General features: G+C 38.9%; 1 protein-coding gene and 1 non-coding gene across 4 annotated transcripts; both read right to left on the bottom strand.

The window, feature by feature from the left end:
- Positions 1-778: 778 nt before the first annotated feature.
- Positions 779-20,711, bottom strand: LOC101627093 (chromosome unknown open reading frame, human C8orf37). Of its 3 annotated transcripts, none has more exons than XM_004679714.2 (6): positions 20,512-20,711; positions 15,993-16,080; positions 12,385-12,449; positions 11,782-11,847; positions 5,960-6,055; positions 779-2,812 (listed from the first exon to the last, which is right to left on the bottom strand). In XM_004679714.2, exons 1-6 carry the CDS (start codon positions 20,664-20,666, stop codon positions 2,659-2,661), a joined length of 624 nt encoding a protein of 207 aa, XP_004679771.1. In that variant the 5' UTR covers positions 20,667-20,711; the 3' UTR covers positions 779-2,658. The 3 variants fall into 3 exon arrangements, with proteins under 3 accessions (XP_004679771.1, XP_012578266.1, XP_012578267.1); XM_012722812.1 differs by having other exon boundaries at positions 2,730-2,812; positions 5,812-6,055; XM_012722813.1 differs by lacking the exon at positions 5,960-6,055 and adding an exon at positions 5,812-5,959 and having other exon boundaries at positions 2,730-2,812.
- Positions 20,712-21,173: 462 nt separating this feature from the next.
- Positions 21,174-21,255, bottom strand: TRNAS-AGA. The gene has a single exon. It is a non-coding gene; the product is annotated as a tRNA-Ser (tRNA).
- Positions 21,256-61,407: the final 40,152 nt, after the last annotated feature.

Genomic DNA, 61,407 nt, shown 5'->3' with positions numbered 1-61,407 from the left:
GTGATCTTTCTGTTTGTTTTTAGTAATGTCTCTTTTGCTGTACAGAAGCTCTTTAACTTGATATAGTCCCATCTATTTATCTTTGCCTTCACTATTGTGGGCCATCTGCTATTTTAAGGTAAGTCTGAAAACAAATTTATCAATACATGTATCAATATATCCCACTCAGTATAAAATGGTATCGCAATTCAAACACAATTCCAAATTGTATAACATATGCAACCTTTAAAGAGATTGCATATTATGATTCATCAAAAAGACAAAATAGTACAAAAAGCTGATTACTAGGAGTAGAGCACTGCCACTAGTACGTTTCACTAAAACATAATTGAAAAAAAAAAAGGCATTACAAAATTACTGTTAAATTTCATCACAGTATGTATTGGATATATAATTGAAAAGATCACATTAATTAGAAAAGAAAGGAGAGCAATTCAGTTTATAACCTTATGCCACCTTTTTTGGCCCTAGGAAAGAATGATGCTAAGTTTACTGATATAAAAATACAGGGTCTGGACCCCACCATATTCATATGGTTTTTCCCTGCCCTAGTTCTTTTGACCATTCAAGCGCTTTCCCCATAGATGTACACACACAGGTGTACACACATTAAAATTTACATCATGCGTCTCCTCCCTACTATAAATAAATACAGTCTCTGTTTACCTGGACGGTTGACAACTTTTTTGTTGATATTTTAAAAGAAACTGTTGAAATTATTTCAAATTAATCCTCATATAAATATTTTATTTTAAAATTACAAATATACAAGGTGCATTTAGGCAGAAGGGTCTGAGAATACAACAAAGTTGAAATAAGTAGCAACCTAGCTTGACAAAAAATACTTGGTTCAGGTAAGAAATTACTAAACTACTGAAAACAAGTTAGCAAAACATCCTGAAGTGCATTTCAAAATTATAGTTGATTCGAAACTGCTTTTCTTCCTAGACTGATACTAAAATAGTTGTGTTTTGGCTAAAGTTATAACTGATAATATTTATCCACTTGTATATATACATATTCTTTCTGCTTAGATTAAAAATTGTATATTAAAATTTATAGTTTTTACCAAAAATGTGAGCCCATATATACATTTCTGACAGTGGGAAATTATTGTAATTATTACACTGAGGAATGCTAAGCATGGGAAATGTATCCAAAGTACAAAATACTTATAATGAAATAATACAAAAGAAAAACTATTTTCAAATGAGATCTATTTAGCAAACTTGCTCATGGCTAATTCCCAAATTCCATGGGATACTGAACACCAGGATCTTGGTGCTCTGCTATTTTGTGGAAAAGGTCATTTTAATCAAATCCCCTATGTTTGACACAATTACACTGACACAAAATTTTAGAGTAAAATTTTTATTTAAAGATATGATCTATAAAGTTTCTCAGTACAAAAATGGGAGCACCTGCCACTTCGAGATTTATTCTGTTGTAACGCCAGACTTGAACTAGAGTCAGCTCTACAGATATGCAAATATATCAGGGCTAGAGAGGTCTTCATGACCAGTTTTTTCTTTGGTGCTGAAGGAGGATGGATGGAATGAATTCAGGATAAGACTAAAATTATAACTGTTTCAGTTACTCCTTTGCAGGATGCCTTGTGTCACACATTTGAATTGTATATTAGACATGAGTAAAGAGCTTTTGGCAGATTGGAAAGGCCCCAGAATTTCTTGATAGACCTGGGAGCTGGTAACTGGGTTCCTGAATTTGCAGCTAAGGTAGGTTCTTCCGCTCAGTGATGTTAAGAATGTAGCTAAAAGACTGCCTGTTGTTTAGCCCTATTTTATTTCTCTTTTTATGCACTCCCATTCATTAGTCATTACCAGAAAATCAACAGACTGCCTAAGAAAATACCTTACTTATTGTTCACTTCACTGGATAGTGCTTAGGGCATCAAGTACTACAAAGTACTCGGAAAATTCAATAATGACCTGCCGGTATTAGGATCTTTCCTTGTGATTTTAATATTTTTTAAATCTAAATGGATATCTGCTAAAATAGCAAACTAAACTTCTGATACTGAAGTCAACAGGAGGAGAAATACATAAAAACTGTTCATATACAGTTTTCATTTGAGTTGGTGAGTTAAGATCAGATGTGGACAGTGCTTTTACAATATATCTGTGCTTCTGAAGCCTCTCAGTTAGTGATCATATTTCTGTCACTTTGAAGTTTTGATCCTTGGTAACAGTATATCTGTCTAGAGAAAGGGGTGTGTACACCCTTCAATGATCTCTACTCTGGCCAGCTTTATCCCCTTTAATTTCTAGAGAGGAAGAATGTTTATACTAAGTATAGTAGTAGCCAATATTACTGCAGTTGTTAGTAAATGACTATATAGTTGTATGAAGTTTCATAATTAAACTGCTAGTTAACAGGAGATAAGCCAGCAAAGAAGACTTTTGACAACTCGTTATATTGTCAAGTGAAATTACCTATCAGAAAGGAGTAATTTCAAAATGTTAAAGTGAGTTTAATTTCCCAAGTTCATCTGGTCTTCAAAAACTTGTGTAGTCGTTAAAATGAATTTCCTGTCTTTTTCCAAAAGGGCCTGATACTGGGATGTACCTTTACCTAAACATTGTGATCAATGGTGCCTGCTCTCATGGTCTCATTTGTCTGAACGTGAAGGCTGCATTCTTAATGTTTACCACAAACCCAACGAAGCTGATGTTCTCTCTGAAGGTCAGTCAGGTCTTCAATAGTCCTCCAGTTACACTGGCAAGCATATGCACGCGTTCCTTTCTTCTTTACCAACTTAGTTTTTAATTTATGAAATTCCGGCATATTGTTCCTATCAGTAAAACAGGAAGGTTTTAGCATAGTGGTTTTGTTCAGTGCTAAATAACTTAAAAAGTTCTAATTATATTATTTTCCTATTGCTACATCTAAATGTGCCACTTTGTTTCCCCTCACACAAACAACAGAAGAGATGTTTCAGTGTTCTCTTTCTGATGGTATTTCTTCAATACTCAGCATTTTTTAATGCAATCTTCTAGGCCTATTTATTCAACCTATTAGGTCTATTTATTCAACTTATTCTATAAAATGATCTAAAGGGCTAAAGAATTATGGTCTGTCTTAGCAGAGATGACATATGAGAACAGAGGGGGGATGATGGCTGCTCATCTGCTCAGCTCCTTAACAATACCATGTTTTAAAAGCCTGCAGTATGCAAATAGGATGTAAAATAGGCAGGTAATAGGCTTCTGATGGATTAATTACAGAAATACTTATTTCTACATGTTGAATTCATATATTTCACTTGTCTTTGTGATTTACATGTCATATTATCTGCAACAACATAAATGCCTGTATTGAAATAAATGATAACAATGTTAAAATAATTAATCGCTGGATAGGACCATCATAAGAAATATCCACCTGACTTGATGCTATTATAAAAGTCATTAGAAGCTAATTGAATTTACTGAAAATCAATATGATCTTCAGATTTCGGTATTGAATTTATGTAAATATATTATGGCAGAAAACATAAATATGTAAAATAAATGTCAAGAAGTGAAATGATGAAATACAATATAAAATATTTAAAAAAATACAGTGCTATCTGCCTTCTGTGCAAGTCACTGCAGGCTATAAAGTGCCCTCTGGTGGTCAATGGTACCACATTCAATACTGTGGTGCATGAAATGCAGGCACAACTTTGAAAGTCAGAAACTAATAAAACCTTAACTTTTTAGGTTGTCTGATTTCAGGGCACTGAGATTTGACCAGCTAAGTGACTTAGCTAAGATTATGGTGAGCTAAGATAAGAAGTGAATAAGTTTTATCAGAAAGAAAATAAACCCACAAAATGTGTTTAATGAAAACAAAATAGCTAAGTGAAGGAAAATGTCCTTTATTCAGTTAACAATAACATTTAACAAACCTGACATCTGATATGTGGTTGAATCCTTGGAAATTTTAGAAAGAGAAGTCATGAATACCCATGTAATTAGTACATTTCAAAAGCTTTTTTAAAGAAGCTCAAACAATTATTTCTTATAAGGACAACATATGATTCAGCTATTATGGAAGGATGCTGAAGTAAGTACAGCTTACACTTCCTTTAAGAGCCAATCATTGCCCTCATTTGTTAACTAAGAATAAGATAGCCAACTGCACCCCATAGAAACTGGGTCCTATTTATCTTGTGAGCCCAGTAGCTAACTAAGCAGGGCACAGACTAGGTATTAAATCATGCCTGTTTGGAAATGCAGTTCTACAAAATAACAAAATACTGATTTATATTCTGGTGATTGTGACAGCCTTTTCCTTTATTTGTCCCATTCTCTCACATTCCAAACATATTCCTAAACATCTTGAGGGCTAGGGCAGTATTTTCTACTGATTTAAATAACTACTTACTATATTTAGTATATTGTAGAAAGACATACACAATAGTGTTATTTATTCTTAACAATGTAATAAATCTTCTAGCTTTCATTGTTTTATCTGAAGGTATGTGTTTCTTTTAAACCAGGATGCCGCAGCTCTAGAGTAAACTAACCAATGTTCTTGATAACTCTGAGACACTAAGTTTCTCGACTACCGCTGAACCAACAGCCTTTCTTTATGCTGTGCTTACCCAGCTTAGATGTTTCACATATTCTACTGTCCTATGTGCACTTAATACAAGTTGATGATTGATTTTAGTGATACAAGGGATTAAATACTTAATTACTAGGTGAGCCAGAAGACATACCTACCAGAGGATTTAGAGAAGTCAAAAAAGGTAAAATAGTGCTGAAATGAAAAGCAAATTTTCCCCAATTCTGGGAGTTAAACATGATCTAACATAAACTTAAAGTAGGGCTCCTGAACTGCGATTTGGGGGCCGCATTAGGCTTTATTTGGGGTGGGGGCTGTAAAACCTCTCAAACTACAGTTTTTCCAAGTATTTGTGCAGCTGAATTATGTGTGTGTGTCAAAGATTCAAAATTTTCATAATGTTTTCAAAGTGGTTTTTGATGTGAAAAAGTTTCGAAACTATTATAATAGAGGAAATTCCCATGGGTTTACCTGAAAATGGCTGCTAGAAGAGGTGTGTTGCAGTATATGCTGATTACTTGTATTTGGAAATAAAGACTGTTTGTGCTTAGGTTTAGGGGGCCAAAATACATGGTGTCCATACTTTATTGAGTTCTTAAGTTTTATTTGAAAACATGAAGGCATCTTAATAACAGCTTAACGTATCAGGTACCCAGTAAGTGTTTAAGAATGTAGAAGATATAAAAATATGAGTAAGACATTATCCCTGTCACAGTGCTGGCAAATACCAACCTGAGGCTTTCAACCTCATGTTAGAGTAACTGAAAGTGCTGTAATAGGACTGAAGGGGTATGGGCAGACAGGAAAGGATGAATTTACACCTAAAATTTAGAGAGTTGTGAAGGAATCATGGAAGGTACATAGAGTTATACCTTGGTAGGCTGTAGGTAGACAAATCAAAGCAAAGGTATTCCAAGAGGCGGATAGTTTGCTCAAGTCACAGGGAATGGAGGGCTGAGTGGTTTACTGTAGTTTAACTCTTGTGATGGTAAAAGGCAATATATTGTGAAAGACAAAGCTGGATGATAGTTAGGTGGGGACTAGATTGTGGAGGTTCTTGTCTGTCATAGTAAGGAATATGGACATTCCTTAAGCACGAGGGTTCTGGGTAGGGGAATGGATTACTGCAGAGTTATGCTTTAATTCTCAGCAAGGGGACGGTAGTCTGGAAGAAGCCAGTAGAGGCAGAAAAAGCAGTAAGGAGACTACTGTATTTGTCCAGAAACAACAAGTCCTTACCTACAGCAAGAGCAGACAGATGGAAAAGTGGGAGATGGATGGGAAATAGTGAATAGGTCGAGGTGAAACATCTTGCCAAGGCCACCAAGAGACATCATAGCAAAATAAAGTTGTACTTTTCCCTGAGTGGAGTTCTTTAGAAACATACCTGAAAAAGAGATAATCGCATGATTTATCCCACATATAGTCATCGTAGCTTACTACCCAGAAGTCACAGGCTATACAACGCAGATGGTCACATGCTCTGTTCAGAAAAAAAGAACTATACATTAGAGATTGTAGATGTATTTAAAAATGAAAATATGGTTATTTATTCATAGGATATACTACATTTTACTTGTAAGATAGTTCATGTGATTTCTGAATGAAAAACTGAAAGGTAAAGATTAATCTGAAATAAATTTTTATATCAGAAGTAGTCCTTTTATTGTAACGGGCTAATTAAATATCTGAACGTTCAGATTAAATTCCTGTAAAAACCAAAACTATTTTACTAAGATCTTACACACTAACACATATACACACACGTTTATATTCAGATGTAAATAAGTGAAATCATTGAGTATTTAAGTTCGATGGTTTTCAGATAGTGTCTGAGGGAGCTATTCATTTAACTTCTTCAAAGTGCTTCATATTTTGTTGAAAATTTCAGGATGCTACCATCAGAGAATTGGCCACACTATATTGAAATAAATCTGTCGCCTTTGTAAGTGAATCAAGTGCTGGGAAAACCTCTTACTTGTTTCTCTTTCCCTTACTTGACAGCAATGTATTCATTCACTCATTTAAAAATTACTTACTGAAAACCTAAGCCCTATGAGATTCCATCTTTATGGATCTTAGATTCTAGTGAGAGAAGAAATAAAATAATACTTATAACAATCAAATTATTAATCTTGGGTAAATAAAACTGGGAGGGAACAGATTGCATGCAGTTTTACAGACTTGTCTGCATAGGCTTCACTGAGGTCTGCCTGAACAGTTTCCTTAGATTGGGCAGCAAAGAAAGTGGGGTTAAGAGAAGGTTCTATTAAGGGAGGGAGGACAAAGCAAGGTTGTGTGTTGTAAAGATGCAGTGAAGAATCAAATGCTAATTATGCAGGTGACAGAGGGAAGAACTGTAAGAATAACACTAGCATAGAGGGGCCCAGTAAATAGCAAAGGAACTGAAATGCCAAGTAATTCACATTCAGATACTTTAGGGAGTAAAAAAGGCAAGAATTATGACCTACAGCTGCAAACAGTCTGATTTGTGTAATGATAGTAATTTAATGAAAAAAGCTTACATTGCTTTAAGTATTTAAAAACTAGCATCAATAGATACGTTTGATTCTTAAGATTATAATAAAAAAGCTGTTTTTAAGATATCAAAAACGACATGGAGAAGATAAGTAAAAGAATGGAAGGGGAACATTTTCATCATATGATTACATAATTATATAAATAGTACTCACAAATGGTAACAAAGAAAAAATTAAAATATATTCAATTTCACTAATGAATAATTCAAAGCATGGACACGGGACACAGCTATGTGTATCTGTATAAACATATTGAATAATTTATGTATAGCTGCTGTCAGACAGCTGTGTCAGTTGGCTTATCTATAAAATCAGTAATAATAGTTACTATGAGAAACAAATGAAGCAATATTTGTATAAAGTATTATAATAGTATCTGACACAAAATGTCCTTTAAAAAGTTAAAATATTATATAATTAAAATTTAGAGCAACCACAAAATATGTTTATATCAATTAAGTTAGCAAAAATTAACACTAAATTTTTCTCAAAAGATTATAGCAATTCACATACCCACCAAAAATGGGTATTCTGGCATTATTTTAAAATTAAAATTATACATATGTTACACTATCAATACCATTTTGAATAATGTATTTACACATTAAAAAAAAAATCACCAGCATATAAGTATGTATGTCTCAAGAATTTTTACTTCAGTATTGTTGAAGTGGTAAAAATACCTCTTTGATATCTATTAAACAGGGAAAACACTGAAAAAAATGCAATACATTTATTTATTTATTTTTAAAGATTTATTTATGCATATATGAGCTGGGGTGTAGGCCAGAGGTGTGTGGGCTGAGGGGATTCACTAGAGACAGAGTGGGGAGCAGAAGAGATGATCTACTGAAATACGCTGCTGAGGGGAGCAGTGGAAGAGACAGGAGGGGTCTGCTGTACCACGTGGGTCACCTCCCTGGCCCAGGATCTAACTCCTGCTTCAGTGGCTGCGAATAGGTTGTGCTGAGAATTAACCCCTTGCCACCGGGGAGGATGGACCACAGTACATTCCTACTATGGAATATTATGAAGTTGATCAAGGGAATTAATTGGATTTATCTGCTGACCTAGAGCAACGTCCAAAGCAAGGTGCCAGGCAACAGACAGCATGATCTTATTTTTGTAAAAACAACCAAAAATATGCCTATGTTTGTTAAAAATACAAAAGATTATAAAGCTACTATTACTTATCTCTGGAGTAGAGGGAATCAAAGGGAGAGAAGGAAATTACCTTTCTCTTTACACATCTTCATTTTGGCTTTATTTTTTTCAACTAAAATAATATTTCTGTAATTAAAAAACAGTAAAACTCATCTCTAGACACTTTAGATTTATTTCCATCTAACTTCAAAACTGCAAATAGTTTTGGTCTCTAAGTTATTTGAGAATAATATTTTAGAATTATTATCATGGCAATAATTAACACTAACATCTCTACAAGCTTCATGAACAATTCCATATTTACTTTTAAACTGTTAGCAGTTTATGAAGTTATATTTGCAACACACAGAAATTCAACACAGTCACTTTCATATACATTTGAATTTGGTTCTGAATGTACAAGTCAGGAAATGCAGAAAGAAGGTTCCAAAGCTGCCGTGACTTGTCTTCGTATGCATATGTAGTTTATTACATGATTGTGCAGAGTGTTAACTTTAATGCCTTAATACGTATGTGCAATTTGGCTGAATTATTGCTGTTGTGGGAATGATAATTTAGAATTTCCTGACATTTTCTATGAGTAAAATCTCAGCCATAATGTTAAATACAGCTTTTTAATTTAATTTAAAATTTAGTAGTTTATTCAAATCTATTCACACTACCACATTTTCCTGCAAACACTGTCCTTTGAGAGAAATAAAATTAAATTGCAGCTAAGAAATCATTCTGCTGCTACGATTCACTCTATTAGATCATAGTTAGTACCAGTCTATGGAATAATCCAGTCTTGCAAGTAGTTTAAAAAATAATTGGGAGAGTAAAATTCGATTTGGCTTGAAAATAATGCCTTGGTTTTACCTATATTTTATTAATACCATTCCAATTCCTACTACTGCTCTTTCTATCAACTAGGTAAAAAAATTCCAATCTTAACTAAAATCATTCAGCATTCTCCCAATCTAGAGCTCTATCAAGAAATCCAACAAATAAGACACATGGAAAATGGGCAGGAGAGATTCATTTTCCTTTATGACATGGACACACATAAATCCATGGATAAGGCTTAAATCCAATCGCATATAGTTTTCTGCTGAAACTGAGGTTCTCAAGTTAAATCCCTCAATTCTACACTGTGAACTAGGGAGTATTGCTGTTGGACACGGGGCAAATAACAGCAGTTGCAATAGCAAAAGCAGCCAAATCCTCCATCTCACATACATTACACAGCCTTTGAAAATTAGTATACTAGAAAGCATGATCGATCAGGGATCAGCTTACACATTTGAGTCCTTGCTTTGTATTCATTTGTGTGACCTGGGACAAAGCACATTACGTGGGACCCATTCTTAACCACATTCTCTCATACTTCCTGTAATCAATTACCCAAAATTCTGTCAATTCTATATTCACAACAGCTCAAATGTGCCACCTTTTCCTAACAGCCACCACCACCGCCACTACTCAGGTCACGACTGCCATTGTCACCCCATCCTGCACAACAGTAAACTACTGCCTGCTAATTGGTTTCCCTGCATCTTCTCTTTTCTTGTCCGTCCAACTTTGAATGCAGTCCTATTTTCCATTCAACAGCCACTATAATTTTCCTGAGGAATACGATGTCACAACTTCAGGTAAAAAAGCCACCACTGCACAGAGGACATACTTTTGGTAAAAGCCTCCAAAGGACTCCAAACCAAATGGCCCCAACTACCTTTCCAGCTCCACCAGGAGCCCTTCTTTCTCACTCTCACACTGTTCCAGCTCACAGGGCTGCTCTCTACTCCTCTAACATGGCTGGCTCCTTCTCAGCTCAGGAACCGTCCAACATGGTATATTCTCTAGTTCCAGTCTCTCTTCCTTGCTTATCTCCTGCTCATTTTTCATATCACAGTCTGATTAAATGTCCTTTGCTCAGGGAAACCTCCCTGACTACTTCATGATAGTTCAAGTGCCCACGATCTATGCTTGTAGAATCCTGTTCTTTCCCTTCACACCACATATTACTTGGAAATTAAATATGTATTTGTGGACTCACCTTTTGGGGGTTTCTAACAGCTTACTGAAGGCAGGGGGTGTCTATTTATTTGTCTACTGCATTGTTTTCACTCAAAATCTAAGATCTAGCATGCAGTTTGCTAACTAATATGTGTTTGATGAATTTAATACCAGTGCCTCAATTTCCTCACTTGTGAAATGGTGCTAAAGAATTCTTGCTCTACTGGCACCTCTGTTTTTTCTCTGTGAGCAGTTGAACCACTATACGTATTTATAAAGTGCTCTGGGCAGTATAAAAGCACTTTACACATGTTTCGTATGCACATCACATGAATATGTATGTGCCTATCTTTCTTTGAGTGCAGATCTGTGTCATGGCAAGGGCAACTGATGACAGGTATCTTTGTGGTGAGTGAGGAAGGACAGAGATGCGAATAAAAACATCTATCGGTGCATATCTATGTAAATGGTGTATGTTTTTCCCCTTGCTGTGCAGAAGGTAGGATGACAGGTCTTGGCATTATTATGTTATAGGACTCTTGAGCTGTGAAAACAGGTTTCTCTTTTGTCTATTTAAACACTTCCTAGAATGTAGGCCAGCACCACCACAACCCTCTGTCTTTTTGGATCCCACGTCTAGTATTCAGTATAATAGCTAGTCCTGAAATGTGGTCAACAAGCAATCGTGTATCTCAATCGTGTATCACAAATCTAGGGTTTGTGGTTTTTTGTTTTCCACCTGACCTTTTTTCTTTAAGTTTCTCCATAAAATAATGTTTTAGAAATAACTAGACAAAAAAGTGTGGTAATCTAGTTAGGTAGAGTGCTGCAAAAACAGAACCCAAACTATCAGGACAGTACAAGGATATGCTGAAGAGCAATCTGTTTCCCCATTTTACAGCAGTGATAAACACATGCTGAACACACTCTAGGCCGACATGACTTGAGCTGGGTGGCATCCTGACTGTAAGACTGCCCTGCAGGAGGTGCTGAGTGAAAGTATGGGCTTCAAAAGGGTGGGGAAGAGATAAAGAAAGGGGGGTTTCTACTTTTGAAATATGCCAAATCAAGTGACCATGCCAAGAATGTTCTGGGTTTTGCAGACTTGAAGCTTTCCGTGCTGGCCGACTGACTGAGGCAGCGTGGCTGTACTGCTTCACCTGTCTTCCTCATTGTGTCTGCTGCCTGCAAGGAGAAACGGCCAGGCAGATGTGCATTTGCCTGGCTTCCTGTGGAAACCAAGCAGGGATTACAGTGGATCTGAGCGTTTCAAGTGGGGCTTAGAAAAGACTGTCAGCGCAATGACTATCACATACCCCATGTCAAAGCTTTTACTCACTATTACCCAAAAATAATGAACATTTCAGTAAAGTGTCCTTATATTAGCTAATAAAATATACCTCTCATTATTAAGCTGATGCCAAGAGAATAAGAACTATGTTTTAATGACAGAATATCAATTTGGAAAAGTCTAGCAAGAGAAGATAATATATTATTTCTGACATCTCACCTCCGTGAAGTATTTGTTCCAATCCCAGGTGGAGCAGAAGTTCCACCGAGGTACACTGGGCTGCAACTAGACATGTTCAAAGACAGAAGAAAATGATTTAAAAAAAGGGAAATATGAGAAGTTAATTTGTTCTCATTATCTCGATGCTCTTGTATTCATGCTGTGTATTTCCTTGAGCAAGCCAGCTATTGCAAAGAAGTACTCATTGGAGGATCACTCATTTATTGGATAGTATCCTCTACATTCAGGAACACTCAAGGAGTGAAAATGAGTCACAGAAAAATGTGTTTGCCAAATAATGGAAGGGACAAAGTAAATACTTAGAAATATAACAGCACATTAATTTTGAGAAACTGTTCACACTTTTTTTCACATGAGCAAAATTATTTACAACAGCAATAATTTCCCATTTAGTTTCCTTTCCACTAAGAAGTCACAGACCAGAAGAACACCCAGATAATGCTATTGGTCTTTCTTGTGAAAGTCAACCAATGCTTTGATGTTCAGTGTCACTATTGTTTAAATGGTAACAATATCTATTAGACTATGCTCATAGTGTTTGCTCATTAGTGTGTATAATTCCTCCAAGCTATATCAACTTACCTTTTACCAAGGCTTTGAATGGAAGCTCTGACAGATGTGTTACCTGAAGATTTAGATTTTAATTTCTGTTAAAAACACAAAACAATAAAAGGGCAAGGGTAACTTAGAGAATTGTAACATGAAAATTAGTATTTTTTAAGCAAGGACATTTTCTAAATGACTAAGTTTTCTATCATTTTAAAATTTCTGCAATAAAAACGATTAAAAGCTTTTAAAGGCAAAAGGGAAGTAGACCTCCCTGAGGAATCTGCAAATTACTCTGTTAACTTTTAGTCTAGGAAACTGATATACTACAGTTATTAGCATACTAAGATTTAGAGTCACTTTATAACTCTTCAGTTAATACTCGAGTTCAATGATTTAATATGAAGGAGACCTGCTATTTAAAACTTCATCCTGGAAAAATTCAACTGAGGAGGGAAAAACCTCAGACTCATTTTTAAAGGCTTTGAGTGATACTCACCTGAACGAAAAATAAACTAATGAAAGTTCTGGGCAACTTCAGGAATATTAATTTTGATCAAATGGAATAGTATCAACCAACAGACATTCAAGAACAGAGAGCTACCCAGTTAGCACTGTATAGTAGTAGTTCCTTCATGGTTACATAACATCATCATTAGCCAGCATTTATTAAGTGCTAACTGGTATGTGGGACCAAACAACATAAACCAACCACATACTAGGACCACCGTCAAGGAAAGGAAGTGAGAGAAGAAAAGGCAGTTTAAGCTCTGAGGAGCCATGCTTTCATTTTACCTGGTAGAGAGGTAATTTAACGGAGGCAAAGAGATTTTGTTTTACCATCTCCCTCAACTCCTTTTTATGACTTTAAACAGAACCGTGCAAATTTTTGGTGCATGTCTGAAAAATAATGTGCATGAGCTTCTTTTTGTTTTAGGGAGCACGTTTCATGTACTGTCCAGGCTCATGCTTATAACTCTGAGTTGCCACAGTTTGCTGTTCCTGGGTTTTCTCGTATGGGTCTGAGAGCAGTTAAAAAACACAAAACCAGAGCACAGCGTGGAGAGGGGAAAGCAGTACTCTCAGGAGCACGATCCAGGCTTTAAAGATAAGGTGGCAGGACCTGCCATTCACAGACAGATACCTGCTCTCCTCCACAACTTTATTTGGGGTGCTTGTTCCCTTGCAGGCTGGGAAACTAAGAGGCATATAATAACTTAAAAAAGGGAACATATAGGGCCCTCCATGGTGGCGCAGTGGGTTAAAGCACAGCACTAAGAAGCTGGAGACACTTCTGCATGAGTTCGATCCCCGCCTGTCCCGGAGGTGACCATATGGCACGGCAGACCTCTCCTGACCCGCCCGCTGCTCCCCTCAGCAGTGTACTTCGTCGATCTGCCTGTGCTGTTCCCCATTCTGTCTCTGGTGAATCTTCTCACCCTCCGCATCTCTGGCCTGTACCCCAGTTCTATATGAATAAATAAATAAATAAATAAATCTTAAAAAAAAAAACTTTAAAAAAGGGAACATATAAAAGAAGTACATACAGATTTATTTCTTCATGATTATAAGTTACTTTTATGTCAAGCTAGTGTATCTTTTAAAATTTTTTAAAGATTTATTTATTTAGAACTGGGGGAGAGGGTAGAGGTACAGGGATAAAAAGATTCACCAGGGACAGAGGGGGGAGCAAAACAGGTAGATTGAAGTACACTACTGAGGGGAGCAGCGGGCAGGTCAGGAGAGGTTTCCCACGCCATGTGGGTCAGCTCCCTGTTGCATTCCATTCACACAGTAGTCAATGTCATTGTGATTGTGTTGATATGTTAATCAGCTAGGCCGTCAGCTTTTAATATACCTCAGAGGAATTGAAAATGTTAAGTTTAGAAAAATACATTGGCAATTTGATTTTTAGTCCAGTTGCCAAAAGTATAGGTGGTCCATATCTATATCCTCAACGCCACCATTTCCTGGTGCCATTCAGTCCACTGTCTTGCTTCAGTTTTCTCTACTTTTTTTTTTAATTATTATTAATATAATAGTTCATTTTTAGATCATTTTGTGCCTATTTCCATCTCAATTGTAATCCTCATGGGCTTCCCATCACCAATCACCAGTGAGTTTTCTCTACCTTTTAAAAATACCTTTGGTAAATTTTTCTTTGTGGTCTTCGTGACTTAGCCTTCATTTGCTATCTTTCTCTTAAATCTAACAATTATATTCTGCACTAACCGAACTAGTAAAAATTAAAATATATAAATACTTATATGTATACTTCTTATATGCACTCTTATTGACAGGACTATAAATGATAGTCACTTTAGAAAACATATTGATAGTGGGTAAAAAAGTTGAAGCTAAGAATACCTTGACTTAACAATTCCTCTCTTAAGCTTGTACTTATGTACATGAATAAAAAAAGACATATAAAGGTAAGTGATACATCAGCATTGTTTGAAAAAGGAAACAATGGCACATAATCTAAATGTCCTACACCTGGGAGGATTAATATGAATCATTTACAAGTTTTTGAATCTACACATAGCTAGTAAAAGTATAAAAGGATGGAAAGGACAGTGATTACCTTTGGGAATGAAGGCAGAGGAAGATTTGAAGAGTTCTTAAATTACAACTTTTAATTCTTAAAAAAAATCCAGAGAACCAAATATGGCAAAATGTTAAGATATGTTTGATGTGGGTGATGAACACATAAGTGGCTATTAATATTGTTTTATGAACTTTTTATAAAGTTGACATATACAGATATGTATTAACAAATTTTACAACCTACTCATTGACTCATGGGATAAAAGCTATGGTATTTTACCAGAGATGGCCAGCATATTTCTATGATGAAAGCTACTTAATTTTTTTTAAAGATTTATTTATTTATGCATATAAGAGCTGGGGTATAGGCCAGAGATGCAGGGGCGGGGTGGTATAAGGGGGTGAGAGGATTTACCAGAGACAGAGTGGGGAGCAGAACAGGTGAACTGACTGAAATACACTACTGAGGGGAGCAGCGGGTGAGACAGGAGAAGTCTGCTGCATCATTTGGACCAGCTCTCTGGCCAGAGATTGAACTCTTGCTGCAGTGGTTGACAATGGTACAAGGGGTTAAGTCTCAGCACTATGAAGCTATCTCATTAGCCACTGCAGCAAGAATTCGATCCCTGACCCATATGGCACAGCACACCTCTCCTGTCTTGCCCACTGCTCCTCTCAGCAGTATATTTCAGTCAGTCTGCCTGTTCTTCTCCCTACTCAGTCTTTGGTGAATCCTTTCACCTTTTAACCCCTCTCTGCACTTTTTGCCTAAACCCTAGCTCTTGCATGCATAAATAAAACAACAACAAAATTTTTGGTCTTTGAGAAAAGTTTGCTTAGATTCTACAAATAAATACCTGTACCACCTTCATCTGTGAGTTGACTTTTGCTCTATTAACTTTTTTGATTTTCATTCTTGCTGAGGAATGAAAACACATACTGAAAGTTTCTATTTTATTTTATTTTACAACTTTCTCTAAATAACTGTATTTCACGGAATTTAAAAGACTAGATATGTGTGTATTTTCAGAGTATTCTAAATTCGTCTTAAAATAATAAAAGAATTATTGCACATTTATGATACTTGACTGACTTACAGAGGGTTTTTTGTCAAAGTTGGGCTCTTCAAATATTTCATTAATTAGACTGTCAAGATCTTCTTCTTTGTTAAATGTTTCTTTTGATCTGAAAAACAAAACAAAACAACTGTTGGATCTTAAGCACAGATAAAAGTCAGCCAATATCAGGAGAATTTTGTTTAAATAAAGCTCAAGATTAGAATTGGTAACAGAAAGATAAATGTGACATTAATTTGATTTCTGCAGTGGACATAGCCTACATGTTTGTCAAGACAAAGATGTACTTTATCATGTAAAAATTTAAAATGTACTTTTATATTCTTAAGAGAAGATATTTAAAGCTCTGCATTATATTTAAGAGAAAGTTGGGCACTTAATTTTCTAAACTACATCAGCAACTCACTTAGAAAATGCAAAATATGTACAAATATAAGTGGATACTGGGAATTTTAAAGATTTTTTTTTTAAGATTTATTTATTTATTCATACAGAACTGGGTACAGGCCAGAGATGCGGAGGGTGAGAAGATTCACCAGAAACTGAGTGGGGTACAGAACAGGCAGATCTATGAAGTACACTGCTGAGGGGAGCAGTGGACGGGTCAGGAGAGGTCTGCCACACCATGTGGATCTCCTCTGGGGCAGGTGGAGACCGAACTCATGCGGAGGTGGCTTAAGCTTCTTTGTGCAGTGCTTTAACACGTTGCGCCACCAGGGAGGGCCCTAAATAAAGATTATTTTAATGATTTAAATTTTTTCCTCAAGGGTTTAACTATAATTCAATAACCATATCCCTTTGTTAGAGAACCTAAAGATCATATAGCCAAAGGCTAATGCATATATAGTCAAATAAACAATACAAAAAATAGTGATATTTGCTTTAGGGTGTATCTCAACTACCTTCTATAGGAAAAGTCATCACAAGGTTATTTAAAAATATTATTACTGCATGAGCCTTTTCTATAATAGCTAACACTTAATGAATATTTTCTATATAGATGAACAAATGGGTACTGAGAGATTTAGATGACACAAACAATGGGAGGAGAGGCCTGGAATTGAGTGTAGGGAAGTTTGTACATTTAATACAAATGAGCTTGACTCTCCATAGAGTTTATATGTTACAGATGCTGTATATCTACTTTCTAATGTCACTGGGTCATTAATATTTTAGTAGACAGATTTATTTATTTATTTATTTATTTATTCATATAGAACTGGGGTACAGGCCAGAGATGCGGGGGGTGAGAGGATTCACCAGAGACAGAGTGGGAGCAGAATGGGGAGCAGAACAGGCAGATCGACGAAGTACACTGCTGAGGGGAGCAGCAGGCGGGTCAGGAGAGGTCTGCCGCGCCATGTGGATCTCCTCAGGGGCAGGCAGGAATCGAACTCATGTGGAAGTGGCTTTAGTTTCTCAGTGCAGTGCTTTAACCCTCTGCGCCACCAGGGAGGGCCAGTAGACAGATTTTAATCTAAGTTTAATTTGAGAAACATATTTATTCTGAAAATCCCAAACATCATAAACACAGCCCTTCTTTGTTACTACCTGGAGTAAGACCTGAGTAAGACAATCTAGAGACTGCTGTCAAATAGATTGTCTGACTCCATCTCTCTCCGGGTTTTGTCTCTACTTGTTCCCTCACTAAATTTTATCCTTAATATCTTCCAATTTACTGGCTTTTCCTTTGATTTACAAATATGCTCAAGACTTTTTCAAAGAAACACTCCAAAAAACTTTGCAGCTGCAAATCTCTGTAATGAAGAATAGTCTATATCCATTATTTCTACTTCCTTACATGTAGACTGAATTTAATGTCAGATGGTGATCTGGGCTTTTCAACTTTAGAAATACTAACATTTTGGGTCAGATAATTCTTTGGGGGTGTGTATGTGGAGGGGGGAATGATGAAGGAGGTGGAGGTTAGTGTAGTACTTTTTGGTTTTGTGATGCTATAATAAAATAATCCTAATCAGTCCCTCCCTAACTTTGTTTCTTACATTCTAATCTTGATTTAAGATATAGTTTGTAGGGCCCTCCCTGGTGGCACAGCGGGCTAAAGCACAGCACTAAGAAGCTAATAAAGCCACTTTAGCATGAGTTTGATCCCTGCTCCGGAGGTGACCCACATGGCATGACAGACCTCTCCTGACCCACCCAGGGCTCCCCTTAGCAATGTACTTGGTCAGTTCTGCTCCCCACTCTGTCTCTGGTGAAGCTTCTCTCTACCCCTGCAACCTCTGGCCTATACCCCAGTTCTGTATGCATAAATAAATCTTTCGTTTTTAGAAAAGATGTAGTTTGTAAAAAATAAAGGGTGATTCAAAATAAATATAAAACTTGAAATCCACAAATAATGTGATACACACGAACACACTCATGTTTAAATCTAGATCTATAATGTCCTGGAAGACTTAGAAATATGACCTGGGGTAAGTAAATATTTTTCTAGGCCTTGGTTTGGTCAGTGAAATGGGTACTAAAAAAAATATTTATCTCCTAAAGTTGTAGTGATTAAATAAATGTCAACCCTATAGCATAGATAAAAGACTCAATAAATACTATTATTATAACTATGATTTGTTATCTGTAAATTTCTCATCTGTATCATCCTGAACCACTATATTCCTGTTATACTTCTACTTAACATCAGTCTTTTAAAAACTGATCACATATTTCTCATTATTGTCTGAACACCTCAACAAATTGCAATAGTTTTGACCACTTATATTATCAGTTGTTCATGGTATCCAGATGTAGCATGGGCTTATTTACAGAGTTACCATTTTAAGAAACATTTTCAGGATTTGAATTCTTACAAAGTAAAAAGATACAGGTATTCTTCTATATAAGTTTCCTGGTTAGGTTCTTAAATTTCAAATTGGGCTCATGGCAAAGTTTTAATATTTGATATAGTAGATAGGAATTGTAATTGGTATAAGTTTAATGCTTGTTGCTGCTTTTGGCATAATTTTTCTATAAAACTGTATTGCCAAATGAAAAGTTTTAACACATGACTGACAATAGTACTGGTTTGCTGAAAAAATCTGATAAGTAAATAATCTGATACATAAGGTAGGACAGAGTGCTAGAAACATTATGGATAAACTTTTGTAATACAATAACAGAAATAGAGGGAGGGAGATATAAGGACTACATTTGGTGAGATCCACCCTAGCAGCCCTTCCCATTATGAGCAGCCTGCTCCAAGTCATCCTCACATTCTGTATACTAAATGGTATTGGAAGGCTCTGACTAAATTCTCTTCATTCCCCCAAGGAAACAAAATGAACAAAAGAAACTGCTTTGACACAGGGATGGCAGAATGTGTTGGGAATGAGTATATCAGGAGTTTCAGCATACAAGATAATATTTAAGGAGAAGTGATATTTGCATAAACATTCAGTCAAATGAGCGGTTGAGCACTCACAGTACTCATTTTAGTTTAAATTTAATCTTTAGAATGTTGCCTAGTGCTCAACTGAGTTTTTAGAACTTGTGTTTCCGAACTTTGGAATCTTTTCAACAACTTTAATCTTCTGAGGATGAAATTTTACAAACAGACCTCTCTGGAGTAAGTCTGGTAAACAGGGCTATTTTTGTGTAATTCCACAAGTGTTCCCAACAGATTTTAGTAAAAGTTGCTGCAGGGGCTCCCAAGTTACCACCCGTAGAACAATACTCATTGTGACGCAAACATTTTGTTTTTTGGGGGACTGAGAAGGGAATGAGGAGATGAAGGAGGTGGTCCTATTTTATGATTACATGGAAGAAAAATGATCGACAAGTTTGAACGGTAGTTTATGGATCAAAATAAAAAGACGAGTAACTCCACTAAATCTCAATTTGGATGCCTAAAGTCTGCTGGAACTCTTAACCTGGGGTAAAGGAGAGAAGGAAGGCGGCTGGATTAATAGACAATGTCAGAATAATTAACCCTTATCCTAAATCTAGTATTATCTAACTTTCTGAACTTAAAAAAAAAAAAAAAAAGGGGTGACGACACGGAATAGAATGGAATCATTTCCTTCGATAAGTGGCCCAAGGATAATTCCTGGGGAGTGGGGCAGAGGCAGTAAGATTCTCTGTGCGGGAAAGAAAGGGGTAAGAATCACTCAGGCACACGGATGCACGGGTCACTGCGGTCTTCTGCAGGATCAGGTGTGTGTGTGTGGGGGGGGGCTAAACTGGAACCCTCAACCTCAGCCTCCATCGTATACACCTCCCTCATCCCCACACTGGTTCTGTCCGGGTGAAAGAGACTGGGTAAGGCCCCGAATTCTCAGAGGCGGGGCATCTGCGGGGCGGAGACCCGGAGCTCGCCAGGGTCTGGCCCTGGACGCCCGAGTCCTGGCTGCCAGGGGGTTGTGGGGTGTGCGCTGCCCCGCGGGTGGGGAGTTGAGTCAGGTCAGGGCCCTAATAGGAAGAGCTGGAGGTCGCCGGCGGGGACACGTTTCTCTGAGTCCCGCGGCAGAGGGGCTGCGTTTAGGGCCTGAGCCGGCTTCACCAGAACAGCCCACCCCTCCCGCCCGTTAACCTGAGAGTGTCTTTCGCCTCGGCTCGGTTCCGATCAGGGCTGAGGAAGCCGCCGCCACAGCCTCTGGGCCGCTCGACCACACCCAGTCTCAGTGGGTCTGGTCTGCAAAACTTGGACTCGACCTCATCCAAGAGCTCGTCCAGGTCCTTCGCCATCTTGACTCGTCACGTCTTTCCCACTCCCAGTCTCCCTCAGCAGCAGCGCAGCAGCGCCGGGTGGTTTCCCGGGGCAACGCATGGACCCGCCGTCCGCGTCCCAGGCCGCCCTGCGCATGCGCGCGCCGTTCCTCACCGGCCGGTGCGGGAGAGGCGTCTGCACTGAGGCGCACGAGTGAGAGGGCCCGTTGGGTCTGCGAGGCCTGGGGATTCAGGGCTGCCCGCGGGGATAGAGGTAGGAGCTTTCTGTTCTTGCGCGACCTTTCGCGCTTTGTTTTTTTCGTTCCAGATTGTCTGGCGTGTTCGTATCATCTCCCCCTCCTGGACCCAAGTTGTAAACACAGTCACACAACTCCGTAGCTCTCTTCCCTAAACCTCTTTGGGGTCTCATTGGGGTCCCCCGTTGTAGTCCAAAGTCTATAATTTGCAACCGTGGATAAGTTCCATGAATAATCTGGAAAAGTACGCCAAAATGAAAACAAAGTAGGTAGCAAAAGCTTGCCTTCCCGTAGTCGGCAGGATTCGAACCTGCGCGGGGAGACCCCAATGGATTTCTAGTCCATCGCCTTAACCACTCGGCCACGACTACTGTTAGTGTTGCTCTCGGCAGCAAGACCTATGTGGATTCTTTGCCTAACTGTCTATGGGGATAAGTGTCTAGATCTGGAGAAAAACATCACAAAGCTGTTCTATGGGGTAAGAGCTGACTTTAATATTGGGTATCAAGTGATTTTAGTTTTTTGAAAGATACTTAAGACATATCCCGTCCAACCTCCTTTTTTCCCTATCAGAAAAAAGTGAGTTCTAGTCAGACCTTTAAAGTTAGAAAACAGGAGAAAGCGACGAAAACCTGTACTCAGGTACACTTGCTTGCACAGTCACGGAGCCATTGCCCTCAGGAAGCCCCGAATGAGGTCTGCGCCAGCGGGCTCCGCCACCAGCCGGCGGGCTTTTTGGCCTGACTCCAATCAAGTTCCAGCTCTCGGGCTACCGGGACTCTCTTCGCCCATAGAGCTCAAAAATACCACTACCCGCCGATTTAAATTCATTATGCAGGGGTTGATTGTCTCACCATAGCATAAAAACACTAATTTGAAAAAGTGGTATGTATCAGTGGAAGATACTGTCACGTTATGGTATTCCTATACATATTATGCACGACTAAACTTGAAATTTGAGTATTTCCAAACTGGGGTAGAAAACAGGTTGGCACTTGGAAACTCCAGAGATGTTTCATCTAGATAACTAAGTAGCTTCATTAGTCTGGCTTGTTATTTGTTAAAAATATTTTTAATACTCCTGAAGAGTAGAGTGCAGTGATGTGCTGGAGTGAGTGATTCTGCCCACCTTTAAATTTTCATGAATTTGGGAACCTATTAAGATGCAACTATTAGTAAAAATTAAATTGTATAATTTACAATTAATTAACATTAAAAATCGAAGTAACACTCAAAACTCACCACAACCTAGTTATTTCATTAATTTTTTATACTTTCTGCTCTTGAGGTGGTTTGCATCTTTTGTATATAAAACACGTGAAGGGCTGGTGTTGTATATCTCTTAACTTTCCATTTAGTGATGTCATTTGGGTAGCTTGAAGTCAGCCATGTGGGTGTATTTACACTAAGGAAAAGGCAACTACTACAAAGCAGGATTTGTGAAATATTTACCAATAGACCACTGATACTACCATCTTTAGATCAAGGGTGAATATTCCCAGCAAGGCCACATTTACCTTATCTTTAGGACTGCATCGGTTAGTCTTCTCTGCAGCTTCTTTTTGTCTAGTGGAATCCTGGACTATTGTATGATTTACCATTTTATTCATTTAAATGAAGTAACGTTGTTTTACATTCGTACTAATTTTTTGACAGTGTAGAATTTCTTCCCCAGGGTGTGGCCCCCATAGCTTTCCTACCAGCAAAATACATATGGTCCTCTATCATAGTCCACTATGCTTTCTCTGTCCCCTAGTCCTCCTTCTCTTACCCTTTTGGCTTTATATTTTGTCTTTGTCTGACCCTTTGTTACCTCTATATAAGTGAAACTATCAGGTATTTATCTTCTGCCTTCAGGCTTATTTTGCTTAGCATAATACCTATTCATGTCACTGAATAGTAGTCCACTGTGTAGATATATCACATCTTCTTGATCCCCTCATCTGTTTTTTGACACTGGTCATTTTCATATCTTAACTATTGTAAATAGTGCTGCAGTAAACATGGGAGTACAAGTTTCCTTTGAAACTCATGTTTTTGTGTTCTCTGGGTAGATACCAAGGAGTGGAATTGCTGGGTCATATGGCAGATCCATTTTCAGTCTTTTGAGAAACCTCCATACTGTTTCCACAGGGGCTGGACCAGTCTGCATTGCCACTGACAGTGTAAGAGCGTTCCTTGTTCTGCACATCCTCAAAAGCATTTTTTTTTTTTTAAATATGGGTCATACACATACCACACCATTATGGTTTTGATTTACATTTCCTTGAGAGGTGATGAACATTTTTTCATGTGGCTGTTGGCTATCTACATCTCTTCTTTGGAGAAGTCCCTATTTAGTGCTCCTGCCTGTTTTAATTGGGCTATTTGTTTTCTTTTTGTTGAGTTGTCTAAGCTCTTTGTAGATCTTTGTTATCAGTCCCTTTTCAAATGTATGGTTTGCAAATATTTTCTCCTATTCAGTAGGGTGTCTCTTCATTTTTGTTTCTGTCCCTTTCACTGTACAGAAGCGTTTTAGTTGGATGTAGTCCCAGTCGTATATATTCACCTTGCTGCTGGGCATGAATTAACAAAGATATATCTGAAGTTTATGTCATGGAGTGCCTTGCTTACATTTTCTTCTATGTATTTTTTGGTTTCAGGTCTTACACTTAAGTTCATTTTATCCATTTTGAGTTGATTTTTTGGTGTGGTGTGAAATAGTGGTCTAGTTTTATCCTTTTTGTATGTGACAGTCAAAGTTTTAATGTTTTTTCTTTTACAGTTCTCTTGCTGAATGATTGTACCTGGAACTGAAAAAAAAAAAAAAAAAAGACATACTAAGCCACTTGAAATTGCAGGTTGTTTTTGCAACATGTTTCTAGGGGGATAACAGATAGTTGCTATGCAGCCTAATAGGCTTAAATTAATGATTTGATTTTTCTCTAGAAAGAATGGATGAAATCTGAGGTACCAGTAGTCCAGAGAATCTATTAGTATGTAGAAATTTTGAAAGTATAAAGAGGACATGGTTCTTGATAAATATTAGAAAAAAAAGAGATTGTTTCCTTTTTCTTCCCTCTTAACCCCACTTCAATAAGATGCTGTGTTTCGATCACCCAGAGGTTGGTGTTTGAGAATTTAATTTACAGTTCATTTAACTCTCCACTGGGTTTCCTGACTTTTACCATGTTCTCTTTCTGGCTTGCCTTAGAGAGAAGAGTCGAATTCAGAATCTACAGAGAGAAATGTTGGTTATCGCAAAAGTCTTATGCATATACATATGGCTGTATGGTAAACTGTAAAATGATAGCTAGTACACTATTAAAGATTTCCAGATGTTTAGAGTATCATCTGGGTGTGCTTCAGTGAACTCCAATAATGGAGGTGGTTGTACATGATGAATATAGACTTGGCTTTAGATTCTGCATATGTGCAAATCATATCAGAAAATTAAAACCCCACATTATGTATTCCTTTTGTATTTTCTTTTTGTTTTCCAAAAGAGGAATGTTATTTACTATTTCTATAATTATTAATATGTATAGAAAATGATGTGAGAATCCTTGTCCTTTAAATCCTTTCCAGCCTTGGAAAGAATGCTAAATGGCAAACGTCTTACAAAGGACTAGGGCCTAGTGCCTTCAGACATGGTAAAAGGGTGTACCATGTATTGTTACATTTACTTTGTATTTCCAAGGACGTAGTTTAGGGAAAAGATGCCCAAAATAAGAAAAGAAAGCCTTGTTGTCTTTTCCAAGTAACTGAAGAAAGCTCTGAGCCGGCTGCTCACTAGCGCCATTCTAAATGAGCTAGGGGTGGTGGGTGATACAGCTGGTTCTGTTGTCCTACACAGCTCCAGGCCAACCCTTTCAGTTACAAGGTGTTTTATAATCCTCCTGGCCATTCACATAATGAATTGCAAGGCCTCTTTGAATTCCCACGTACTTGGGTTTAATTTCCCCAGCCCTGCTTCTCTCCCCACACATTGCAGACCTTCTAAATAAACACCCAGCACTGGGCAGTGACAGAAATGTGAGGGGAGGCAGCCTCCCCGAACAGTTGCAAGCCTCCCAACAGCTGATGCTGTGGAAGAAATGGAATAGCATTGAGGCAGCTCCAGTCCTTTTAAGTGGTCCCTGAGTTAGGCCTCGATGTCATGTAGGTAAATTCAGTCCAGAACACGCAGGATCTTTATTGGAATTTGTACATTCATCTCTCACAGCTGTGGAGAGTTTAGACTAATCACAACTCTCACTGGGATACTATCATCTTCATAATTTGAAAAAGGATCAGGAGCCTGCAGGCTTGGAACATCTTGAGAAAAATCTGGCTCTGAAATACATCATCACACGTGGGGGACACCACTTGCGGCATCAGTGCAGAGAGTTTAAGAATGCTGAAATCAAGTATTTCTCTGGTGTGATTTCAAATGGCCTGAGAAATCTGAGAACTGTTACTTTTTTTTAAACTACGAAATAAGATTCTTTCCTCTTCCATCAACTTCTTTGCTGTCAATGTGTCTAATGCTAGGTGCCAGAAATGAGCATAGTGTTTTAATGATAACAACGCCAGGGTTAACACAGCCTCTAGGGCTCTCTCAAGAATCAGTTAGGGTGTATTTTGATCCTCAGACATGTTCTGAAGGCGTGTTCCTCCATAGTCCTGTTAGTCTCAGTACATTTCTCTTCAGCAGCCTGGATAAAACATACCACTTTTTGCTAGGCTGTCTCATGTTTGGGGTCCCTAGGATCACATTTTTCATTGACCCCGTGTGTCCATAGGGTAGGGCTAGGTTCAAAGTTGGAATTTGGGGAGCAGCACTGAGGCCTGGTGAAGTACGGTGGGTTAATTGTTCAAAAGGCCAGTATTCACAGATGTGCCATAAGAATGTAATACAATTTTTGACCCCACCCAAATGGATATTTTATCACCATTCACCTAGCAACCAACAAACAGATCAGTCTGAGGATGCAGTACTAATGTATGTGGCTCAAGCCAGCCAGCCTGTGGCTCTGCAGTCCAACCTCTTTTTTTGAGTTTGTAACCTTAGAATGTTTCTTTCACTTCCACAGTTCTGTGAGTATTGCTCCCTCTTCCCTACCTCTTTGTTTCACATCATTTTTTTGCTTTATGCTCTTTAACCTTTAAAAGTTAAAGCTGATTCAAGAAAAAGAAAAAAGGGATCAGCCAGGGAACTACAGGAATGGAGCAGGGAGTAAGAATTCCAGCTAAGCATTATAATGAAAGCAAAGTGAGAACCAAATTGGTGGAGGTGTGACTATGAATATGTAGAAACCTTAGTAAATGAGGTTATGGAGTTAGAGTGTCCATGCTTGTGCAAATCAGCAGAGCACGGAACACCATATGCCTTGCATCTCTCATCAGAAGCAATGCTATTTTTCCCTCTCGTTGAAACTGAGTAACTTCTCCAGTGCTTATACAGGAGGTGGCCAGCTTTGGATTCACGGAAATGCAAGTCTCGCCATGAGTGGCATTAACCAGTCTACCCTATTTTCTGTTGTCTCTATCTGAATAATGCTATTTTTGTGTTGAAGTCATTGATTGCTTTTGTCTGAGGTCAACAGAAGCAATTGAAAGTGTCTCATAGGACTGGCTTAGATTTAGTACTTCTCTTCCATTTCCCTGAATTAACTGTGTTGCCTCTTAGGGAAGAACTCATGCTTCTAAACAAACCAGTTTGCTTTCTTTCCTCAGCCATATTTCCACATGTCACTGAATCTATGACCTTCAAAAAATGATATCCGTTGGCTTTCAAACCCCAAAATGTCCCTACCTGTACAAAAACCTCATGGAAATCCTTAAGGATAAAGCCAACAGAGCCATCCCACTTGTAATGAACATTCCAAGCAATATTTGGGAACTGGGAAGAACTTTACTATGTATAAAACTGTTTCATGTTATAGATGAAGCAATAAAGTTCAGAGAAGCAAAATAATTCAGGAATTGTTTGATTATTAAAGGATTCTCATTGCAACAATTCATTACATTCTCTTATTTCATTATCATCTTGTTCTAGATGAGATTCTTTCCTTGGGGCCATGAGACTTGTATATCTAGGATGCCACATTTTAGAAACTTTTTATGCCTGGATTGACATATCAGTAAAATGATACTTCACCTCAAGTTCTTTACCTCTGTTTGCCCAAGTCCCTCGAATATGCCACTGCTGTCTAGTTTAGTGGTTATGTCTACACATTGTTACATGAACACACAAGCTCTTGTAATACTTGTTTTTCCTATTGTGTTTAGAAAAGTGGGGAGAGGTGAACCTTTTGAGGACATCTAAATTTTAGTCTTATTATCATACTGCTTTTGGGGCCAGAAAATCCCTATCTTGTTCTAATAATAAGGCTGGTTGCCTGACCTATGAATTGGAGGCCCATAGAGACAGGTCCTTTTCCCAATTACCCTTTGTTATTAACCAACAGATGCAGAAGTCTTGACTGAAAGAGAGTGAGTTTCTCTTAGAACTTAGAGCGTTTTCCATTCTACTGGAACTTGTAGAGGTGACAGACTATGACCTCTAGAAGGGCAAAGCCTGTGTTCACCTTTGTACCCCCAGGGTTGGTATGTCCCTGGCAGGAAAGTATTTCACTTTGTCAAATTGTTATGTCAATGTCCAGTATTTGTTTTTGTCATTTTGACTTGTGTTATTACACAATTCCATCAAACTCCCTCATTTTGCTATAAATCACTGCATTCATCTTTCCTTATAGCAAATCACATTCCATAGTGTAGAATGGTATGATTCAATTGGAGGGCATTTAGGCTGCTTCCAATTATTGTAAATAGTGCTGCAATAAACTTTGTAGAGCAGATAGATTTTTACATTGGTGGCTTTGTGATAATCCCACATTGATGGATGAACAAGAGTGGGATGCTTGGCCATATGGTATTTTCCATTTACATAGTTTTAAAAGATGAATCCAGATCCCTTACCATAATGGCTGCACCAGTTTATAGTTCCCCAAAAGTGTAATAGGGTTCCTCTTTGCATCTCTTTCAGCATTTATTGAGTATCTTTTTAGTATGTATCATTCTCACGGACATGAGATAATAACTCATTGTAGTTTTAACCTACACTTATGTTACTGGAAATAAAGATGAACAATTTTTTTTTATATACCTATTGTCCTTCTGGATGTCTTCTTTGCTGAATTATCTGTTCATATATGCTCTCCATTTATTAATCAGTGGTTTCGTTTTCTATTTTGAAATGTGTATGTTTTCAATATACCCTGGATACTAACCCCTTGTCAGTACTATATTATGTGAGTATTTTCTCCGATTCAGTAAGGTATCTTCTTAATTTCTTTATGTATTCCCCTCCCCCAACTATATTAAAGCTTTTTAACTTGAGGTAATCACTATGGTTTATTTTTGCTTTTATTTCATTTGCCTTAGGGTCAAGTCTTCAAAAACATCTTTATCACTGATGTCATGGAAAATATCACCATTGTTTTCATCTGTGTATTTTACTGTTGCATTATTATTTATCTTAATGTTATTTTCTCTTCTTCCCCTTAAAGGAAAAAAACAAACAAAACAAAAACTGAAACAACCAACCAACTAGGTGCGTGTAGGAAGTCACTTTAATTTGATTTTGTAATTACATATAATGACTTGTCAGACAAATTTACTTAACTAGACAATTTAAGTCTTAAATTTTTGCCTGTATAGGGTCTCTTCAGTTCTGGGTCTTTGTGTGGCTGGAAGTTTATATTACCCTTGCCAGTTTATGTTACTCTGCAATTATTGCAATTTTCCACTCAGTATAGAATCTTTCTGTACTCTCTTAACAGAAAGAAAGCAACCATCCTGCACACAGAGATTATATGTGAGGGTGATGGAAAACACCAAGTTCAGTCAGCTAAGAAAAGTCTAAAAGTCTAAATTCCAAAGAGGTTGTGCAATGAATTTACACACTGGCTTCTGACTAGTATCAAGATCAATATCCTAGCATAAGTATAGGTAGTCTAAAATGCTTAGACCCAGCACCTTTTTGTCACTTGGTCTTGCTAATCTTGGTTTTAGTTCTAGTTTTGTTAGTATATTATGGTCTTGGATGAGATATTGAACTTTGTTTCTCAGCCCCTTATCTGTAAAATGTAGCTATCAAATATGTGATATACATATCAGGCCTTAGCTTTCTACAGTATAATAAACTAAAACAAGTTTAAAAATATGGCTTTCTTAAGCCAAAGGAAACTTCATTTAATGCAAGACAATGTACTAATGAAAGGTGTATACATGACTTTATATATCACGTTGGCCTGGTGTCAGGCTACTTATTTAAAAGTGAGGATAGGTGGGAGGAAGGCATTGCTTATCCTTTCTGACTGTTGGTTTCCTCATCTGTTCAACATGGTTTAGTAATATAGTACTTGCCTTCCAGTGATGTTAGGGGGACTGAATAGGGGCCAAGATGGAGGAAATAATTTTGGTGCTACTGAGAGAGCCTGATGCCCCTGTATATGAGCCCAAGAGGAAGAGACCATCCTCTTTGCCTGGGACCTCTCTGGTCTAAGCTGAGGTTGTCTCCTCAAAGCCAGGATGCTGCTTTGTAGCAGGCCAAGCCAAGAAGAATTAGCGTCATTACTTTAAAACAGACATGGACGGGCCCTCCCTGGTGGCGCAGCGGGTTAAAGCACAGCACTAAGAAGCTTGAGCCACTTCCACATGAGTTCGATTCCTGCCTGCCCTGGAGGAGGTCCACATGGCATGGCAGACCTCTCCTGACCCGCCTGCTGTTCCCCTCAGCAGTGTACTTGGTTGATCTGCCTGTTCTGTTCCCTGCTCTGTCTCTGTTGAATCCCCTCACTTTCCACATCTCTGGCCTATACCCCAGTTCTATATGAATAAATAAATAAATCTTAAAAAAAAAAACAAAACAGACATGCACATTAAGGACTACTTTGTTTGAGCCCGTTGGAGGAGTGCAAGATGGCAGTTAAGCCTCCTGATGTGAGCAAGTAGATAGATAAGTGAGAAGGGCCTTAGGAGGAGGGATCTCTGTTAAGGGTAGAGAGAATAGATGAATAATGTTCCAGTGTAGATTAAATCAGATAAAATACATAATATATATATATATGTCTGACATACATGCATAAGTATCTTATGCTTTATGTTTACATGCACACACACACAAAGCAGTAACTAAACTTCCTACTGGTACCACCTTAGTTCAAACACTCATCTAGCACCAGAATTCTCACATAAACTCTAATGATCCCTCTGCCCTAGATATTCAGACTTGTGTACCTGTACTCCTGTCTCCCATCCTCTCATGGTAGTCTCTGAGTGGGACTTGTAGTGATATCTGCCGCCTCTTCGCTTTCTCTTGGGCACAGGTGTGAGCATTGACACATGCACACACCCGTGCTCTCAGGTCAGGTGTCCATAAACAAAGGTGTGTGTACCCCATGCCCTTACCCCTTGCCTGACATTCACCCTGGAGGAGGGAGGGTGGGGATGGGGGAAGAAATCCTGATTTCTTAAATCATTTACCTTGTAAGTATCCAACTTGGCTGCTCCCCTAGTTTATGTCCAGGAATTTCCTCTCCTTCAGTGGGATGACTGATGCCATAATGGAATCTTGGGTGTTCTTCCCTGATTGACCCTTTGGAACTGAGAAAAACCTTAGGACTGGGTGATACTGCACCCAGTCCCTTGGCTGGGGACCCTAAATTGGCCAAAGCCCTGCTGCCCAAATACTTTACTAAATACTGTCTGGGCTCATCACCCATGTGCACAAAGACTGCTTAGGTCCAGAAAACAACAACAAAGAGATTTATTTAACAAACGGGAGAAACAAGAGTTACTGAGGCCAATAATGGCCATTTACCCAAAGTCATGTCCATTACTGTCCGGCACAAAGACTGGACAGTATGATAGTGTCTTCCAGCCAGATGTGCAGCTCCTCGACCAAACAACAGGCCACGTGTCTAAGATGGCATTTCCTGTCTCTGTGGCCCTGGGGCACACAGCAGCCAGACTCCAGGCCAGGTTCCAACTCATGAAGACAACAGAAGACATGACAGGAGACGCTCCCAGAGCTGCAGCATGCTCCAACACAGCACTAGATGAGTGACACTCAGGACAGCAGCCACAGTCACCAAATGACCTGACAAAAGCCCTCACTCATGCAACTAAGCCAGTCTGTATCCGTAGCAAAACCAGGAACCTTTTGCTTGGCTACCTGCAAAACCTCTTCCTCTGGCCTCTACCTTCAGAGGTCCGCAGTGGCTTTCTCCAAAATCAGCCCGGTCCTGGGTCTCAAATCCACCGCCCCCCCCCCCCAATGCTGAAGCAACTCAGGTCAGAACCCCCATACCTGCCTGCTCTAAATAGATTGTCATCTGCTGCATCAGGACAAATCATGTAAGACCTTAAGTGGAAAGGAACTGTAATACAATCAGTGTGCAATACAGAAAAGACAAAGAATATAGTTTCTAAATCAGATACCCAAGTTACCCTTCCCCTCATGGGTAAAAATCTACCCAAAGGGATTGACCCAAAGTAAGGCCTGAAAGCCTGCCACAAGTCTAAAGCATAGAAAAGGGTCACAAATGGCCAGACAAGTCTGAGAGGAAGAGAGCAAAATCAAAATCAAGATAAATGCTGCCAGTCAACCTCTCCACAGGTCTCTGACTGATATCTGTTACAACCAGTCCAGGACCAAGAAACAAGAGCCACTTTTTCACATGTCTCTCTGCTCCCTGTGCCTCCCTCAGGTCTCCTCCCGGCTCTCCATCCTTCTTCCTTCCTTTTCAGTCTCCTTTACAGATTCTTCTCCTCCCTGCTCAGCTCTACCCTCCTTTGGGGGGGAAGGTGCAGGGAACCTGGAACCCCCCTTTTTCCTGGGGACCACTCTGTTACAAAACCTTAAATCCTGGAGCCCAGACAAAAAAAAAAAAAACAACGGTCTTCCTTCTCCCTCTCTCTTTTTCTGCTGCATTCCTATTTCATTTCCAAGGAAACCCTTCCTCAAAATCTGGTACTTTTTGACATTATCCTTGAGGCTGTTTGTCTTCAATGCAACCCCCTCAGGGAGGGGCACCACCTGCATCAGTCCTTGGCCTCAGTCCCTGGCTATGTTCCTCACTTGTGGTTTCCATCACCATCTCTATGGTGAATATTGGACAAACCCTTTCTGTTGGTATACTTACAAACAACATTAACACAAAGGCATAGCTACTGGCCTCAGTAGGACCATGTACAATTGAAGAGTATGAGAGGTTTTAAGTTAGGAATTTCAGATTTTTTGCTGGTAAGGTATTTGGCTCTCAGCAACTCAGTAGAATATATGAGAAATGAAATAGTAAGTTAGCAAAGCTTACATCCTGGCTTATAACAATAGCTATACTTTATTGGGTATTTACCGTGTGTCTTTGTTTGCCAAAAATTGTTTTCTTCTTGTTGGACATTTGATGAGACTAGATTTCAGTTAGATATGGTTCCATGACTAAATTCTGAGCAGAAACATTGCATAGCACTTCTGGTCTTGGGTCTCCTCCAGTGCTCTTTCCCTTCTGCCGATTGGAATTAACTGTCCATCTTTGACCAGGCAGATATTAGCAATGTCCTAGTGTTAAGAGGAAGGATGTCCTAAAGGAACTCTGCAGAATCTTGTGGACTCCACCCCCCTACTCCAGCTTTCTGGACCCTACCCCCTACTCCAGTGATTGGAAGCTACAACTCCCAGCAGTACCAGGGAGAGAACTGCGAGGACCCAAGGGCGGAGCTAGCAGGAATTCTGGGACATGTGGGGGATAAAGAGGGCGCAATTGCATTTCTCCCTCTCATGCTCGGGAAGCTGCTGTCTTGACCGGTGACTCTGTGTGTTCAGTCAGCCTAGCTGTAAGGTATTCCAGTTACTTTGTATCCCGCTCTCTTTCCATGGGTTGTTTCCTATTCCTTTCCTCTTTTGTAAATACACCCGTTATTGACCCTTTTGTGTGTACCTGCAGTATAACTGAATTGTGAGCATGTGGGTGAGGCCCCAAGGACAGGCAGCCCAGTCCACTCTGGGCTTCCCTGTAACACTAGTGCTGTATAAGGGAAGGAACCTGGATCTCCAATGACTCTGTGGGGTAGGAGGGGCTCCCTGCTACCCTGGACTGTTGGCCTGAAACTGTTATGTGAGGAAAAATAAGCTTCTTTGTCCTATGAACTTGCATTCCTCAAGCTTTAATGGGCACAGGAATCACCTGGGGATCTTGTTAAAAAGCAGATCTTGCTTCTTTAGCTTTTGAGTGGGGATATGAGTGGGCTTTAAGATTCTGTATTTCTAACAAGTTCCTAAGTGATGTTTACAAAGTTAGTGTTGTTGGTCCAGGATTTCCCCCAGGAACTCTGATTTAATTGGTTGGGGACATCTCTCCCCGCTCCCAAACATACCCCCCTCCCCAAAAAAAACCTCCCTTGTGAAACCTTCCCCAGGTGATGCCAATCTTTGGACAGCGTTGAGACCCTCTGGGTGGGAGGAGTGTTAGAGGAGGAGACAATTTCTTTTAGTTCTTCTAAATAGCCTTGTCATCCTATCTTTATTAAAACCGCTTATGATTTCTGGTTGCCTGTCTGCAACTGCTGGGAGTACTTGTCTTCCTAAACTTCATTTCAGCCAGAAACTTCTTTTTTGACATCTTGTTTTGGATGCAGAGCTTTGAACAAAATAATTCAAGATGGTGATGTATAGAGAAGCTGATTGTTGGCTCTTCCCAAAAATCTGTCTTTAGGGACCATGCACTGAGGATTTAATCTTAAACACTGCAGCAGTGGTCTAACTCAGCGTTTCGGCCTTACGACAGACAGACGTTCGCCATTACTGAGATGGATGATGTAATAATTAAACTACTATTTTGTGCAATCAGTTTCACCTGTAGGTTCTGAAGCCTTCAGAACATCTGGTGGCAATTTGTAGTTAACACAACATTATTTTGCATTTATTAAGTGTTGATAATGCACTAGGTGTTGTACAGAATACAATCTCTGTTCAGAGGTCAAGAGAGAGGGCAAATATGTCTCAAAAGAAAGAAGTTAAGGCTTATAATAATTAAAGATTTTCCCTAGAACCCCCATCTATTTAGTTTTGTTGGAACTGTGTATTTTTGGAAAAAGCTGTGATTTGTGTAAGATTTCTGCAGTTCATAAAATGTTTCTATGTAGAGCACCTAGTTTAATCTTCACTTTAGCCTTGCCATATTATGCTTTACGACAGCAGTAAGCAACCAAACACCTGACTCAAACTACATAAAACGGTGAGGAAAGTTTACTTTCCTTCATGGTCAAAAGAACTCTGTCTTACTACCCTAGTAGCAGCTGGGGTGGTCCATTTCATTAATCATGTCTCACCTCAAAGAAGAAAAATCTTCCCACTCAACTAGTTCAATGACTGCCTAAGATCGCCTAATTAGGTAGACTTGCCGTACTCAAAGAATGAATCTGCAAGACACTCTACATTCCACACAGGGCACTGACGTCAGATCTCAGGTCTGCTCTCTCCTAAGACAATACTCGAAAAAGAGATTTGTCTGTAGTATCTCTCTTTGTTCCTAGTCTTCCTCTGTCATTCCTTTCCTTCGCAATCTAGGGAAGAAACACTCACTGGCATTGTTGTGTGGAGACCAGTCTGCTGCTAGTGATGCTTTCAGCTAGACCTGTGTTAACTGTAGAGAAATTCTCTCCAGCGGCCCCACCCTTACTGCCCTTACTGATATTTCTCCACCTGGACCTGTGTTGTTTCTGTACTGGCCCTTGTGGTTTTTACTGTGATTGAAAGACATAATTCAGCAAAAGCATCACCGAACTTTGATGAACAAGATTTATGACTTATAGGTCCTGGCGGGTACACAGCCCACCCAAGGGTGTTGCACAACATAGTAGAGAGGAGAGAGCAGGCCTGAGATCTGATGTCAGTGCCCTGTGTGGAATGTAGAGTGTCTTGAAGATTCATTCTTTGTTAGCTAATTGAAAGCACAGAGTGGGAATTAGGCATGGGAAGGGAGAAATGGGGTCACTCGTGTTTTTTTCATGTTACCCAGGGCTTTCTGGAAGAGGCATCTTCATGGATGGGGTTGACCTAATCTGGTGGTTTTGCTAGTACTTGTGTCGTACAGCTGTCAGTGTCTATTCATGGCTAGATATCTTTTGAAATGTCGGACACTTACCTACAAGCATGAAGACACCAGTTTATGTACTGTCCTACACCCTAGAACCTTGGGCACATTATTTGGTTTCTTTGGTCTTCCATTCTTTAAGGAGGGCATTCGATTTTTTGTGGTATTGGCTAAGAACTCTAATTTTCCTGAACTTGCAACTCTTTTCTCCTGTCTCTATATTTGTAGTCTCTTTGCTATCTCTAAAGTCTGCTTATCAGTGTTTCAAACTTTTCTGATGTGCATTTTATGTAAAGACTGAGTAGATGAGTGAGTGTGCATGTACACATACATGCTCAAACTCAATCTCCTGAATTAAAAGTTTCATTGAAAATTTCATCGCTTATCAGTAGTAAAGAATGGAACTCATTCTAGTGTAATTGACTGTAGTCTATTTTGTATTGTATTCTATCTCAAGCTATCCTATTCTCTTATTTTTCTTTAAACATTTTGGGAGATAAATGGACTATGTCACTTTTGTGACTCCTCAATAGAGCTCAAGTCTTAGTAAAGCTTTAAGAGTCAACCTTCAATTGACTCCGGACCTTACATTTGTCAAGTCTGCATTCTCCCAGTCTCCTACCAGTCAGAAATCCAGTGAAATTCTCCAATCGTACATTTAATCTCCTCAGAAGCAAGAGCCTGGCTTCTGCTCATGACAATTTCAGTTAGATAAAATGACACCTCACCAATGTGCTGACAATTTTTATTCTGCCCAACCCATTCTGACCTAACATATTATAAAATCTGGTTAGCTCTAGTTGGGTCCTTAGGGCATTTAGTCACAGTTGGCTTTCTCTTGTTTTCTGATACCCCTAGGTCATAAGTGAAACAGAAACTATCTTTTAGAATGGAGTAATTAAAGAGCAGATTAGAATATTAAGCAAATGGAGCCATATCTTCCCTTAGGTTTCTGTACAGCTGTATTCTTTCTTTGCTTTCTTCCACTGTCCCCTTAGTTGTCTCCTTTCCTCAGAGTGAGGTACTCATGTCTGAGACTTAGAAATGATTTGTCCCCTTTAAATACTAAACCTCATCCTCGTGAATGTTTGATGTTGACTTTGCTGTGGAACTGTAACTCTACCCAGAATTCCTGCAGAAATGCTAGATTCCTGCAGGTTCACCAGCAACTTTCACCCTCAAGAAGCAGGTCCAGTCTAGCTAGTCATAAGTCCATAAATCATTTGAGGGAAGGTGAGAGTTCATCTGGCCCAATATTTCTCCTCTGTTTTTGGTTTATCTTAATCCTGCTTTGTTATTTTTTCACCACACCCTCAATCTTCTGTGTCTCCAAAAGAAGCATAACTGCCCCTCCTCAACTTTTACAAACTCTGTTAGAGCCACTTTCTTCAGTAACTTATTCCATATGTTGCATACATGAGCTCTGTCAGGGTTCTGCCTCCTTCCCTCCAAGCTTCCTCACTCTTGCATGGCATCTTTCAGTATTGGAATCATTATAAGGAAAAGGAGAAAATCCTCTCCAATCCCACACCAGTGAGGACATTCTCTTTGGTGTGTTCAGTGTGTTTGTCTCCTCTAGAAGGGTCTGTGGAAGATTGTCTGACCCAGTGAGAGTCAGCTGTGGGCTTCCACTGTCCTGCTTCCCTGACAGCTGCGAGTGGTTTCGCTGGTGCTGCCCATGTCCGCTTCCGATACTGCACTTCCTGGGGTAGAGGACAGAAAAGGCCCCAGTGTCCTTAGAGGTCTGATGAGAATTCCGAGCAGAGAGCACACTTCTCAGTTAATTCCTTCCATAAACAGATGCTTAGATTTCAGCTAGCTTCACCTGCAGCTGAGGACAGGACTGATGGTTAGTCAATCTATTCCAAACAGATTTATCTTCCTTTTTCTAAATAATTCCTTGTATTGCCATTCTAGTTCTTTTTATGATCTGTACTTAGATCTGACCTTTCCTTGAAGAGACATATTCTGTTCTCTACTCCAAGGCCAGTAACTGTATTTCTTGGTAATAATTACTTTTACCTTTCAGGGGAATTTGTGCTCCTCCCCCTTCTTTGCCGTGGTCTAGGGCCCGCAGGTGCTAGAAGATAAAGTTCCTGGCCTGGCAGGGCTACTGGTGTGGGAGTTGCTCTTCACTATTGCTACTTTGAGTCTGACCTTTGTAATGCCTCCGCCAGGAAGCTGCTTTGGCATGTTGGCCATGCCTGGTGGGCACAGAACCCTGTCAGCTTGTAGAGGCTGTGACAAGGTTCGTGAAAGGTGTAGTGATGTGTGGTGAGTATTTTTGCATGGCTCTGATTTCTTCCTCCCCCTCACCCCTTTCCCAATCTTGTAAAGATGGGGAGTTTTTTTATTTGGCCCCATAATTTAGTTTTCAAGTGAATAAGCTCTGATGCTAAACTATCTGAATAAAATATCCCAGTGCTGCCACTAATTCCTGTGGATGTTGAAGTTATTTAATCTCCATGGACCTCAGTTTTCTCACCTACAAAATGGAACTGATAACACTACTCTTCTGAGAATTAAGTGAGTTAATTACCCTCATACTTGCTGAGACATTATGAGTTTTAGATCTCGATGGTTCTTGGGTTATGATAACTAACAGAAGTTTGAAGGCTAAGGGACATATTCTGACGGGGTGTTAGGATGGAAGGCTGGGCCCTCATGATGGTCCCTGGAAGAATGGTTCAGATGTGATTACAGTGGAACCATGATGTATTTGGACAAAGCACTGAAAGGAGGACCTGGCAGCCTTCACTTGAAGGCTGTGAAGGAGCCAGAAAAACGAAAACTGAGTGTTTTAAAACCTCAGGAAGCAGCTATCTTCAGTGTTTGCCTTTATTGGATTCTGTGAACTCAGGCAACTGAACTTAAAGCCAGCAGCAAGTTTACTATAAAATCAAGTGAAGGGACAAATGGTTCTTTTTGTTAAGGAAGGGAAATTGAGGTACCCATGGAGAGTGAAGAGAAAACACATCATAGATTTTAAAAGAGACACAGATATTAAAACAAAAATCTAAGGCAGATTTTGAAACGGGGCCTCTGTAATTTAAAACAAAATTATTTACTTTTCAACCAGGGAATCTATTTAGTCAGAAGGAGGGTGCCGAGCCTGTCTCCTCCCTCGTTTCTTCCAGACAATTATTTCCTCTCCCTGTGGCTATTCTAGACTTATTTTACGCATATATGCAAACTATACATCGTCCTGGCTTTATGTCTTTAATTTGACCACAACTTGGACCTAATTCATTTTTAGCCCTAAGTGTTTCCTCATTCTTTTTTATTGCTATAAAATATTCCATGTTTATGGATAGACATCTGGGTTACTCTCAGTTGAAACTTAGGAGGAACGCTAATAAATGCCCCAGATAAAAGCAAATAATGGTATGATTTCATAGTCCTGTACTATTTCTTGGCAAATAGTTTTTTGCATTACCCTTGAAGTACCTCTGAGAAGCTGAGGATCTTTGGAGGATTAGATGAAAAACAGAGGGCAGCTGGAAGGTTTTTGTTTATGTCTGTGACAAAATTATAATGGTTGGTGACTATGATTCCTTGGGGCATATGATTCTGTTGAGAGTGTACCATCAATTCTATGTAAATTCTATATAAATTATGATTTTTGATAAATGGATCAGAAGGGGAGAGACCAGAAATTTAGAACATGAAAAATAGGTCTGGGTGGTGATGAGGAGGGTGCAAAGGAAAAGAAAAAAGGCAAGAACTAGGGAAATAAAGCAAAGTACTCACGTGAACTTTAGATTCATGCGTGGAATAGTATCATTTATGAGCTGATTCCTGAATGTGGGAGGTTCTGGGATGGAAAGGGAAGCACACAGAGGAAGCAGAGAGATTAAAAGGTACTCACAGTTGATATTTAAAAAATATGATAAAATTAGTGTTGATATGTTTTAGTAATGTAATATATCTAAACAACTGCATCTCTGGACTCTAGATGGATTCTAAACATGCTGTGGTAAATAGCCTGGTGGAAGTACGTTTCAATCTTATTCCCCGTTCAGAAGGTAGAATGATAGCGGTGTGTCTGTCATGTCCTAGACAGATTAAACTCACTTTATTAGCTGGGGATTCACACCCATCCTCCTCCCAGGCCTATCCCTGTGGGTCTGCAGTGTCTGTTGCCATTTGACTGTGGCAGGCGCAGTTCAATGAAGACTATGCCTAAAAACACTCCGGAGTGAATGCTTCTGACTTTTGCCCATCAGATGATACCAGAGGGGTCAGAGAAGCTGTTCTTATTTGTTTATGATGTCTGAAAGTTCCCGAACAGCTTCATTTTTTCCCCCCAATCAAAGCAAATTGTTCCCTACATCTAAGGTAAGATTCCCAGCCTTGATAAGCTAAATATTTATGAAATGTAAATAGAGTATATTATAACAGCATCAGGATTACATGAACTCATAATTTAAAATATGATGTTAGCATCTCCACCTCCTTCCCATTCCTGTAAGATTTACTGTCTCAGAGTTGCTGTCTGAATTTAATATGTCAGAAGAGAGAATGGGAAATACAGGGTGTGTGTGTGGTGTGCAGCAGGCTAAAAGGAGTTGTGGCTTCAAATTTATTCATGGTTTCCTGAGTTTATAAAGACAGTAGTGACAAGCTGCATTGTCCAAATACTGACTTTTTCATGTGCAGCAAAGCAAGGGGGTGCTGGGGAGTAGTGGAGTCAGAACAGAGCAGGGAAGAGCACAAGGAAATGTGGGAGAACTATCGGGCTGTACCTGAGGGGAGAAACCTGTTACTGAACAACAGTGGACAATGGTGGAAGGAAAAAGAAAGCTGCCTCTCTGTCTTTGATACCTGTGCAGTTAGGAGAGGTGTTGGTCCCTTCCCCTCCCACCTTTATGCCACGCTCCCCCCATTCTTTCCCCCTGCAAATGACTTGGGAGATTTTGTTACTCTTCAAAGTGGGTATCAACATCTATTTTCCCTACTATGTTCCATCAGCTAGAAGCCATATTGTTCAGGAAATACTTTGAACAAACAAATTGGCAAGTGTTTTTTTGACTTGATCTCCTTGAATGATGCCTGAGTTGGCATACAGGACTGGTATCTGCTTGTGGCTGATAATGGATAATATTCATACCCCATCAAATCCTCATGAACTTTTTTTTTATAATAGTTTATTTTACATCATCTTGTACATTTTTTTTCATCTCAATTGTAATCCCCGTGGGTTTCCCATCACCAAGTCACCCTGTGCCATCTCCCAGTCACCCTGTGCCATCACCATAATCGCGTGCTCTTCCCTCCCCCTCCCCGTTTTTGATTCCATTTCACACTCCACCCCCCAAAAATGTCTCTGGTATATGGCTGTTCATTATTATTTTCTTGCCTGGTCCATTATACTCCTGCTATGAGCGAAACCATCTGGTATTTTTCTTTTTCTTTCTGGCTTATCTCGCTAAGCATGATCTTTTCCGGCTCCATCCAAGTTGCTGCAAAAGACACGTGTTTCTCTTTTTTGGTTGCTAAGTAATATTCCATTGTGTATATGTACCACATCTTTTTAATCCAGTCATCTACTTTTGGGCATTTGGACTGCTTCCATGTTTTTCCAATTGTAGATAAAGCAGCAATAAACATGGGGGTGCAGGTATCTTTTTGAGTCAGTGTTTTTGTGTCTTTTGGGTAGATACCTAAATCCTCATGAACTTTTAAAAAAGTAACTTCACTTTTCTTTTGAGGATAGTGGAAAATCTGAACTTAATTTTTTTAAAGATTTATTTATGCATACAGAACTGGGATATAAGCTAGAGGTACAGGGGCAGTGAGAGGATTCAACAGAGGCAGGGGGGAGCAGAACAGTCAGATTGACAAAATATAGTGCTGAGGAGAGCACTCTGAGAGGGTCAGGAGAGGTCTGCTGTACCATGTGGATCACCTCTGGGGTGGGGATCGAACTCATGCTGAAGTGGCTTTAGCTTCTTAGTGCTGTGCTTTAACCCACTATGCCACGAAGGAGGGCCCTGAATTTAATTTTTAAAAAAGATTTGCTGGTATTGTAAATACCTAGAAGAATAGGAACCATTCCCCCACTTTTTTCTTTTATCTTGCCCCCTCCTCTGTTACCTCAGGTACGGTTTTTGGGCAGAGTAAAAACCCGTAAGTGTGGCTGACAAAATGATGTTCTAGTTTTGACTATTTGAAATGGTTCCTAATTAAAACTCTGAAAAGAGGCTAGAGTGATGTAAGATAGTGCTATGAAGGATGTGGATTTTGGAAGGACACAGAGAACACTGGGAATGTTTATAGGAGAGGCAATAGCCTCTGGACCAGTTTTATCTCACTGAGCTCTCTCTGCATCCTTCAGCTGTGTGATTGTAGGAATGTTGCTAAAACTCTTCAGTATCTTAGTTTCCTCATTTGGAAAACTGAGAAAATAATATATCAACCATCTAAGGTTATTTTAAGCATTAACTGAACTACATTAGAACTTGGAACAATGTTTGGCAATAGTAATTGCTCAACAGATGTTAACTATTATTATTCTCATTAAAGACCACAACAGGAAAAAGGGTCTCTCCTCCCCACCCTTCCCAATGTAAAATATTTGACTAACACAATTTAAATATAATATTTTTTTTACCCTTAAAAAGATTTTTGTGACCCTTCCAGCATTTCTTTAGAAATGTGGAGTCTGTCATTCTTTCTCCTCACTCAACCTCTTTGATGTCTCTGAAACTCCCTGGATGTCTGTATTTGGTGCTCTACAGGAGGGAACACCCAGAAGGCTGTGTGGCTTAGTGGAAGGAGCTGTGTGTGGGGAGTGGACACACATTTGCAGTTCTGCCTCTGCTGTTTATCGGCCCTCTGAGCTGAGAGACACTTAGCTTCTTTATATCAAATGGTTCCTACTGAAGTAGGATTATGATGGCTTAAGACTGATGATGTAGCAAGTATAACTTTTTATACATTCAGAGGAATATTGCCTCACTAAAAGGTAGTCATCTTGAGAGAAAAATGACAACTTGTGATGTACCAAGTAACTTAGATTTCCTTTCAGAGTTATCTTCATTTTTATGGATGAAAACCAGTTTCATAATTATTTATAATGCTTTGGAAGTTTTTAGTTTAAAATAATTTCAGACTCAAAAAAATATTGAAAAAGTGAAGACCCTTCACTGAGATTCTCCAGCTATTAATAACTCATATAAAACTGAAGTTTAGGCCCTCGCTGGTGGCGCAGCGGGTTAAAGCACTGCACTGAGAAGCTTAAGCCAATTCCACATGAGTTCGATCCCGCCTGCCCCAAGGAGATCCACATGGCGAGGCAGACCTCTCCTGACCCGCCCGCTACTCCCCTCAGCAGTGTACTTTGTAGATCTGCCTGTTCTGCTCCCCACTCTGTCTCTGGTGAATCCTCTCACCCTCCGTATCTCTGGCCTGTACCCCAGTTCTGTACGAATAAATAAATAAATCTTTAAGAAAAAAAAAAACAAAAAACAGTTTAGTCATCAAAAGAAGTTAACATTATTATAATGTCATCTACTCTGCATATCATATCAGATTTACACTGACTGCTCCAATGATATTCTTTTGCATTTAGTTGTATCTTCTTAGTTTCCTTCAATTTGGAACATTTCCTTGGTCTTTGTCTTAAATGATCTTGACATTTTTGAAAAGCATTGGCTAGTTATTCTATAGATTCTCCTTTAATTTGCATTTGTCTTAATGTTTCCTCATCTGTTAAAATCATATATTTTTTGGCAAGCATATCATAGATAAGTATTGCTTTCTTAGTAATTATATCAGGAGGTACATGATAACAGTTTGTTGTTAATACTAATTTTGATTTCTTGGTTATGATGGCTTCTCACTAAAGAGTTGCTACTTTACCTTTGTAAATAAATCTCTTGTAGGGAGATACTGTGAGTCTGTGTAAATATCTCTTTTCTCATCCATCTTCTGATTTTGGCATTGTATTAGTGTTCTCCAGAGAACCAACCAGTAGGGGTGTGTGTGTGTGTGTGTGTGTGTGTGTGTGTGTTTGTTTGTTTGTGTGTAGAGTTGGCTTACATGACTATGATTGTTGATGAGTCCCATGTTCTGCCGTCTGTAAACTGGAGACCTAGGTAAGCTAGTGGTGTAATTTGAATCTGAGTCCAAAGACCTAGAAAGCAAGGAAGTTGATGAAGTAAATCCCAGTGGAATAGCTGGAGAAGGAGAAGACTGATGTTCCAACTTGGGTAGACAGGAAGAAAAAGGACTAAATTTTTCCTTCCTTTGCTTTTTACCCTATTCAAGTCTTCAAGTGATTGGATAATTCTCAGTCATTTTTTAGTGGGCAATCTGTTTTTTTTTTTTTTAAAGAGTTATTTATTTATGCATACTGGGCTGGGGTACAGGCTAGAGGTGCAGGGGCGGTGAGAGGATTCACCAGAGACAGAGTGGGGAGCAGAACAGGCCAACTGATGAAGTACACTGCTGAGTAGCAGCAGGCGAGTCAGGAGAGGTCTGCCGCACCATGTGGGTCATCTCTGGGCGGAGATCGAACTCATGCTGAAGTGATTTTAGCTTCTTAGTGCTGTGCTTTAAACAGCTGCACCACCACCAGGGAGGGCCCTGCAGTCTGTTTTTACCAAGTCCTTCAATTCAAATATAATCACATCTAAAGAATTCTCACAGTTACACCCAGAAATAATGTTTAATCCTAGCACCCTGTGGTACAGGCATGTTGACATATAAGCAACTATTTATAATTCTTGCCTAGAACAGTTTTTACTTAGGTGTTTGCCAAGTGGTAACATACATCTATATTTTAAACTGTAATGCAGTATGCTCAGGTGGATGGTTTACTCTTATACACCTGATTCAGTGTGTTGCCCATATTCAAATCCAAGGTCAATAAGTACTACTCTTCTTTCCCTCCCACCTTCCTTCCTTCCTGTCCTACTTTACATTGCTTTTATGGAGGCCAGCCAGAGGAAAGCACATATTCCTTATAAACAGTACTGGATTTTAACCCTATGTCCACCATGAACTGTGTGATCCATTTGACTAACTTAAAGCTTTCTGAGTGGCAGATGTGACATAGGTTAAAAAAAGGGGCCCTTTCATGACTTGATTTAAAGCATTTATAAGCTACCATGTAGAAAAGGTATATATGAATATAATGCATCAAGTATATGGAACTTTTTAGTGAATGATGGCTCTTTTTAATTTTTTTTTTCCAATGAAAACAACTCACATGACTATGGTAACTCTTATTTTATTGGTTTCGATTAGAATCAGTTTAAAAGAAGTCTCTTCAGGTGATTTCAGTGTGCACCCAACTTGAGAACTACTGAATTGGGTTCTTAAAGACTTACTGATTTAAAGTTCTAAGATAAAAGAAGATAAAAATATATTTTTATTTTAGCAATGTGTGAGTAAAGGCATGGACAATTAAAACATGAAAAATTGTATAAATGGGAAATTTGAAATGTTGGCTCATTTGCCCACTCAGGTTTATCAGCAGCTTTTTGACTCGCTCTGTTCAGACAGTGTGTCGCAAGCTATATTGGAGGCAGTTACTGTGGTGCAGTATGCCATGAATAACATGCTGTTTGCCTTGCAAAAGTCCTTGATTTTTATTTTGTCAGGTGTTTGACAACATATGAGGAACAATGAATAGATGGGGGCATGTCGTGATAAAATACTGTGTTAGAGACTGTTACTCTAGCTCTAGTATGTTGAGATGGGTGAGCAGGACGAATTACGTTGAAGGTGGGATACAGGACTCAGATCAATTATATAAGTGAGGCTTTGATGACTTCCAGGTGTCTGAATAGATTGTGGCATCATTTCGCTGAACTAGTTTAGAACCAGTTACAGTAGAGGCATTTGGGAGCATGGTATCTAGTAGGTGCCCTGATTTAGAACTAGGAATAGGAATCTCCATTAGAGATAAAAATGAGGAACCATGCATTTGGTATTTGTTACCATAGATATAGATGAAATTGTCCAGATGGACTATGTAGAAGAGAAAGAAATGTCAAGGACAACTTGGGGATCTTTAGTGTTACGGAGATGAGGAAGAAGAGAAGCAGAACTGTACAGGAATTGGGTTGGGCTCTAGGTGGACGGGGATTTTATCGACTGTGTGTAATGAAATCTGTGGAGCATCTGAGAACAGTTTGACAGTTCTCATCTTCCCTGACTATACACCACTATGTTTAATTAACATGTTAAAAACATTGAATGACATCAGAGCTGGAAATCACCTTACAGTCATTTAATCCAGGCCTCCCTGGTTAGGTAAGGAAGTCAAGACCAAGAACTGTCATTACTATGGCAGATTTAAGACCCTAAGCCAGAACTTAGGGTCTTAAATCCACATGGTTAGGCATTGGTGCAATTTATTTATACTAATTGCTCCTACTTGTTCATATATTGCTATTATTCTCTGGTTGTTTTGTCGAATTTTTGTTGTTTTCCAAAGTTATAAAGGTAAGAATCATATCTTGCCTTTACTCTTCCTTACTGTTCATCTTTTTTTAAAAATTTATTTTATAACAGTTTATTTTTACATCATTTTGTACTTTTTTTTTTTTTGCCATTTCAATTGTAATCCCCTAAGGGCTTACCTTTTTTTTTTTTTTTAAAGAATAAATTAAAGAATAAGTTATGATCTCAGTCAGAAAGAGCCCACAAAACAACCCGAAGAGCCTAGGAGAAATGCTCTGAAAGAGTGTTTCTCAGAGACTCCTTGGGCAGAGTATTAGAAGCTGATACTCCAGCCTGATTGTTTATTCATATCCTTTTATTATAGAAAATGAAGTTCCAATCATTGAATGTTTTGGTGCTTACTGCAAGACATCACTTAGTAAAACCATGAGCTTCAAGGGAAACAAAGTTAAAAATAAAGAAATGGCTCTATATCAAATTAAAAAACTTCTACAATGAAAGAAACCACCAGTCCTCTTCCTTCCTTCCTCCAAAATGGCAGCCTATGGACTAGTAGAAGATATTTGCCCATCACACATTTGACAAGGATTTAATTTCCAAACATGTAAATAACTTGTATAGCTTAACAAAAACATGTTACCAAACAACATGTCAAAAAAAAAAAAAAAAGGAAAAAAATCCCTAAAACATACAGGTGTCCCCCAGGCACAAGAAAGATGTTCAATGTCACTTATTATAACAGAAATGCAAATCAAATACCATACCTGCAAGAGTGGCCTATATTAAAAAGAGTGAACAAAAAACAAATGTTGATGGCAATCTGAAGAAGAAATAGTCACGATTGGTGGGAAGGTAAATTGGTGTGGCCTGTAAGGAAATTCCTTAAAGAACTAAAAATGATAATACTGTATGGTTCAGCAATAACTGTTAGCTATTACCTGAAGACACTAGTGAAAAAGCATATGCATCCTGCTGTTCATAGCAGAATTGAGTTAAGACTTCGAAACCGGCAAAATGCCCATTGAGAGAAGAATGGATAAAGAAACTGTGGTGTATGTGGAATAATACTAAATGCAATACTACTTAGATGCTAAAAAAGATGAATTTGTGCCTGTTGTAACATTGGAAGTTCAGGTCCCGCCCATATGCCCTCATTTAACTGTAATTTCTTCAAACACTGTCACATTGTGGGGCTAGGGTTTCAACACATGTATTTTGGAGTGACACATACACTTGGTTCCTCACCCCAGCCAAAGTCAGTTTCTCTTGCTTGCAAACTAGGAACTTTAACCAAGACACCTAAACCTAAATTTGCTAGTTTTATTTCCCCCTCTGAACTCCAAAGTAACATTTATTTATTTTTGCACATTTTGTTCTGTTGTAAGATTTTTCAGTTGGTTGAAATAGTTTAACAAAAAATGAGTCTTTGAAATGACATCAGTTTCCCCTCCTATGCCTTTTTCTTGCATGGATTTCTTGAGCAAGCCTGTCAGTCCAGCTGGTGATTGGAGACTCTCTGATGTCATCTATACACTGATGTCAGGCACCAACCTCAGGTTTGGCTGGGTGGAAAAATGACCAGCTTGGCTCTTGTCATTATGGCTCCATGTTGCAAGGAATTGGCAATTCTCTTCTTCCTTTTTTCTTTTTATTGCTTGTTCCACAGTCTGGAGAGCATACACAGCTGCCTGGCAGCTCTGCCCTCTCTAGCTACAGACCTCACGATCAAAGGCTCTGACTGTACCTGCTGCTCCAGAAACAAGACAATGACAAATAATACGAAGCCAGGCCCTTCTCTCAAGGGTCTCCATGCTAGAAGTCTGTGGAGTTTCTCAGAGAGAAATTTGTCACCAACCGTCCCCAGGGTAGGCTTTTCTCAAACAAGCAATGGTGCCACGGGTTACATTTACACATAAAGAGTTACCAACCAGAAAGGTGTATATAAATATGGCCTTAAGAAACTTTGTCCATGTTTATTGCATTTTTTCTTTTTTTTACTTTGCTCCAGTATTCCCCTTCACACCTGGAAATCACTCAGTATGAAGTAAACCACAGCAGTTTCCAGAACTGTTTTTGTGTTTTCTCAACTGCAGATGTCCGGGAAACAGTAAACTCTTGTTTTGAAACTTTTGAAAATTGAGCTTTTGATTCCAGGCAATTGAAAATTGTTCCTGTTTATGCTTCTTATTGGTGATAGTTTAACTAGCTGGATTTTATTTTCTCTGGATTATGTTTTTTTTTTTTTTTATGGTTTTCTTTTAGGAGTTTACCAGTCCCTAGAGCTTACTGGTAGCAGAAGAAAAAAGTGTCCAGAAAAATTGAATTTCTTTTATGTCCACAGAAAAAGTGGCCAGTTGCCATTTTAGGCTAAACCTAGGGCTTTCTTCCCAGAGATTCTTGGATTAGTAAAATCTGAGAAATACGAATACCCCCTTTTCTTGGGTTATGTATTGTAAGGCTAAAGGATATACTTTGGAAAGTGTCTATAAAATTAAGTCAAGATAGCCACTTTCTGGCACTTGCTATGGGATAATTATCCTAATAGTTTCTTACTCTTGTAAGTTAGCACAAGGGGTATTTTATTTGTTTTTGAATTGTTTAGGCAAGCATGACTAATGGTTATTCAAGTGTAGATCATTTATTAAAATATCCCAGTCCTCCTTTATAAGTCAGTCCAACAAGTAGTTGCTACCATCCTACAGCATCTCTGCCCTTCTCCCTGCCCCTGGTGATGGAGAACCCACTGTGTGCACTCTTCTGTGTGCTGAAGGGGTTGCGTACTGAAGGAAGTATCTATAGAGGTGAAGGGCATGTGTCTATCGTGGGTGTAGAATCTAGGTGTTACAAAGTAGGTGAAACCAAACTAGCAACAGGGTAGGCTTTGCCAGGATGTATTCTTTTAAAGAGAGATTAGGTCCCATATGGATTATGTGGAGTAAATGTGGTGGAAAGTTCTAACTCCAGGTGGGATGATGGAGCAGAAGAGATGTGAATAGAAAAAAACAAGTGGGTGAGAAAACTCATCGCTGTTGGCTGGTTATATGTACTGAGCAGGGTTAAGTGCTCTAATGAATATCTTTAAAATGTAATCTTCCCTATTCACAGTGAGAACTTTTATGTTTTTTTTTAAAAGATTTATTTATTTGTGCATACAGAACCGGGGTACAGGCCAGAGGCTCAGGGGCGGCAAGAGGCTTCACCAGAGACAGAGTGGGGAGCAGAACAGGCAGATCGACGAAGTACACTGCTGAGGGGAGCAGCGGGCGGGTCAGGAGAGGTCTGCCACGCCATGTGGTCACCTCCGGGGCAGGCAGGAATTGAACTCATGTGGAAGTGGCTTTAGATTCTCAGTGCTGTGCTTTAACCCGCTGCGCCAGCAGGGAGGGCCATTATGTTTTTACTTTAGAGGGGTAATCTAAGACTGAGGTCACACAAAGAGTGTGTATTGGAGTCCACTTGACTCCAAAGAAAGAAAATGAACAAGACTAGCTTGGGAGAAATTTCCCTGGCTAGAAGTGAGAGGCTCCATATGAGTGGGAGATGAAGATAGTGGAGACACATTTGCATCTCATGAGAAATACACTTGGAAGCTCTTGTAGACCTTGAGTGAAGAGTGGTGTGAGGGAACAAAAATCAGGAAGTACCTACTGGCTGGTACTGTGCAATCTCAATGCCCCCAACTCGCAGACTTCCCTAGCTTGTTCTTATTTCTCTTCATTCCAATCGGTTCTACTCTCAGCTATGAGGAATGGCTCTCCCAAGCATTGCTTCGAGTCTATTTCTTTCCTTTCTTCAAAGAATGCTGAGGTGCCCAGTGTCACACCTTCCTGATTGCAAGCCCACAGCCCCTAACTCCCTGTTCTTTTGCACTGTCCCTTTTAGCCTCGTACCCACACACCCTCCTACCTGTTGGCAAAATTCGTACGTTCTGCTGAGTGTTTTTCTTCACTTCAATGAATGTGATCCTTTCTGTCAAGTCTTTCTAGATGGAATCAACTTGGTTTAAGGGTCATTCTAACAGGTCTCTCAGTTTTTGTGATAAAAATACAGACATTTTAACTAACACATTTTTATTTTTTCATCAACTGCATTTACAGATTGATTTATAAATTCCATGTGTCTGCTCTTTGATTGAGAACTTGAGGGCTATCAAGAGGCTGTCTTGTTTTAGGATCTTTCTGCCTCCTCAAAATGCAGAGTTAAATATTTTGCCTTTGAGAGTCATCACATTATTGCCCTAATGAATCTAGCACACTTCTTTCTATTCAGACTTTCTCCTTTTGATGAACAGTCTTGCTGGACAACAGCTTCATTTTCTTTAGGCATAAATAAATATTTTTACTTCTTGGACCTTCTTACTTTTCTTTGCAAATCTGCTTACTCCTACAAGCAGATCAAAAGAAATCAGGTTGGTGATTCTGCCTTATATTGGAAAAAAAAAGGAATAAGAAAAAGAAATCTAAACAGCAGAATGCTAGTTTTCTCTCACACCTTCTCTGCAACTGCAGCACTTCTGGAGGCACTTGTAGCTGCTCTGTCCTTCAGAAGCCACGTGGGAACACATGGAGCTCAACATGTCCCACTGAGGGGACCCAGTGCAGTCCCCTGCACTGAACAGCTGAACAGCTGCTTGGGGAGGCCAGAGAGAAACCCTTTTCTGTTGGCATCTGCATCACTACTTTGTCCAGCAGGACATCAGTTCCTGATGTTTCTATGAGAGAGTTTCTCACAGTGCAGGAGAACCTGTGGATTTTCAAACTCTTTGTCATCAACTCAGCCCTGATTTCCAAGGAGTAATCTTAGAGGGGGCCAACAAATTTGGTGGTGTGCGAAAATTCATATAATGGCCATATTTCTGCCAGTCCAAATAACACCCATCCTTATGGATATAGCTCAAAGTCACCTTTTAGATGGTGACCTCCAAATTGCACCCAGGCCACAGAGCATCCTTGCTATAATTTGCATGCAGAGTTTATTTTTACAAAGTTCTGGGCAAGTTATCTTACTCTGCCTTGTGGTAACGCTGATAAATCTTAAGAAATATTGAATTTCATATTTAAAATTGAGGTATAACTTACGTGTACATATCACTTAATTTTTTTTAAAGATTTATTCATATAGAACTGGGGTACAGAGATGCGGAGGGTGAGAGGATTCACTAGAGACAGAGCGGGGAGCAGAACAGGCAGATCGATGAAGTACACTGCTGAAGGGAGCAGTGGGTGGGTCAGGAGAGGTCTGCCTCGCCATGTGGATCTCCTTGGGGCAGTCAGGAATCGAACTCATAAGGAAGTGGCTCAAGCTTCTCAGTGCTGTGCTTTAACCCGCTGCGCCACCAGGGAGGGCCATATCATTCAAATTTTATTTCCATTTACTATTATTTACTTTTCACATGTGTATAGGAGCAGGTAATAGCCATCCTGGTCATTTATACACTAGAAAATTCCATCACACCCACTGGTATGAGCTTTCTAAAGGAAACCACTATTCAGACTTTAATTGGTTCATTTAGGCTGCTGTTAAACTTCATTCACTTGGAATCACTCGGTTTGCATGTTTTATGTATTCTTCCATTTAGCAATACATCTGTGATACTCATTCATATCGAGAATTAGTTTTCTCTTTTTCATTTTGTGCCATATCCTGTTGTATAAATATAACATATTATTCTACTGTTCATGAATCTTTTGGTTGTTTCTAGTACTAGGAAACTATCATAAAGTTGCTAGTGATAGTATTTTTATTTTATGATTTTCAGTGAATATTAGCGTAGTAGCCCCACCAGGTATTAGTGCCATGTACACCCATCACCAACTCATCAGTATTCCACCATCATAGACCACTGTGCTTCCTTCCCTCTTTATTTCAACCCCTCATTCAACCCCCTGCCTTGGGGCTTCAGTTCTATAGTCAGCTATTGAGGGTTAATTTTAAAGCATGTTTTTATCTGATTCTTAGTTTAACTACTTTATATTCTATATATCAGTGATACCATCCAGTATTTATTTTCCTTCTTTTGACTTATTTCACTTAGTGTTATTCTTCACAGCTCCATCATGTTGGGACAAATGGCATAGGTTTATCTTCTTTGATTGCTGAATAGTATTCCACTGTGTATATATACCACACCTTCTTGATCCACTCCTCTGTTTTGGGGCATTTAGATGTTTATACATCTTGGCTGCTGTAAATAGTGCTGCAGTAAATATGGCAGTTCATGTTTCCTTTTCAATTAGTGAGAAACAATCATTTTTTTGCTGGAGATATCCGCTCAGGAATGGATCTGCTGGGTTTTGGTATACAGATATTTGGCTTTAGTTGGGTACTGTTAGATAAATGTTTTCTAAGATGTTTGTACCCATTCACATTTTAAAAAAAGATTTATTTATTTCTGCATACAGAACTGGGGTACAGGCCAGAGGTGCAGGGTCAGTGAGAGGACTCACCAGAGACAGAGAGGGGAGCAGAACAGGCATATTGATGAAGTACACTGCTGAGGGGAGCAGTGGGTGGGTCAGAAGAGGTATGCCATGCCATGCAGATCACCTCTGGGGCAGGGATTGAACTCATGCTGAAGTGGCTTTAGCTTCTTCTGTGCTTTAAACTGCTGCATCACCAGGGAGGGCCCCCCATTCACATTTTAAAAATTTATTTATTTATGCATACAGAAATGGGTTACAGGTCAGAGGTACAGGGGCGGTGAGAGGATTCACCAGAGACAGAGTGGGGAGTAGAACAGGCAGACTGAGGAAGTACACTGCTGAGGGGAGCAGCGGGCAGGTTAGGAGAGGTCTGCTGCGCCATGTGGGTCACCTCTCTGGCTGGGGATCCAAATCATGCTGAGGCAGGGGAAGCTAGCTTCATAGTGCTGTGCTTTAACCCATTGTGCCACCAGGGAGCGCCCCCCCCATTCACATTATTTACAGTTGTTTCAGGGGAGCTCCAGTCTGTTGAATTTTCATATCTTATGTCCCCAAAATGTCTGAACAGGAAAGCATGTATTGGGAGACATGCATTTTGTATCAGACATGGGACCTACACAGAGATTGTGGATGGGAGATGTGTGATAAACATCAAAACCTTAACAATCAGAAGCTCCAGAATCAGATTCCCCACACTGCAAAAGAGTTACTAGAAACTGCAGGAAAATAAAGATCATCTGGATCTCCAAAAAGAGAACAATATGACTCAAAACCTTCCATGTACTGTTGGAAAATCTTCCCTACTCCCAACCATTGAACATCAGGATATTACTCAAAGGTAAACCAAGTGAGTGTTGTGGACCACTGAGCCAAAAGCCTGTTTATATAATAGACTTTACAAACACCAGTGTCCTAATTTGAGATTAATAAAATGGCTTTGTTGTCTTAGACATCCTACAAATTTTCTAAGAAATAACTATAGCTTTTTGTTCTAAACTTTCGTCATTTCGGGCAAGTGTCTGAATGTCTGCTTAGCTGTTGACTGTGGATGTGACACTCCTTTTTTCTTGAAATACAGAAGCATGATACGGTGAAAAGCTTACAACTTGGGTTTGAATTTTGCCTTTGACAGACTTTTGCTTTGCTCCAGTGGAGTGCCAGTCTTTCTGGGCTTGTTTGCTCATCTGTACTTTGGTGATGACAATCTCTTCCTGGGTTTTGGGGATGATGTTTATAAATGTTCAAGTCTGGAGATCATATTGCAAAATGTCAGCCTCTCTTCCTTTCCATATGTATTTTATGTTTGTGATAACATTTAAGATCTACCATTGTCTTAGTAACTATCAAGTATACACTGTAGCATCATAAACTATGGTCACTATGTTGTACATTGATCTCAGAACTTACCTTGTAGCTGAGAGCTTGCATTCTTTGGTGAACTACTTTATTCACTTCCTGTGAGTGGCATTTTCAGGCTCCATATATAAGTGATATCATACAGTATTTGTCTTTTTCTGTCTGACTTATCTCAGCATCATGCTCTCAAGGTCCAGCCATGTTGTTGCAAATGGCAGGATTTCTTTATTTTTCATAGACCTGTGTGTGTGATAATCACATTACATTTTCTTTGTTCATTTATCTATTGACAGACAGTTTGTTTTCATACCTTGGCTATTGTGAGTGATATTGTAATCAACATGGAGGAGCAGGTGTATCTTCAAGATGTCCTTTTCATTTCCCAAATGTGGCATTGCTGCATCTTATGGTAGTTCTATTTTTAGCTTTTCCAGGAATCCTTCTGCTGTTTTCAGTTGTATTTTTCCTTTGATTTCTTGGTGTTAGAATTGGCCTTGGAGTCTGACCTGAATGAGTCCTGGCTCATAACAAGCTGTTTGAATTGGACAAATTATTTAAGCTTACTAGACCCCAGATTCTTCATTTATACAATGACAATAATAATTACCCATTTTAAAGGATTATAGTAAAGATTAAATGAGTAAAACAGCCTATTTAGGTGTATGTAGAGCATGTGAATACATGAAAAATATTTCTTTCCTACTCTGAGGTTTTCCCCTCATGTTAGAACAATGATTTTTAAGATTATGAACTTTACAAATCTCAGCATAAAGGGTCCAGATCGTGAGGTGTGTAATTTTATGAAAGACTTGTAGCTGAAGCATAACATATAAACCTTGATTTTTTTTTGACAAAGCTTTGTATCTTTTATAATTTAGTAAAATAATGGTACTATTTACTAAGTATTTCAGTTTTATGAATGGCCATGCAGTAGCTAACCACTAGCCTTTCAGTTTGTATTCGTTATACAAACTTGGTCATAATAGCCTCTTATTATCTGCCCCCACGAAATAAAGAGTATTCAGACATTTTTTCCAATGAACCCAATTTCCACTATGTACAAAGAGGAGGCCATAGTGAAGTTCAAGAGGCTAGAGTGGTCTGGGTGAAGACTTTCAGTAGTCCTCACTGGGGGCATTCTGGAAATATGTGGCGGCATTTTTGCAAAACAGTAACATGTAGTGGGCAGAGCCCAACGATGCAAGATGTCCTTTAATAAGTAGAATTGCCCCACCTATCAAAAACTACCCTATTTCCCTTTCACCTTGGAGATGTCTTGATCTTTTAAGTAAGGTCCTCTGTTTTCCTCTAATTCCAGTTATAAAGTTGCCCTATGTAAGTGTGTATTACAGTAAATTTTAGTGTATGTCAGTACTCTCTTCTTTCATTTTTCTGTACTTCTAAGTTTCTTCTGCCCTTTTCTTGAATTCATTACAAGTGAATACATGCACCAGATGATTCCATTATGTTTTCTACTACTGTAGGCCTGCACAGTGTCTACATATTGAAATACAAAGGTTATAAGTTACTTTACTTTTGTCTCACCTTTGTATTAGTGCATCCATTTTCTGAAATTTTTATATGAAGGTTATATGATTTATCAATTTTATTTCAATGTGGTACAGTGATGAAACTGATGGGGTTGGATCCCTTTTCCACAAACTCTTACCTAGGGAACTTTCTAGTTCTTACTGTCTTCCAGTGTAACAATCCTGCTCTATAAAACTTACTCCTCATCTCACTTTTTTTTTTTAAAGATTTATTTACTTATGCATATAGAACTGGGGTATAGGCCAGAGATGCAGGGTGGTGAGAGGATTCGCCAGAAACAGAGTTGGGAGCAAAACAGGCAGATTGATGAAGTACACTGATGAGGGGGAGTAGCGGGTGGGTCAGGAGAGGTATGCTGCACCATATGGGTCACCTCTGGGCCGGGTGGGGATCAAACTCATGCTGAAGTGGCTTTAGCCTCTTAGTGCTGTGCTTTAACCTGCTGCACCACCAGGGAATCCCCCCTCATCCCACTTTTATCCACTCATTTTAGGATGCTTCTTGCCTTAATTATTATTATTGTGGCTGCCAAATGGTGATTTTATAGAGTCATCATTCTTTCTGTATTAGTTGCCTTTCTACTAATCTATCTTTTCTCTCCACTTAGTTTGTCATTTGTTTATATGAATGTAAACTCTTGGATTCTTTATTTTTTTCAGTGGGTCATTTCTAACTTCATTAAAAAATTTTTGTTTTTAAATGCCCATTTTGCCCCAGACTACCAGCGGGAGTTCTTTTAACCTGGCTTCTGTCCTTGGAAATGTCCCTATAATTCTTTGGGCACTTCCTTATTTGCATTGAGGGGCAAATTTTCTGGGCTTTTCTGTGCTTCCCCTACCTCATTTTCAAAACCAACCTTTTCTCCAGGGAGCCCTGATTTCTTTTAGTGGAGAGAGATATTTAGAAATCTCTATTTGAGCAGGTATAATTTTATTATTGTGATATGATTGTACTCAGGGTAAAAACATATATGCACACATTTGTATTTATTTCTACATGTATCCCTATATATTGAAAGCCATTTGTATTACCTTCCATTTCAATCACGCACCTCAGGGTCCAGTCTAGTTTTGCCCTTTTTTATGTCTGTATTTCCTTTTTTCAGAAATGAGAAATCTGCCTTCATTATCTTGTATACATTCATTTACTTACTCTAGTTCTCTGAATGTACTGATCTTCTGACCACTATAGAGTCAGCAGCCTGCTTGGACATCACTCCTGTAATCCCCAACTTTCATCTGCTCAGAATCCTTCTCCACAGAGGGAAGGCTTTGTGGCAATCTAAAAGACTTAGTGTTAGCCTACATTGTCTTGGTAATTATTTTTGCCTTGATCATTCATAGATTTCCCAAATTCTTTGTGATTTAATTTTCATTTACCGTTTCTACTGCTTTCTTGGTGTAATGTGTTGTGTTCTGTAGCCTAATCTTCACTTGGTGAAATGATATTTCCTCTTGTTTTCTAAATTTAAACACCTCCATTTTTAAAAGATGATCTTGAACTCTTACACGTCAGTATTTGATGAACATATTTCCAGTAGATCAAGTTCAGTCCCAAACTCAACCACCACAAGACTTAGAAGGATTTGTTCACATTTTGTCCATATGTGGTTCATCATGCTTTTCTATTGCTCGGTCACTAGCTTTTTTGAGTTTGTGCCTTTCCATAGTAAGAATCCATGAAATCTTCAGGGAAGATTTGTCTTTTACCATCTTCCCCACTGCTTTTCAAAATTTTTTTCCTTCATAGTCTTTGGTATTTGATTGCTCTAGCTGCTTTACATAATTTTTATATTAAGTTTGATTATTTTTTTTTCCTATTTTGTTTGAATTTTCTTGTTACGCCTAACTGTCCCTCTTTAAAGGGAGCCCAGAATGTAGGAGACTAGAACTGAATTCAGAAGAATAATTGTCTTGAGTGAATGGTATGAGCTAAACTACAGGATAAATGACATTGTTGTGTAGGGAGAAGAAAAACCAAGTAGGATGCATGAGAAAAAAGAAGCCTGTTAGCACGTACCATAAATGGATCTCTGTGATATACTTTTGAGGGGCACTGGCCTCTTAGTTTAGACAAAGGTTAAGGCAGGTGATGAAACAGGGAACCATTGTTCTGTGGGAATAAACTACAGTAAATGTGAACTTCTTTGCCTAGGTCAAAGTCTGTTCTCCAGAACTTAGTCTGTAGACATATTTTAAATACTTTTTAGTTAAAATACATTTAGCATTCATTTGATCACTTTCAGAAACTTACAGCACCAGCTTTTGATTTTGTTTCCTGTCTTACTGGGCTATCTCTTCTTGAAGACCATGGCAACTCCAGTTGCATACCTGATCCTGATCCAGGGCAGGACTCACCAAGAGCTGTGATGCCAGCATTTGGTAGGACAAAGAATTAGATTCTTCTTCAGTACTTGGGAAAAGGTGACTTGGCTGATTGCAGAGAGACAGTGTGTTACAATAGGTGGACCTGTACCTTGGGTATTGAGTTTAGTTTTCAGATTCTGTTGTCACACATTGTATGTGTATAAAAGTTAACTTATATTAGAACATAGTTCCCTTACAGGTGAAATGGAGATAATACCTACCTTATAGGATTAAGTTTCAGAAACTGTATATAAAGAGTAAAGTGACTGACTTATAGATGCTCAGGAAATGTCTTTTATTTGCCATCCCACAGTACTGGGTGTTAGTCTGGAGGTTTTGAGTGCAACATTTTTGTATTCTCTTATGCTAGTGTGCCTTTCTGCATGGTGGAGGCTGGGAAGCCTACTGGGTTCTAGATGAGAATCCATGGCACCTGCGAGACACACCTGTGTGATATTTAAAACACTGCTTGATTACTTTCTACTGGAAACCGAGGTAGGGGAGATGCTGAATTTTCTACAGTAGTGATCCTATCACTTGACCCTTTAGTGAGGGTCAAGGAGCAGGTGTTGGCACACTCATAGTACTCTTATGCTGATGGCACTGACTGGCAGCACCCCAGGGCTTACTCTCTGATTTGTGGGGTACAAGGCTGCTGTGGTGATAGATATGGGGGATGCCTCATGATTCCTCACCTACTGATGGCAGAGGAAGCAGCTCTTCTGGCAGGCAAATTGGTAATACCGTTCTCCAGGCATTCCTGGAGTTTTGGCACTGAACTTGCTCCTCCAGCTTTCCGATGATATTCCATACAGGATGTGCCTGTATTGAATATCCTTTTTCTTGGAAATAGCTACAATAGTTCTTTACCCTTCAGTTGAACTCTTTTCAGATATAAATTTTTTTTAGGCCTTTACACATGTGCTCAAGCCTGTGACTACAGAGCCTGATACTTTGGCTTCTCTTGTGGCACTTCCTGGAACTTGCCTCAAACCCATCTTGCAGCCTTGAGCAGACACCCTGATGGGCACCTTCTGGTCTGACTGAATCCCAGCCTTTTCACTGCTACTTAAGCTACCCATTGGGCTACACCTGTCTGAATGAACTGCCGTGTGTAAGTTGTTGCTTGAGGTATCCTAAAATTGTCTAGCCTTTGAACTCTGTGCTGATATCTCCTGACTACTGCCTCACAATACCTCCTGATTTAGGTCTTAAGCAGAGCCTGCTGTTGTAGTCTGTTCCCCGTGGCCATGTATGGTCTGTGGCATCCTAGTTTCCATGACTGATCATAGATCATCCACAGACGGTGTCAGCTTGATGGGACTTGGTCTTTACTGGGGAGAGTTTTGAGTCAGTCACCAAGTTGGAGATAGTTCTAGTTGCTCTTTTGGATTACACTTAGAAATATGTTATTACCTGAAAAACATGTGAAAATTTGTGTTGTTTAGATGTTTTTTATTAGAGGCTAGCTCTTCCCCTGGGGTAGTTTTCAACTATAAGGAAGATGATGAAGGAAGGTATTGTATTTTTAAAATGATGTTATTGAGGCCACCATCCTCAAGAGGATTTCATTTGTCTCCATACTGGTTGAGTTTGTTATGACTGTATCAGTTAGGTCAAACTAGTAAATAGGTTAAACAGTGCTGCACTAATTTTTCTATAACTAATGACTATGTATATTTTCTTATAGCAGATAAGTAATTACTATAGTCACAACATTAAAGGTCATATAAAACTATTATAGTTAACTAGAATTCATAGACTTTATAAGTAGTGCCCTTCACAGAGAAATATTAAACACATATAATATGGATCTGAAATAAGATCTTCACAATCATCTTGACCAAAATTTGTATCTGAGAGATTGAATATACAAGTAGACTATATATATAATACACACACACATACACACACATATATATAAAGAACTTTCACCCATAACCTACATTAACCTGCCTAGGAAACTATCCTGTTATTTATAATAACCAACCCAGGAAGCCATCCTTGTAATAAATCAGATTATCTTTGGTGACAACCCAGGTTGCCAAACAATAACCCTTGTAGCAATTGATCCAAATGACCAACACTTGGATTGATATATCCCTAATTTTTGTCCCTGCATACATAGGATTGGGAGAGAGCCAGATATGTCTCCTGACCAGTGTCATAGGATTTTCCACTACTATTTAATACAACTAGAGCCTCCCCATGCTAATAGTCTTCATGAGGGCAAAAACGAAGCCTTCACTTTTTTCCTACTGCGAAGCTTCTCCAGTCTTCACACAGCCTTTCCCTGCTGCCAAGATACAAATTATGGTGGTTGACTTCTGATACGGAAAGTGCTGAGAAAGTAGCCTTTGCTTGTTCTCATTTGGTTGGTCTTCTTTTGTTTTTATATGTCTGTAGTGTCTTTTACAAATCTGTCCTGTAATAAGATTAACTTATTCCCCATTGCTTATAAGTGTGCTTTTATTTTCAAAGTCCTGAGTCAGTGAAGTTTCTTAATCTCTCAACTTTCCTTTTATTAAAAAAATCTGCATTCTCTAATTTGTGCTTTTAATTAAGGCTAGATTTGAAAATTGTTTTATACTTAAAAAGTTAAACATCCTCTTCATAATAAAATAGGTTGCTCTAATTCTCAGTTGTACTATAACTCTAATTTTTGTATCAAATAGGTTGAACCCATTTTGAATGTTAACTAGAATGTTCTGAATGTGCATTTACTTTAATATAAATACTTATGTTTCTCCTTTGAGAAGGGTAAACAAGAAGGCATTTAGAAATTGTAGTGCATCTTTTTTTTGGTTTGTTTCATAATGCTTTGCTTGATTCCATAATACCTTTTCCTTATTATCATCATTCTATTACATATTTTTTACATTTTATTATCTGTTCCCTCCCATCACCATCACATCATTATTTTTCACTGTACAGTTTTTAGATTGCCTCTAATACCCAAGAAATTTGTCACATGTAGATTCTTGGACCTCACCCCGGATTTACTGAAACAGATCTTTGAAGCTGATTTCTATATAAATCACATGCTATCGATGTATATCTATCTACTCTTCCTCCTATCCATCTGCCTACAGACCAATATTTAGGAACCACTGGTTGATTATGTGACAGGCCCTTGACAGACATTTCCCTAAATCCTTAAAATGGCCATGAATTATAATTTTTATTTTATAATTAATGAAACTATGTCTCAAGACAGTGTGACTTGTCTAGAGTCACACAGTTATCAGCTATGCTGTTGGGAGTAGAAGTCAGATCATCAATATAGAAATAATCTTATATGTTAAGAAAGAAATTTTTAGCTTTTCTGTGGGAAATGATCTTCATACTTTGCTGAATCAACCATCTAATTCATCTTCAGGAGTTTCTCTGGTAGATAAGTATAGACTTAGGCTGCATTGTGAGATGTGTATTTGGTAACGAAACTTGACTAATACTCCATTTAGGAGATAACATCTTAGTAGGAGCCATGACCGAAGGTGTAAGAGATGAGTTAGTTATACCTTGGGCAACTCTGGATGATCAATTTAGAGTGGCAAGCAATATAGTTTAATAAGCAAAGTCCTCTGATTATTGAGGTTGGGACTGAATTTGAACTATGGAGATCTAAGTTCATTTTCTGTTGGCAGAATAACTTTAAGGGAAAGTCTTAAAAAAGCTTATAAAAACTTAAAAGGCCCTTGGACATCAAATGGCTCTTACAAATTAATCAGAAACATACGGATTAGATTTCTCATAAAATACATTTAGGTTTAAAATTATGGGAAAAAGTGCAGGGCGAAATGTCTTTCAGGTTTGTCCAAACCAAACTGTAAATGCTTGGGAAAAGTTGGAAGTACTTTAACAACAGCAGGAAGACACTGAGCACATATATGGAATCTTCAGGTAACACAGGAAAACAGTTCCATTTGACTACAGTGAGGTGGAGCTTGGACTTATATGGTAATGTGTGAGGCAGCTCTGGTTGGCTTCCTTCATATTGAGATGGGAATATCAAGTTCAATAAAACAAAGAGGAAGGGAAAGAGAAATATCATTTAGAGAATAAGGAGATAGTTTTTTCATTCATCCTAAGGAAGGCTGTTTGGCTCCGTAGAGGTTGGCCCATTCCTACTCTCAGAGAATCTTCTAGAGCAACCTTGTTGTAAAGGAAAAGTATTGGGTTGGATGGCAGAAGACCTGCATTTTTTTTTTTAAGATTTATTTATTTATTCATACAGAACTGGGGTACAGGCCAGAGATGCGGAGGGTGAGAGGATTCACCAGAGACAGAGTGGG

The sequence above is a fragment of the Condylura cristata genome, unplaced genomic scaffold (assembly GCF_000260355.1).
Source record: "Condylura cristata isolate star-nosed mole 26May11 unplaced genomic scaffold, ConCri1.0 scaffold00009, whole genome shotgun sequence".
Lineage (NCBI taxonomy): Eukaryota > Metazoa > Chordata > Mammalia > Eulipotyphla > Talpidae > Condylura > Condylura cristata.
Note: the sequence above shows the minus strand (reverse complement) of the source record. Positions and strands in the feature narration are given on the sequence as shown.

What these genes read in the sequence shown, in the direction of transcription:
- LOC101627093 (XM_004679714.2), bottom strand. Translation starts at nt 20,666, where the DNA reads ATGGCGAAGGACCTGGACGAGCTCTTGGATGAGGTCGAGTCCAAGTTT. An exon ending in ACTTTGACAAAAAACCCTCT is followed by an intron (nt 12,450 to 15,992) that starts GTAAGTCAGTCA and finishes TGTTTTTAACAG; the next exon opens with AAATTAAAATCTAAATCTTC. An exon ending in GGAACAAATACTTCACGGAG is followed by an intron (nt 6,056 to 11,781) that starts GTGAGATGTCAG and finishes TTTTCTGAACAG; the next exon opens with AGCATGTGACCATCTGCGTT.